This window comes from Gorilla gorilla, chromosome 3, assembly GCF_029281585.2.
Source record: "Gorilla gorilla gorilla isolate KB3781 chromosome 3, NHGRI_mGorGor1-v2.1_pri, whole genome shotgun sequence".
NCBI lineage: Eukaryota > Metazoa > Chordata > Mammalia > Primates > Hominidae > Gorilla > Gorilla gorilla.
The window spans coordinates 104,071,620-104,136,112 of record NC_073227.2 but is presented as its reverse complement, the minus strand read 5'-3'; the positions used below and the strand labels follow the sequence as shown (position 1 = coordinate 104,136,112).

At 37.2% G+C, this 64,493-nt stretch overlaps 1 long non-coding RNA gene across 1 annotated transcript; it reads left to right on the top strand.

The window, feature by feature from the left end:
• Window positions 1-25,073: 25,073 nt before the first annotated feature.
• LOC129533122 (uncharacterized) lies at window positions 25,074-63,413 on the top strand. The gene is made up of 3 exons (XR_010133236.1): window positions 25,074-25,326; window positions 26,390-26,546; window positions 63,280-63,413. It is a non-coding gene; the product is annotated as an uncharacterized lncRNA (long non-coding RNA).
• The last annotated feature ends 1,080 nt before the right edge of the window (window positions 63,414-64,493 follow it).

The window sequence follows — 64,493 nt, the reverse complement described above, 5'->3', positions numbered from 1 at the left end:
CTTTTTGGAAACATATATTAGCAGCTTTAAAACTATTCATTACCATTTCTTTCTAACCAAGTGTTTAATAATTTCAGTTCTGGAACTAAATCCTAAGAATTAATCAGAGATATTTTATTTCATTCATTTATCTAATGTATTGAGTACTTAGTCTAATAATAATAACTAACACTTACCAAGTGCCTTGGGCAACATAACGCTGTAATTAAGAGCATGGACTCTGAAGCCAGATTGCTGAGGTATTTTTAAATCTTGGCTCTGCCACTCACTAACTCGATCCCGGGGGAAGTCACTTAACCCAACTATGTCTCAGTTTCCTCATGTGAAAATGGAAACAATGATAATTTGGTTGTGAGGATTAAATGAGTTGTCATTTATAAAGTGCTTACAACAGTGCCTGGCACATATTATGAAGTGCTATATGTGTTTTTGTTTTAATCGTGTGTTAGCTTCTATTCTAAATGTTTTACTTGTACTAATTCGTTTAATTCTCACAGCTACTCTATAAGGTAGGTACTATGATTATCTTTATGTTATGGGCAATAAAATGGAGCCTAAAGGAGGTGGAGTAACATACTCAAGTAAATTGTTGAGCAGGATTTAAACCCAGGTTGACCAGCTCCAGAGCCTGTGCATATAATCATTAACCTCAATGGCATTCCCAGCACCATTGTAGGCATCAGATCACTGTACAGCTAGAGTTCCTATTCCCAGGAAGGCAAGGATGATGATAATAAAGAGCAGGTAAGAGTAATAAAGGAATAAGATAATTTTAGGTTGTAATGAATGCTATGAAGAATACAAAATGAGTAATGTGCTAGAATACAGCTGGCAGGGACGCCCAACAGCATTTGATAGGGAAAAGAAGTCTCTTTGAGAAGGTAACATCTAAACTCAGAAACTAAAAGACCGGGACATATGAAGATAACTGGTTTATATAAATGGAAATTCTTCACTGCATTATTAAAAAAATAGTGGGAATAAACTAAAAGTCCAAAATAAATGAATAATTTACTATTACAGCATATTCCAAAGATGACAGCATACTAACTAGCCATTAAAAGTCTAAGAATATTTTAAAATACAGGAATATAATACATTATAAAGTTAAATGAAACAAGTAGAAATTCAAATACACATATAGTTTAATTTCTATTTTATTTACTATATATATACACATAGGGAAACATGTATTTATATACTTTAAGCAGATCTACATATACATAGAAAAGGGGCTGGGAGGAAATATAAGAAAACATTTACATCAATTAACTGTTTAGTGGCAATATTATAGAAAATATTATTTTCTTTGTCATATTTTTTATATTTTATAAATTTTCTAGAACCAGAAAAGAATTAATGTTTTTACATAAATCCCATCAACAAAAAATATCTATGAACAGAATTTTAATTGTTTATTGACTCACAATGCTCTAGGAATTCATGTATTATCTTACTTGTGTATTTTATGAATCAGAAAGTTGACACTTAAAAAGATTAAATAACTTATCCAAGGGCATACATTTGGTTGAGTTGTAAGAGTCAGATTCAAACCATATCTGTCTGATATCAAAATCTATGAACTCACTACAGAAGCTTTTTGTTTTTGCTTTTACAGCATATATTTCCATTCGTAATAATAATCATAAAACTAATATCTGTTAAAACAAGTTAACTAATACTAACTTATAAAAGAAAAAGTCAAGCAGAGTTGTTTTTAGGGTAAAAAATTAGAAATAATCTGAAATCCAATAAAAATAGTATATTAATTGATGCATACCTATATGCTATTAAACAGACATTAAAAACACTATTTGAGATAATTATCTGATGAGGGAAAATACTTATGAAATGTAAAGGAAATTAAAGGCAATATAAAAATATTCAACATCATATGGTTCAATTCCAACAAGGCAAAAAACATAATCCCGGAATTTTTAAAAAGTAGATAGAAATACACTAACCCATTAGTAATTATATTTCATCGATAGGATAATGAGGGATTTCTTTTTGCTGTTGTATATTTTTTACACTTTCTGAAATGAGCGTATATATTATACTGGTAAAAGGCTAGACTACTTGGATTTGGGTTTTTTTGTTTGTTTGTTTGTTTGTTTGTTTTGAGACGGAGTCTGTCTCTGTCGCCCAGGCTCGAGTGCAGTGGGGTGATCTTGGCTCACTGCAAGCTCCGCCTCCCAGGTTCACGCCATTCTCCTGCCTCAGCTTCCCGAGTAGCTGGGACTACAGGCGCCCGCCACCACGCCCGGCTAATTTTTTTGTATTTTTAGTAGAGTCGGGGTTTCACCGTGTTAGCCAGGATGGTCTCGATCTCCTGACCTCGCGATCCGCCCGCCTCAGCCTCCTAAAGTGCTGGGATTACAGGCCTGAGCCACCACACCTGGCCTGGACTACATGTGTTTGAATTGTAGTTCTACACTTACTAGTTGCATGAAATTGGGCAAATTTCTTAACTTCTCTGTGATTCAAATGTATCACTCCATAAAACGACGTAACAATAGAATCAATCTCATAGGATTAAGTGAATTAATATAAATAAACTAGTTAGAACAGTTCCTAGCACATAATAAGCACTCTATAACTGCTAGATATTATTATTCCATCTTTAATGGAAAAAAATCAACTTGTTTAAGAAGAGAAAAGCGTGACTATATTGAAACATAATTCAAGAATTCCTTTTTTATTCTCTATATTTTATGGACATTAAAATAGCTGATATGTGGATAAAAATTTTGCTTCTTTGGATTCTGCTTACAAAATAGCCACTTGAAGCTTTTTAAATGGTTCTTTTCCTTTTTCCATTTCAAATCCAGCTACTCAGCACATTCTGTTGATAACTACCTTTATATCTGGAAGCCCAGTTTTACTTAGGGACAAGATTAACACCTAGTAGGGCTGGTTTAAAAAAAACAGTAATAGATAATGATAGACAATACACAACATTCCCAGAAGCCAAAATAAGAGTCATGAGCTCTACATGTCAATATGGTAGATGTGTTTTCCTTCTTGCCAGTATCAATCCCTGCTTCCTCAATCTCAGTGATTGGTCCCATCTCCCTTCCCAACCCTTGTGAAGGATGGCAACATTTTTGAAGTCTGTTCAATGACATTTCTACCTAGGACTTCTACAGGAACTATTGGTAGAGCAGTATTTGCTTCCCACTGTTAGGGTTAAATTCTGGGGTTGCTATTAGGCATTTTTTGTCACTACCCTGGGAAAGGCTGCCTGAGAATGAAGTCTAATAAAGAAGTCAGCCAAAAGATGAAGACAATATCTTGGCAGCATCACTGCCAAGATGCATCTGTGGCTAAAGCCAAATGTACCTGTGGACATCCAAACTACTTAAGCCAATTAATTCCCTTTTATGCTTTAACTAATTGGAATGTGTTTGTCACTAATGACCAAAAAGGTCCTTATTAATGCATTAGTGATTTCCCATTTAATATTCAAAATAACACTATGAAGTAATACTATTGTCACATCTATGCATTAACAAATTAATGCATAAATTATATAAAGGTCATATAATTTACCTAAAAACTGGTAACCAGGAACTGGTAGAACCAAGATTTGCTCTCAGGCTGTCTAGGCAGTCCAGTCCAGCTCATAGCGATTTCCTTCTTTGTGACCTTAACTATACTCTGCACATTCTTCTATCAGTCCCCCTTAAGCTTTTATTAGTTTTCCTCTGTCTCTTCCTGTTACTCTGGGAGCCTGTCCTCTTATCGTCAATGGGAAAGATGCTGAATAAATGTTTGTCAAATACACTAGCCTCTGCCCAACCAACTTTAGTTGGGAATTTTCATCCTTGTTAAAAGAAAGTATTTCTTGGCTCGTGGACCTCACACACAGATTCAAACTAGCTAGACTTCTCCTGAAATTTTCAAGGCACATGTTAAGGTCTGTGTTTAGTTATAGTGTTGACCTGTGACATCATCAAAACTACTACGAATAGAGCTAAGTCAATAGAATCTTTGAAAGCTTAAGATCCTTTTCACATTTAGTAACACCCTAGCCATTCCAAATGTAACCCACCTTTTAGCTACATAGAATGTGCAAGTGTCACAATTGTTTAGGTGTCATAACACCAATGAATTTTATATCATATTAAAATAAAGCCCTTTCATTCAAAATTGACCAAAGTAGAGTCAATTTAATATTTTTTTCAAGGCACTACTCTCTCTCTCTTTTTCTCCTTTCTCTCTGTTTCTCTCCCCACCACCACCCCCCTCCTTTCTCTACCTTCCTCCCTCAAAATGTGAACTTATTTGGAAGTAGAGTCTTTGCAGATGTAATTAGTTAAGGCAAAAAAGAGGTCATTCTGGAGTAGTATGGGGCTCTAATCCAGTATCATTTGTGTCCTCATAAGAAGAGACACAGACACAGGGAGAATGACATGTGAGGACAGAGGCAGAGATTGGAGTGAGGCATCTACAGGCCAAGGAATGATAGGGATTAGCTGCAACACCAGAGCTCAAAGAAAGGCATAGAACAGATTCTCCCCCAGAGCCTTCAGAGAGGGCTTTGCCAACAACTTGCCTTTAGACTTGTAGCATTCAGAACTGTGGGAGAATGAATTTCTGTTGTTTTAAACCATCTGGTTCATGATATTTTGTTACAGCAGACTTAGGAAACTAATACAGTACCCATGGGCAATAAATAATATGCCTAACTCACAGAGCCATTAAAGAGATTAAATGAAATAAAATATACAAAGAGTTTAGCAGTGCTGGCACGTAGCAAATATTCAAAGAATGATAGTTATTATCATCAGTCCTTTTTTTTTGAGATGGAGTCTTACTCTGTCGCCCAGGCTGGAGTGCAGTGGCACGATCTCAGCTCACTGCAAGCTCTGCCTCCCTGGTTCATGCCATTCTCCTGCCTCAGCCTCCTGAGTAGCTGGGACTACAGGCGCCCGCCACCACACCCAGGTCATTTTTTGTTTTTGTATTTTTAGTAGAGACGGGGTTTCCCTGTGTTACCCAGGCTGGTCTCAATCTCCTGACCTTGTGATCCGCCCGCCTCGGCCTCCCAAAGTGCTGGGATTACAGACGTGAGCCACCGCGCCCGACCCATCAATACATATTTTTTAAAATTTTATACCATAAATTATAACAGAAATTAATATAACTCTCCCAGAAAGAAACAGTATGTCCCTACTCCTGAGCTTTTAATTTAAAAGGATGGAACACCTTACATCTCCCTACTCAGGGGCCTCCTCCAGTAATGGTAACTGAGCAGCATGCTGAGGATACAGAAGTTCTGGCCTAGCCATTAAAACTCAGCCTTTGAGGAACTCTAGTTGACACCACTTCCATTTCTTTGTCTGGAAGCGGAAGACAGACCTAGTCAATAGGCATCCCTCACACCCCCAAAAAAGGAACCATCAATCTCAGCCTAGGTGACTGTCACATTGAACATTTTCAGGCAGCTTTTTCAACCTTGGAGGTTTGGGCAACCTGCCAGTAATGAAGATGTATTAATGCTTAATGCAGCTTAATGTAATAGGTGTCATGTTCATAATTTACAGAAGCTCTTTCTAAAGCATTAAATTCATTTATACTCCTTAAAAGCTACTCAATCGTGGGGGCTAAGTTAGTTTGGTAGGGCTTCTTTTTTAGGATCAAATGATATATAAATTGTTAACATATCCAAACTCATCCATTAGTGCATGTGAAAGCAATAAATGTGCCAAAGTAGCAATAACATGATCGAGGAAAGTCATTGTGGTCATTAGGGCTGAAAGGGTTTCATTTATGGCCCTGAGAAAGAGAATGAAGGCTGTAAAATAGACCCAGGAGGTCCCACTGACCAGAAGTCCTGACTTATTGTGCTCAAATAAAAATAAAACAAAATGTACATTTTAGGTTTTCAAAAGTGACAATGGATTGTGCCCTCTATTTTGTAGTGAGTTGTCCCTCCTGCTTCCAACTACCATTTTGAAAAAAGAAAATGGAATGGATTGATGAGGCCTTCTCATCTCAACTGTCTGCTCATAGAATATTGATTGGCCTCTTGGTAAATAAGTCTAAGCAAAACAGGGGGGCATGACTAATGAGAGCCCTTGCTTGTTGGACAGATCTGGGAGGTCAGTAATTGATGGAATTATAAATCCTAGCATGGCATTTCCAAAGTAGTCCCAGGATCAACATAGGAATGAGAAGAAGCCATAGCTTTGTATATCAGATTAGGGTAACCACTATCTATTACCCCATTATGATCTGCTGACAGCCACCATTACTCATGTCCCTGTGAGTCAAGTTCTCCACCCCTCCAAAAAAATATTGCAGAGTGCCAAGAAGCACTGCAAAAATAAAAGGTGGGAAACCAAGCTTAAAAATTTGTTAAAGTTATTGCAGCTGAGTTAGTGCAGCTCAGTCTTTGGTATAAGTAGAATCACTTGGGAGCTTTTATAAACTAGCAAGATCTTGACCCACCCTAAACAATTAAATCTCTGGGGGTGGGGCTTGGCCACCAGTATTTTTAAAGTACTCTAGGGAATTCTCATGTGCAGCCAGAATTAAGAGCCATTAATTTAACTAATATTTAGGAGCAGCTACAAAAGCTTTAAGTAACCATGGTACAACATATTAGTCATGTCTTCTTACTTAGAGCTCTCCATGGAGCAATGTTTTACAAACATTTGGTGCTTGCCTAGGTATTCCTTTCAAGAGTTTAACAATCTGTTCAGGTCTCCTCACCTAGAGGCCTCTGAAATAAAAGGTAATCCTCCACCCAGAAGTCTCTTACGTGACTGAAAGCTAAAAAGTTCATTCTCTGTTAAAAAGTCAAGCTCTGTTGTTGATATCAGGGCACCTGCCTTCCTGGGTTTACAAAGCATTCTAGGTTCTGCAATGGCTCTGGCTATCACTCATCTGGACAAACAGCTGGACCAGTGATCACCAGATTCTACAGAGGGAAAATCCTGCTGAAGATGTCGCTATTGGCTCCTGTTTTGTCTATGAAAAGCCAAACTTTATCTTCATGGCAGAAGAGCTGAAATCAGGAGTCTCTGCTCAGCAGAGGCTGAGTCTAGGTGGGGCAAGGAGCAAATATGGGGGTTGGTGGGAGCACTAACTAAAATCCAGGCAGCACACTAGAGGATCAGGGAGTAAGTGTATCTAACAAGCTCTAATTAAGTCATGTCATGTAGCCAGATTCGACTTGGAGAAAGAAATGCCTACAGTAATTGCATTTAGTTCATCTTGTAGCATGCTCCCAATCATAACTGCTAATTCAATTGTACATTCATTCTGCCAGCTCATTGCCATTAAGCACACATTTAATTACTTCAATAAAGGATTAATATGCAGCACACAAAAGGAGGGACAGAAGACTGTGCCAAAGCACACAGCTGCCCCAGCGTTTAGCCCAGAGATAAAACAAGAATATCATTGGGCAGCATAATCCTGCTCCAAATACATCATTATTAGATGAACATTCCAGACTTTTATTTTCATGCTTGTTATGCACCATTCCACATGCATATATTTCTGTAGCACCAGAAAGAGCTGTAACAGGAACCTGACAGCTTTCCATTGTTGTCTCAATCACGCACCCACCACTCCCCCATCCCCTGTCTTCCTCCATGCTTGTAAGGTTGCGCTTATCTCGTTTCCAGGCAAAGGCTTACAGTCCCTACATTACAACATCCTGAGATAAGGACCCTCGCTTGACATTGTTCCTGCCAGTGCTGCAAACAAGTGACAAACCTGGCATGTATAAAAAGAGAGGGAGAACAACAAAGCCAGAGCCCCCTCCTCCTCGCCTCCTCCCAACTCCACCTCAAAGGACAGCCCATCAATTCTCCAGGATGTACACAATCATTATTGTAGGGGAAACAAAGGCCAGTGTCAATTGTGCAGTGTTATAAAGCAGTCCCTCAAATTAAAACCATGTACCTAACTGCATCTGATGGCAGAAGCTATTTAGCAGTGATATTTTACGGAAAGGCAATGAAAAGCAATAACTGCTTTATTTAATGTATCTGTTCAATCCAGCTGCCCTGGATAGGCCTTAATAGAAGCTGTCGATCAATGTCAGGCCCTTAGAAATAACTGCACCAGACTGCAATAAACATGAAGGAAAGATAACTAGAACTACTGATCAGCCTCTTGTTACCTTTCCTGCGCCCAGAGATTTGTCATTTGTTTATACTGCTCATAATAGCTGGCTCGATGATTATCATCTTGCCCGCCTGGTATTGTGGTGGGCACATCAAGGCAGGCAGCGAGAGAGCAGAAGACGCAAGCTTGGAAGAGGAGGGAAGAGGAAGAAATATGAGATGTAAGACCAAAAGGTGAGGAATAAGAAAAGAAAGTTTGTTCAGGACATGAGAGGTTAAATCTTATAAAGTGTGCATGCTGGCTGCCTTGTTAAAATATTAACATCACTTATACTTTCTTTGCCATCTCTTGACGGACCTTCCCTTAAGATTAATGGAATAAGGCATGAATTTTTAGTTTCAGTGTCTTCTCCAGCAAATCCTAGTGCTATCAGGAAGACACTAACAAGGCCTATAACCAAGATAGCCCATACTCAACCATGACTTAATTTGCCTTCTCTGCACATCCACTCTGAATGTTCCCCCATGCTCCAGTCTCAGCCTTCTCCAATTCATTTTAATTTCTATCCCTGTACAAGCTCATCCTCTCTTATCATTACCATCTGTAACAGGGGTTAGCCATCTACAACCCATGGACCAATCTAGCCAGCAGCCTGTTTTTATAAATAAAGTTTTATTGGAACACAGCCACACCCAAGCATTTAGGTTTTGTCTATGACTGCTATGGCATTAAGATAGCAATTAAGTAGTTGAGACAGATACTATGTTGTCCCCAAAGCCTAACGTATTTACTATCCGGCCCTTTACAGAAAATATTTCTCAATCCCTGATCTGTTTATATCATTTCAAAATGTGTATTTCAGCCCAGATCTCTCTACTCATCTCTAGACCTGTGTTTCCATCTGCCCCTTGGTCTCCACCTCCTGGATCCCTCCATCGGGCTGTCTCCATGCAGTGTATATGTAATATGTCCAAAACCTAATTCATTTTATAGTTTCTCCAGTTTTGTATCTCCAGTCATGGCCTCACTGTCTGTTTTAACAATACAGACAAAAAAAAAAAAAGCTTTTTTTTTTTTTTTAGCATTCTTTATTTAGCAACTATTTATTTAGCATTAAGTACCTCCCAGGCATCATTCCAAGTACTTTCCACGTGTTTATTCATTTAATCCTCACTAAACTCTGTAAGACAGGGTATGTCCTATTATCATCCCCATAATCCCCATAAGGAAGCCAAGGCTTAGAAAAGATTCAAGACTTGCAAGGGTCACATACTTTGCAAATGACTACATAGGGATTTGAATCCAAGACTATCGGTCTCAAAAGCCCAAGATTTTCTTCATATCTGTAATGCTTTTCTCATATTATAGAAATCTTTGATAGTTCCCTACTCCCTACTAAGGACCAATGTTAATTCATATGGCATTCAAACTTTCAATTTTTCTTTTTACGTGTTCTTCTTCCATCACACACTATCTCATACCACTCTTGACATGTACTAGTCCATGAACATGTGATGTGATTATGGAGCTAATATGCCACTTCCCCTGGAAATTCTCCCTGATCCCCACACCCACTCTCACCTTCCTAGCAGAATTAATTTTCCCTTCCCTGGTGTCCTTATGTACTCTGGTCAAACTACAGGAAAACACTTATCAAACTGTGCTATATCTACACATTATATTATACCTCCTCAGATAGGTTCCAGACCTTTAAAATGAAAGATAATTTCTTAACACATATTTTCTAGTGCCTAGAACTTATATAAGTAATGAATAAATGTTAGTTTAAGGTTTCTTCCAGACTCACACCATTCCAATTCATTTTTTTTTTTATGGTTCCATAGTGAGCTTTCAGAAACACAATTTGGATCATGTGGTTTCTATTTAGATGGACTCATAGCTTCATCTTTATGTACAGGATTTTAAGGTCCAAACTCCTTTGCATGCTGTGAGGCTCACTACATAGGTCCACACCGCAACCTCATTTTCAGCCATCTTAATCCACCTCCTAATCTCACTTTCAACTTCTGTCTTTCCCACACCCCAGACACAGACTTAGCATCAGCCATACTGAACTACTGGGCCTCTGCACATGCTTCCCTGTCTTCCAGGACTCTTCTTCTCCCTGTGGTCCTCTTTGACAACCTCTGTTTCTTTTTCATGACCCAGGTCAAATGTCTTCTACTCCACGAAACCTTCCTCACCAGAGGAAAGTTGACCTCCTTTATTTTGGGTCTCCATGTAATAATGATAGTAGTAGTATTACAATGTAGCCATCTGTGTTGTGTACTTTAGATAGGTTAGATTGTTTAATCTCCACAAAAAGAGGTCAGTACTATTATTCCCATTTTTCTGGCTGTAGGTATACATGTCTTCTAAGAAAGACTTGCTCTACCTTCTCTGCCTAGACATCCAGAATTTATTTTATTCTAGATGAAGAGAAATCTCGATTATCTCACTCTACCTGATTGACTCTCTGAATTCCTCTTCTGGGAGACCATGGGTGAAATACAACATGTAAGCACAGCAATATGTGGCAGTCATTATAAGCACTAGAACCTTGTCACAGTGAGCGAGTGATCGTTGCCCCATATTGGTCTTTCTGTTGAAAACAAGTGAAACAGAGCAGCAGACTTTTAAAGGATCTCTTTCCAAATGGAGACTGAAACTGTAGGGTGCTTTGGTTAGTTGGAAGCTTTATTTGTACTTTGACTTTGGTTTGGAAGGACAACATTTTGAAGATTTTCTTATCAGTAGTTAGTCAATGATTACTAAGGTAATTGGGTTCTCTGATGTGATGGATTGAAGTGCCCAAGAAGATGTCACTTTCAAATGTAATCTCTGTGAGTCTTAAGCACCACCTTTCTTGGTCCAAAGAAAGGCAAACTGAGACACAAGAGAAGAGAAAAATACTATGCACATTATAAAAATCTTCCATTTGTAAACTTAATAGGACAAATTGAGTTTTGAGAAAATACTTCCATAACTAAGGCATCTGGCATAATGAAAAAAAAATTGAATTTAGATAGCCTTGTTGATCTATTGTTGCTTAACAGTTAAAAGGAAATTGTTGAGATTCCTGTCTTATTTTGAGAAATTAGCAGCTACTTTCATCAGCAAATGTATATTTTTTGTTTATGAGAAGCATATAAAGACATTATTGATAGCACTATGAAAATTATATGCTAAAAAATTACAACATCCCAAACCCCTAGAGCCTTAAAGAAATTGAGGCATATCTAACAGGAATTGGTGCTCAAGGTTTTTTTTAAGCTCACTTGCCTCACATTCATCTTCCATTATTTTTAGTTGGTCCCTATGGGAATCTATGATGGAGCTTGGAGAATGTTTCCTTATGTTCTTTTAATTTCAAGAGCACTTGCTATTTTTTTTTTAAAGTTCTGTTATGGGCTGCCTGTTTGTGTCCCCCAAAATTTCATGTATAGGTGCACTAAACCCCGGTGGGATTGTATTTGGAAGTGAGGCCTTTGGGAAGTAAGTAGGTTTAGATGAGGTCATGAGGATGTTGTCCCAGTGATGGGATTCATGCCTTTATAAAAAGATGAAGGTTGAATTTTATCGAAGGCCTTTTCTGCATCTATTGAGATAAACATGTGGTTTTTGTCATTGGTTCTGATCATACAATGGATTACATTTATTGGTTTGTGTATGTTGAACCAGCCTTGCATCCCAGGGATGAAGCCAACTTGATCGTGGTGTATAAGCTTTTTGATACACCGCTGAATTCAATTTGCCAGTATTTTGTTGAAGATTTTCGCATGGATGTTCATGAGAGATATTGGCCTGAAGTTTTCTTTTTTTGTTGTGTCTCTGCCGGGTTTTGGTATTGGGATGATGCTGGACTCATAAAATGAATTAGGGAGGAGTCCCTCTTTTTTAAGGCACTTATACACCATGGAATACTATGCAGTCATAAAAAAGAATGAGATCATGTTCTTTGCAGGGACATGGATGAAGCTGGAAGCCATCATTCTCAGCAAACTAACAAAGGAACAGAAAACCAAACTCCCCATGTTCTCATTCATAAGTGGGAGTTGAACAATAAGAACACATGGACACAAGGAGGGAAACATCACACACCAGGACCTGTTGGGGGAGGGGGGCAAAGGGAGGAAGATCATTAGGACAAACACCTAATGCATGCGGGGCCTAAAACCTAGATGATGGGTTGATGGGTGCAGCAAACCACCATGGCACATGTATACCTATGTAACAAACCTGCACATTCTGCACATGTATCCCAAAACTTAAAGTAAAATGAAAGATAAATAAAAAATAAATAAATTGTTTAAAAAAGATGAAGGGACCAAAGCCATCTAGTCTGCGGTATTCTGCTATAGCAGCCTGAGCTAAGATAAGTCCCAATAAGTTTTCCCCCCAAAAAAGTATTAATGCTTTTTGGAAATTACTTATTTTATCAGATGAGAAAATACCATTTTGATGGGAAAATATCTAACATTATTTTAGGCCAAATATTAAACTAATTCAAATTTGCCCTCTCTAACCTTTTTTTTAGATTTGCCCTACAGGCTGCCCCTGAAACTTTGAATCCTGCAAACGAATTTAAGAGCACAACATAGCCATTTCTCCACTGGTTGGCAACCCAACATCTCCCACAATCCCCAGATGTCCCAGCCTGACTTATTGACCATGTAACACAGTTCTGACCAACAACATATAAACCTGAGTTTATTAGGTGGGACTTCTAGGACAGCTAGAATCTATCTCCTGATTTTTAAAAATAGAAATGAGGGGATGAATTCAGTTGACATAGCCCTTAACTTCTTCCTCCTTCCTCAACTTTCTGACTGGAATGCAGACGTTTGGCCTGGAGGTGCAGCATCTACCTCGTAACCACGAGGCAACAAGCTGGAGGACAAAAACATACACAGAAGGGATGACAGAGCAAAATATGGAAAAAGTTTAGTACTTGATGGCATAACTGAAGTATCATACTAGCCATAAGCAACCTACCCCAGAAATTCTTATTGTGTAAAATAAACAAACCCCATATCTTTAAGCCACTGGTAGATTTTCTGTTGCTATCAGCCAACTGCATTGCTGATGCTAACATAACCTGACGAAAGTAAAAACAGGAAGGAGGGGATGGTGTGAAGAATAAAGTCATATTTTTTTTAGAAATATGAGCCAAGCAAAACAAAGTAGGAGAGTCAACCAAAGTTTTCAAGATGTCAAAACCCAGCATTATGTGGTAGAACATGGTTGAAGCCTAGCCACAGATAGAAATGTACACCTTTTGTTGAGAATGATGGTTTCCAGCTTCATCCATGTCCCTGCAAAAGACATGAGCTCATCCTTGTTTATGTCTGCATCGTATTCCATGGTGTATATGTGTCACATTTTCTTTATCCAGTCTATCATTGATGGGCATTTGGGTTGGTTCCAAGTCTTTGCTATTGTGAACAGTGCTGCAATAAACATACCTGTGCATGTGTCTTTATAGTAGAATGATTTATATTCCTTTGGGTATATGCCCAGGAATGGGATTGCTGGGTCAAATGGTATTCCTGGTTCTAGATCCTTGAGGAATTGCCACACTGTCTTCCACAATGGTTGAACTAATTTACACTCCCACCAACAGTGTAAAAGCGTTCCTATTTCTCCACATCCTCTCCAGCATCTGTTGTTTCCTGACTTTTTAATCATCACTAATCTGACTGGCGTGAGATGGTATCTCATTGTGGTTTTGATTTGCATTTCTCTAATGGCCAGTAATGATGAGCTTATTTTCATGTTTCTTGGCCGCATAAATGTCTTCTTTTGAGAAGTGTCTGTTTATATCCTTTGCCTACTTTTTGATGGGGTTGTTTTTTCTTGTAAATTTAAGTTCCTTGTAGATTCTGGATATTGGCCCTCTGTCAGATGGATAGATTGCAAAAATTTTCTCCCATTCTGTAGGTTGCCTGTTCCCTCTGACGGTAGTTTCTTTTGCTTGCAGAAGCTCTTTAGTTTAATTAGATCCCATTTGTCAATTTTGGCTTTTGTTGCCATTGCTTTTGGTGTTTTAGTCATGAAGTCTCTGCCCATCCCTATGTCCTGGATGGTATGCCTAGGTTTTCTTCTGTGATTTATATAGTTTTAGGTCTTACATTTAAGTCTTTAATCCATCTTGAGTTAATTTTTGCATAAGGTGTAAGGAAGGGATCAAGTTTCAGTTTTCTGTGTCTGGCTAGCCAGTTTTCCCAACACCATTTATTAAATAGGGAAGCCTTTCCCCATTGTTTGTTTGTGTTAGGTTTGTCAAAGATCACAGGAACAGAAAACCAAACACCGCATGTTCTCACTCATAAGTGGGAGTTGAGCAATGAGAACACATGGACCCAGGGAGGGGAACATCACACACCGGGGCCTGTTTGGGGGTGGGGGAGCTAGGGGAGGGGTAGCATTAGAAGAAATACCTAATGTAGATGACGAGTTGATGGGTGCAGCAAACTACCATGGCACGTGCATACCTATGTAACAAACCTGCACGTTCTGCACATGTATCCAGAAGTTAAAGTATAATAAAATAAATAAAATAAAATAAATACAGCAAAGGTTTAAAAAGCAGATTCTAGAGTCCTACCCTAAAATAAAATAAATGAAAAAAAAAAAAGAAATGTTCACCTTTTCAGCTAACAGCAGTATTGAGGAGTTCTCCAAGTGAAGGACTGAAGGGGTTCTTGAGACAAGTCACTCAGAGCAACAAGCCTCTGTTGCATCGTTTTGAAATGGAACATTTATAGCACATTTTAAGTCAATACCTATGTGGTTTAGGTTACAGGAGGGTAAAGAGGTGAAAACTTGCAGGTAGAGAAGTTAAGGCTTCTTAAGACCTGATTCTATTTATTTAGTTTTAGTCTTGCCTGAGGTGGGGTGGGGAGCTGGAGAGATGCAGGGTGCTAATTGTTTGCTATTCATTTAAAGTCCATCTATTCAGAGGGAATATTCCTTAAGGTCAAAGATTGAATCTTCTAATCAAAACTAGTGCCTGACACACAGTGGGGATAAATGCTCATTGAATAAATGAATAAATGCCATTTCTATATAATTCACCTGTTGCATTTTTTTCAGGCTTAAATTCTCTTTAAAAAAATGATTCATACGGTAAAAAAAATTAATTTCTGATTTTTTTCTTCTTGATATTCCTTGACCTTTCCTCATAAAAACACTATTTATCTCTTAACATAGCTCCAGTTTCATTCCCACCGTAAGGGTCTGTGAGGAATCTATTGCTGTAAATGGAATAAATGAAGAGAGCAAGAGTTCTGTGTCCTTATATTCATCTCCCAGGAGCCTCTACTACATTTCTGCTGCTTCTCTACCTTCTGGGAGTAAATGGAGCAAAAATCTAACACCGTATTTAATGAGAAAATAATTGACTATTTCCTTTACAACACAGTTAGAGCCAAAAACATCCATGGGGATCAGTTTCCAACATTTTCACACAGAATTGCACAAATTCCAGTGATGATAATATAAAACTTAATTCGGATTCCATTTGTTTTTCACTTGCCAGAGGGAGATTTGAAACAATGCGTAATCCCAGAGTTCTCTTTTTTATAGAAAATTTAAATAAACAGCTTTCTATTTACGGAGTGAGGAAAGCTCTGCCTGACAATTATCAAGCAAGCAAGGCTGAAATACCGCACCACAGAGCTCATCCATCTATGGTGTTTTTTCACATGGCTGTGGCACTGAATGATGGCAGCAAAGCCATGCTGGGAACTTGAACGCCTTTTACCCAGGATGGTGGCATTGAGGTTGTTTTAGGCCTTGAGAATAATAATGACTTAAGTTGTTATAGTACCTTTTAAGTCAAAAGATGTTTAAGTGATTTTCCCTACCCACCAGCTTTAAACCTTCGTTTGCTCTCGCATTTTTAAAGCACTGCAGCATGAATCTGAGACCACAAGCACAAGTGGTGCAAGTGGCTCAGAGAGACGAAGAGTTTGGGAGGCAGAGTGAAGAGCCCACAATAAAACTGATGGCAATGGATGGAGTCACATATATTTGATGGAGTCACATGTATTTGACACAAGGGAAGCAGCCTCTGGGGTGCACTCAGAGGTAATCACCAGTGTTCATTGAAAGAGAAGGTGGAATTTAGCAGACTTCTAGTGTGAATCCATCCCAAATTGGCACCATTTAAACCCTCTGCATGAACACCACTCAGAACTTAATCTTCATCCTCAGCACGAAGCTTCATTCTGCACCTTTCTCCCAGGCTGAGACTCCAAGGCCTGCTGCTTTCCTGGGAGAGCAACAGGAAAGAGTTGATGGCTGAGTAAAGTTGCAGGGCCATTAGTGACAAGGCAGGCCATGACCCCATGTCCTGCCATCTCTGCTGCTCCATTACTACAGTGGCTCTCAATTCATAGGAATAAAATAAAGGAAGAGAAGGGCCAATTTAACACAGCAGCAAACTGTTTTTTTTTCTAAGCAGTCAACCATTTTGTCAGTAGGAAATAGTTGTCTTCACAGATGTCAAGCAGTTAATCACCCCCAAAACCCCAAGAAGAAAAAGGGATGCAGGTGCTGACATCTCAAGGTCTTGAACACCAAGTTTATCTATTCTTAAAGTGAGTTGCAATTGCTTTCTCGTCTGTAAAATACCTACAGTGTTGCTGTGAATTTAAATGACTTGATTTATGAAAAAAAATAGAAACAAAACTCACATATAGTAAGTACTCAGTACTTATTCAGTCAATCCAATGTCAATTTTTGAGAATAGAGCAAGCACTGAAGAGTCAGCATGGAACCAGGTGGTTCGAAAAAACTACATATTAATTACTAACATATAGGAAAAGTTTGCAACAAGTTTTGTTTGTTTGCTTCTACTTTTAGATTCAAATTTTCTAACACTTAGAAAAATAGTCACAAGGCTAATTTAGATCTCTGAAGGAACAAATTGTAAAAATTTTTCTTAAAATATTTTTACATAAATTTTAAAAATTGGAAGCAATGTCTTTTTATTATATACCATAAAAACCTATATTAGTCAGTGAAGTCACCAAATTCAATTTTGTTACTACTCAAAATATTCATTTTTAAAAAATAAATGACAAAATGGTTTTAGCTTTATTGTCAATAGTGAACTCCTCTGATAACTTTTTTAAATTACCTACTTGTATTTTAACACTTGCATGGAAAGTTTTAAGGTATTCAGTAGATTGATGAAATCAAGCAAATTGTTACCAATGGAATAAATTTCTTCATCATACTCAGATTCAGTCTTTGGTAATTTAATTCCAATTTTAAAATTAACATTAAAGTGCATCAAGATTCTCAGATGAACAGTTTGATTAGTCTGTATCTAAGTGTTCTGGTTAGTCTAAATAAAGATCAATGTGCTAGAAAATTACAGGAGAAATAAAAAATGAATGACCTGCCATAATTTGATTAGTAAAATTGAAACATTTATTTTTTATGTAAATTCAAGATGCACAATGTCTTGTTTCTTTCCTCTTCTTAGAATCAATGAAGAAATAAATATGTATTATATGCCTCTAATGGCCAAGGCTCTGTGACCAAAGCTGTGGAACCCCTAGAAATTTATCAATTACTGTTCCACAATGGCTCCTCATCTAGAAAATGGTAGGGCAAATTGGATGCAGTCCTTTTATAACTATAGTTAGAGTAGTCTTTATTGAATAAGTTTCTAATTTAGATATCCTACCACTGTAACACCATCTATATATTTTATCTATCTGTTAATCTCTTGCCATGTTACTAAAATGAATTAACAATAATTTACCAATTGGAAGAGCATGCCCAATAGACATTTTATCTATAGCTCACATAATAAGTGGCCAATGCCTAGCACAAGAATGAAAAGGGAAAGAGAAATAATATTTGTAAAATGTTTAGACAGGGTTTACTATGTGTTGGATGTTTTATACATTTTCCCTCATTAATACTCATAATAATCCTATGTGGTAGATATTATTATATCTATTTTATAAGTGAGCAGAATGAGAGTGATATCAGCAAGATGACAGAATAGGAATTTCTAGCACTCGTCCTCTTGCAGAAACATGAAATTAAACAACTATCCACACGTAGTATATCATCACAAGGGCTAAGAAATTCAAGTGAGAGATTACAGCTCCTGGGTGCAGCAAAAAGAGAGATAATGGGCTGATATATTCAAAGTGCTAGGAAAACAAAATCAGTCCACCAAGAATACTATACCCAGCAAATCTGTTCTTTAAAAATGAAAGAAGAAAAATACTTTCCCAAGCAAACAAAAGCTGTGGGAGGGCATCACCACTAGAACTGCCTTATGAGAAGTGCTAAAGGGATTTCTTCAAGTTTAAATGAAGACACTAACAGCATGAAAGCATATGAAAATATAAAACTTACTGTAAATATAAGAATACAGTTAAGTTCAAAATACTCTAATATTTTAATGGGGGTACATAAAGTACTAAAAACAAATACAGCTACAATAATTGTTTTTTTCGAGACAGAGTCTTGCTCTGTTGCCCAGGCTGGAGTGCAATGGTGCGATCTCAGCTCACTGCAACCTCCCACCGCCTGGGTTTAAGCAATTCTCCTGCCTCAGCCTCCTGAGTAGCTGGAATTACAGGCGTGTGCCACCACACCCAGCTAATTTTTTGTATTTTTAGTAGAGACGGGGTTTCACCATGTTGGCCAGGCTAGTCTTCAACTCCTGACCTCGTGATCCACCCACCTTGGCATCCCAAAGTGCTGGGATTACAGGTGTGAGCCACCACGCCTGGCCCAATAATTTGTTAATGGATACAAAATATTCAAAATATGTAAATTGTGACATCAAATACATAAAATGTGCGAGGTGGAGAAGCTAAAGTATAGAGTTTTTAATATGGTCAGATAAATTGTCACCAATTTAAAATAGACTATTATAAGATGTTTTATGTGAACTTCATGGTGACCACAAAGAAAAAGCCTGTAGTCGAATACGCAAAAAAGAAAAAGAAAGCAAAGCATAACATCATAAAAAATTATCAAGAGAGGAAGAAAGGAAGAAAGAAATTACAAATTAGAAAATAATAAACAAAATGACATAAGTAAGTCTTTATCTAGCAATGATTACTTCAAATGTAAATAGGCTAAATTATCCAATGGATTTTTTAAAAGCAAGATTCAATTACATGCTGCCTATGAGAGACTTAAATTAGTTTTAAGGAATATGGATAAACCTGGAGGATATCATACTAAGTGAAATAAACCAAGCACAGAAAGACAAATACTGCATAATATCACTTATATGCAGAATCTGTAAAAGTCAAACTCATAGAAGTAAAGAGTGGAATGGTAGTTATCAGGAACTGTTGGGAGGGGGGAGTAGGTAAATTGGGAGATGTTGGTCAAAGCAAAAAATTTCAGTTATGCAGGATCAATAAGTTCTGGAGAATATTAGTATAGTGTGGTGGCTACAGTTTAAAACCAGTACATTTACTTGAAATTTGCTAAGAAAATAGGTATTGAATGTTCTCATGACAAAAAAATGGAAACCATGTGCATTAATGGATATGTTATTAGCTTGATGGTGATAATTTTTTCACAATGTCTATGTAGTAGGTCAAAATATTGCATTGTATACTATTAATCTGTACAATTTTTATTTGTCAATTATACCTCAAAAGAATGAAAAAAATTAATAAAAGAAGACTGAGTCTAAGTAATTTGTAGTAGTCATAATAAAGTATTTACAACATGATCATTTATCATGAAGCCTCTACATGTACGTTACCATACTATCCATAATTAATGGCAGACTATAGGACTTCCCCTAAACTGTGAGATAGTATTGAGAAGCAATATTGCATAACAGATAAAAGGCTGGGTTTTAGAATTAGGTCTGCACTCAAATCCCTATTTCACCACTTATCCATGTAGGGTCTTGAGCAAGTTATTTAACCTTTTTAAGCCTCAGTGTCCACATTTGTAAAAGGCAAAAACAATTTACTTCCTCATAATGTCTTATTGTATGAAATAATACACATAAAATACTTAATCCAGAGCATGCCATGTTAATACCAAAAATGTACAGAGTGGTTATAATGTGCCAGGCATTGTTGTAAGAGTTTAAACTCTCATAACCATTGATTTTAGTAAATATTCACCACAGCTAATATTTCATTGTTAAAACAACTTCAGCATGTTTAAACATCTTTTGGCACTCCTGTATTTCTACCCTCTTTATCTGACTGACCTAGCTTCAGCTTCAAAAAACTTTCATTTTCTTCGCACACTTAAACATAGTTCTATTAGTATTGTTAGCTATAACCCTAGTACAATGCAGTATAGGTTTCTGTAGTATCTATATCTAAGAAATATGATAGCTACAAAACAAAGTTTAAAAGTGAGTCGTAAGGTAATATCTACTTGCATATCTGGTTTTATTAATATTATGAAATCAATGACAGAAAATGTGTTCTTGGTTAACCGAGCAATGAAATTGAGTCAATGAAACATGGCCATTCCAATCTACAGAACAGGATTTAAAGCTTAAATGGCCCAGAGAAAACCAGCCCTGCAAATGTGTATTCAGATGCCACAAAAACAAAATAACAATAAATAACAATTTTTAGCTCTTATTTTGTGCCAGACACTGTTGTAAGTACTTTTCATTTATAAGTAAAGTCATTAATCCAATCTATGGATTAATGCTCTTACCTTCTCCATTGTATAGACTAAAAAATTGAATCACAGAGAAGTTAAAGAATTTGGCCAACTTCCCATGATTTTACTTCCCATAAAATCACGTACCTTAGAGCTAGCCTCACTTGGTTCAAGTCATACTAACTTCAAGTTAGAACTTGGTTCAATACTAACTTGAACCAAGGCAGGCTAGCTCTAAGGTACATGATTTTAACCACTAAACAGCATCCTCAACACAATAATAAAGGAAAATATAACATTTAAATCATCTGGCTATAATAGAATCATGTAGTTCATTTACTAGCTTATCATACAAATTCAATTTCTTTATTTCATAAACTTGCAGTTTGAAAATCAACTCCTACAAATTTTAGACAATGCAAAACCCCATTTGTAAACATATGAAGATGCAGGAAACTCTCTCCCTCTTCCACTCCTAAATCATTGCATTAATCAACAGAAAGCTCTACTCACCAGTAGACATTATCTTTCATTTAGAAAATTCAGTTTGCTGTGGTTAATTTTTTAATGTTTCAATTTCAGCTTCAATTACCCATGAAAAATTATAGATCTTGTGTATTAAATATTAAAACATTCCAGGAAAATTGCACATAGTTCTTCCATTTAAAAAATAGCATAACCTGAGTTTAGAGTGCCACCATCTATATTTCAACTCTGCTCCAAATCTTCGTTTTGCTAAAAGCAAAAGCTATGCAGTTAGAATTAACTGTAAAAATCTTAAGAAGCCCAACAAATCAAGACCTTTAGACAAAAAATGATTCTATGAATTTGAATAATTCAATATATACAAAAGATGTATAGAGAGTCATCTCACGAGAGAACTAAAAATAGTACCTCAGAGCCAACTGGGGTTATTGTCTTTAATGGGCAAAATTGCATTGACAGCCTGAAATTCTTAGTTAATAGCAAAGCTAAAGTAACTCACAGAAAATAACACTTTGAAGTAGTCAGAAAAATTAAGAATGGCTATAGTCAATCTAGTAACACCCAGATATTGAGATGTCAGTAGATTGGAAACTAATAATGAATGATCACTTAGAAGGAAAAGAAGCTAGATAAAGTTATATAAAACGTAAGTAAACAATTTTCAGGGCCTTTAATGTAAGAATTTCGAACTTCCTCATAGCACTCAAATGTTATGAGACATTCTACTAACATTCTGCTAACAGATTCATGACTAAAGACCAGTATATCTTAAAATAAAAATCTTTTTGGTACTTTAAAAATTACTAAAGTCCATTGGACTAGATCCAAGATGGTCTTACCTTAAGGCCATATTCAATTCTGTATCAAATAGTTTTGTTGTAAACTTCATGTCATTGATTAATCCATTCATTCATTTAAAAAATATTTGCCACTTAGCATGGTTCAGTCAGTACATTTGACATGAAGCATGCAGAGATGAATAAAACAACTTTGCAATGACCTTCACCGTTAAATCTACCAAGCCAATTTTAAAGATAGTTTAGGGCATTAAAACAAAGCCAATTATAATCCTCCACAATATACTAAATGCTTTTCACAAACGTTATTTTATCTTCACAACTTTTCTGTGAAAAAAGCTAATGCTATATCTTTTTTACAGAGGAAGAAACTGAGGCTCAAAATTGTTATGTAAATTGCCAAGGATAACACTTCTAGTATAAAAACAAATTTAAACTTGGAATTTCAGCTTCAAAATACGCAATTATTACACTGTGTATTTTTTTCAGTGTGTGAGACGGAAATGAATGGTGAGCCTGGTAATCGAACCTCAAATGCTTAAACAATTAGGGATAATTCTTTTCATCAAACCCTGTGAGGAAAAAAGACAAGAACAACACTGAATACTAGGAAGTGATATAACAGCCTAAATCATAACTTTTAGCTAGTCCTTCTCCTATTTTAAAAGACAAGATTCCCCACCATTCAGGCAGGGGTGTAATATGGAGATGATTTTGTTCCACTTCCTACATCTCATACTTGAAATGCCCTCCTTCTGACTTCAATATCCTGATTTTCCATCTCTTATATGGCCACACAACATCCTATTTCTCCATCATCCCATTCAGGGCTTCATTTGCTTCCTTACTAAGCTCTATAACCACGATCAGCTATTTCCAAATTGCCTATAGCACTTTAAAATCCTTTGTCCCTTGACTCCTTCTTATTATACTTTTATTATGTCTTATTTTTATTATAATGGAGAAAATCAGAAACCATGAATGGGCCCACTGCATTTTTTTCTCTTTTACTTGGTCCTTGGCCCCTGTGCTCCTCAATCGCTCTCCTATTCTTATTTCCTCTAGTGCATTTTTCACTTCCACTGTTTAACAACATTTTCACATTTTCCCAGGCTCCAATCCCATTCCCACTGCTCCAATTTGATCCCCACCACCATCTCAACTCTCAGGAAATGACTTAACCTCTCATCAGGACACTAGTAAACAAAGATTTATGGATTTGGGTCTAAGGTCAAATTTTGAAGGCAGATGATCAGTGATAGAATGCGAAGAGTAGGAGAGTAGAGAAATGGGCTATGGGTTAGACCACAGCCTGTGTAATGGGTCTACAGCTAGAAACGCACAGAAGATAAAAGTCAGTTTAATATATCAAGAAGCTTTATGTGGCAGAAGATAAAGAATTAGAAGTGGGGATACTGATTGGTAAAGAATCTTAAAATCCCATGGTTGAAAACCAGTTGAATAAGATCATATTTTGTTCTTGGAAGGTAAACTATAGGATTTTAAAAAAATATCTAAAGAAGATGATGCAAAAAAGAAAAACCCATTGAAGACCAACAAAAGGGCCAAAAGCATTCTCTGTCTTCACCCTCTCTCTCCTGATTTTTTTCTTTCCTTTTTGTTATTAGCATATTAAAGTTTCCATTAAAATTTTAAGAGATGCTAGTTTATGTAAGACATGTATATCTAACCACACACCTATATTTGTCTTTGGCTTCTTAAGTCAAAGATACACTTAATACCTGCATACGAAGTTCATTAATAGTTTAGGACAAGTGTTCAATGATTAGACAGATCTCTGGGCAATTTATCATTGTATTTTAAATAATACTGAACTTCTTTTGCTAATACAGGACCAGGTGTTTGTGAGTGTAATGGACACATATGAGATGTTCTGCCTACCACTACCCCCATCTGTCTTCTGGAAAGGAGTTTAGTGTAGTGGAGACAAATTCTGTGCTGTAATGGCCGTTGCCTGACCTCAAATCTCAATTCCATCATATCCCTCTTAAGCAACAGGATAAATTATCTAATATCTCTGAGACTTGGTTGTCACTCTGTAAATTTGGCAGTTAAAAACAGTACCTCCCTCATGAGACAGTTGAGAATTACGGTGCCTGGATATAGTAAGCCCTCAAAATCTTAAGGTAATGTTATAATTATTCTAGGAACTATTTCTCCTCTTCTCACCCACATGGCTCCAGTAGAAACACACATGATAGAAAGAACAGCCTCCCCTGATCACAGTCAACTGGTCTAGGGTTGTACCTCCCACCTTAGTGGAACCCAGGAGTCCTTTCTCATATTTAAACTGGACTTTCTCTTCAAGACTTCAAGCTAGCTATTCAGAGAAATACAAATACTTTTATTAAAATATTAAGGGAATTTCAAAAAAAAAAACTACAGTGTATGAAGGGAAAGATTAACGTTCTAGTACACTTAAACTTTCTCTTGAATTTCCAAAGGAATGGTACCTTAAGACTTAGACCTTCATGAGGGAAGGGAAATCTTTGGACAATATCCCCAATTCCAGGGTGGCTCTTCCTTTCCCTCCACAAGATATTCCTCTTACCAATTACTCTACAACTCCTCCTTATGCCCTCTCCCCCAATGCATACCCTGAGAAGTATAGTCTGTGTCAATTGTTCTCAACCTGGGGCAATCTTGCTTCTCAGGGGACATATGACAATATCTAGAGACATTTTTTATTGCCAAAACTAGAGGATGCAGTGCTCCCGGCATCTAGTGGGCAGAGACTGGTGTGAATAATATGAATGTTGAGAATCAAAACAGAGAAGTGAACATTTTCTCCACCAGCAAAGAAGTCCATCTACCTTTGAAATTGGTTCTCTCCCATTATTATGTAGAATAGTTGTAATCGTTTCTTGTCTACCTAGGTCCTTCCAGAATCAGATATCTAGTGCTACATTAGTATTAAAAGTTGTTTGTTACCCTGGGGATGGATTGGGAATGATTCCATTCATACAATTCAGAACTTAGCCATTATGACCCAGCAGGAGAGGGGAAGTTGCCAATCTTCCCAGCAAATGTATATTCCAGAGAGAGACTGCACATACTTTTAAGAAAGAAGTTAGGTTAATGCCTGTTGAGACAGCCACTGTGATTATTGTGCTGAAAGAACTTTGTTAGGGAAATAACAAACTTTACACAAACTCAGTGGATGCTTTAGACAAGGAGAACACTGATCACAAAGTCAGTATTAGTAAATAGGAAGATGGGCTGCAGTAACCAATCAGGCTTTCAGAAGGTAATTCAAAATACTGGTTCAGCTGGAGCAAGGGACGAACACTGAAGAACTAGAAGTGTGAGTCCTGCCTCATTTCACAAATGATAACAACAGGATAAACTGTGATGACCATACCTGGTATCTTAGTCCATTGGGCTGCTATAATAAAATAGCATAAAATGGTATAATCAATGGGTGACTTACAAACAACAGAAATTTACCTCTCACAGTTCTGGAGGCTGGGAAGTCCAAGATTAGGGTACCTGAAGATTCAGTGTCTAGTGAGGGCCCACAATGTGGTTCATAGACAGTGTCTTCTTGCTGTCCCCTCGCATGGTAGGAGGAGTGGAACAGCTCTCCTGGGTATACATTATAAGACCACTAATCCCATTTATGAAGGCTCTGCCTTCCTGACTTAATCAACCACAAAAGGCCTCACCTCCTCATACCATCACCCTGGAGGTAAGAATTTTCACATATTAATTTTAGGGGGACACAAACCTGCAGACCGTAGCACCTGGTCATAATATTGGCTTAGGGAACCTTATAGTAAAGTACATTGAAGACAAATTGACAATGAAATGTATCTAGAGACATAGATAGTGGTTTATCTTATGCATAGACCACTATAATATAAAAATTGTTTAGTAAGAGCACACTAGATATTTTAAAATTAATATTTTTATTGGTTAAAATTTGTAATAGAAATATGTCATTAAGTAAAACTATGTATAAGTATTGAAATCCACAAATACATAAGATATAAAGATCTGCTTCAGCCAAGCAGAAGATTGAGTATTCAAAAAATGTGGATGATTTAAAAATATAAGTAAGTAAAAAAAAAACATATGGAAAGGTAAATTTGGTATGCTTGATTTTTGCAATGGAAAGAAATAAACATCAAGAGGGATATTGGAATAGTCATTAGTCTTTGGACACAAAATCAGAGTAAAATTGCCCGATTCTTTTAGAAGAAAATGAGGTATGGCTATATTTACAGTACAATTTCCTTATTGCAAGGAATCCAGGGTTGAGTTTTTTATCCAAGTTCACTCTTACATTTTCCTCATCCTATTGGATAATATTAAAAAAGGCACCAAAAGAAACTGTTTAATAATCCATTTTGTACTGTCCATTGCAGAAACCATGAAGTTATTTGGATGATAGACACAGAAATATGCTGCTCAGATGCCCCTTTCAAGAAAGAACTTGCTGCCTCTTGCTCAGTTTCTTCCTGGAGCTTTCAAGCATCTTTTCAGGGAAGTCACATCCTTCCCAGGGCAGCCCGACTGAGCAAGGTAGGGGTACAAAGATTCACCCGTTTCAGCCCATTGCAGGACACTCATTCAGATGGGATGCTTGAACCAGAGTTCCTCACCAAGTTGGCCAAGGCATGGTTTCCTTTGCTCCTTCTTTCTTCCTCTCTTTTCCTTTTACCCGAGTAAATATCTTGCACCACAAGCTCCATCTCATCATCTGCTTCCTGAGAACCCAACCTGTGAAATTTATATTTAGAAGAATCTCAGAAGTTCTTTGTCAGACCTTCCACTCAACTACAACAGTTTATGGTACTTCAAAGTAGCATCAGAATAGTCTGATGTGATGAAGAGTGCTGACTTTGTAATATACTTACCCATGGATTCTAATCTTACCTCTACCTCTAATTAGCAGTTTGAACTTGGATAAAGTACATAATCCCTCTAAATTTTGGTTTTCTTATCTGTGAAACGAGGGTAATAATATTTACTGCAAAGAACTGATATGAAGAATGAAAGTTAAGTAATGTATATAAAATGCTTACCATGGTATCTGGCTCATAGCAGGTAGGAAAAAATAATAAAAGAAAAAAGACTGAATAATTTACAGATAAATCTACTCAAGAAAAAAAGCAGAAATGGGAAGTTTAGAGATTTTGATAAAAGTTGGAATTCTTTGTTGATATGTTCATGTTCTTTGTAATGTTATGGTAAAAATTTCCTAGATGATAGTTTATAAGCCTAGTTAATAAAATAACCAGGGGCAGCAGAAAAATTGTAGTGTGGGAGGCTGTGGAGGTGGTGGGAAGATCTGAAATAACTGTTACAGAAGTTGTAGCAAGAATCTTGGCCTCTCTCCGACACATATATTGGATCTACTCACTCTCCTTTATGTCTGAATCCTTACAATAAGAAATCTCTAGAGTATTAGTCATCTGAAATTGGCTGTACTAATAGCTGAGTAGTAAGAATAACTGAAGAGAATAAGACTTATAATAGGTTATAAGAGGAGACAAATTCAATGAGGGGACTTGGTAACTGTGAAAGTACAATAAAAAAGCATTTAATTATGAAATTCAGCATTAAGTTTTCCTATGTCCAATAGTACTTTAAAATGTCTTCTATGTATCTCTCTATATCCTTGACATCAGTGCACATAAGTTTTGCCAACTGGATGAAAAATACTGATAGTTAGATTGCTATAATAATATAGACAGCCACTAGCTTTCAAAGTGCAAGACTTGCTTCAACTTGGAAAGCATAGTACCCGCTATGTCTTCAAGTATCTGGGCATCTTGGAAGCCATTTCTGGCACAGGAGAAAGCTTGGGAGTAGACATTTCAGTTTTTATCTATAGTACAAAATGTTATTTCAACCCCATAGCTCCTAAGGAATGAAGCTAGTGTCAAAGATTTAATGCCTTTTCACATTAGTGATGTCAGCACAAAATGGCCATCTTCTCTGAATAATTTATCTTCCTGCTGCATAATTTTCTTATCTTTTTTTCTATATTTTGGCTTTTTACTGTAGATGAGAAGGTAAATGGCTGTTAGTCCCTGACAAAACCTGTAGAGCATCCTTCCCATCAATCAATTAAAAAACACTTACCTTACATTCAACATGATTTATTTCTTGTTAATACAATTGTCTCACTATATCCTTCTATTATTATACCCTTAATTCCATTAGCCATTCACTTAATGCTCACTTTAAAGCTGACCCCCAAAGAGCTTAAAAGAGAGAGGGAAGTCCGTCTAATAGTGGCATTGCCAATAAAATTCTGGAAGCTCTTCCCCTAAAGCCTTGTAGGTCATGGAAAAGATAGGTCACAGAATGTATCCTGCCTGAAAAGAATAAAGCAATCTCTCATTTATTTATTCTGATGGATAATGCTTGATAGCTTAAAAATCCTTAAGAGCTCTCATCTTATAAGTCAACACAATAAGTTCACCAAGTGAAATCCTACACATTGCACAAGGATGGATAAGACTCTTCCATGTTTTTCTTAATAAAATTTAAAAGGGGAAACAAAGAGAAAACCATTTGTATTTTTTGAAGATTAATGACTCATTTGTTTGGAGGTGGAGCAAAAGGTTAACCTCTTAAACAGCTAAGTGACACACAAAAAATGTAGTATTATTTCTCATAGTGGTGAAGCTACATGCTCTCTAGCAAATGTCCTCCATTTGAATTGAAGTTTAAAAGCTATGAAAAGAAATCCTTCTACTGCACTTCTAAAATTATAGGTTGAAGAGCTGCTATGATTTTTCTCAGTGAGAACTTATGCTTTCTTTCTGAAATTTACTTATACAAATGTCTTTATACAATATACAAGCATATATATATTTTATGTCAATGCATATTGGATTAGGTCATATGTGGCAGGCTAGATATGACTTGCTAATAGACATTTCTGTCTGCTTCCTTGCTGATAGAAACCTAGTTTTATTCAGGTGCCTGTGCTTCAGAGATAGAGAATCCATCTGCAGCCTAAGGGTAAACCTGGACAGTAAAATCAGTACTGGAAATTCCCCAGCTCTTATTGGTCATTAAAGTTGAGGCAGACTTCTGGGACAAGTTTCCTCATTTGTAAAAATAATGATAAAACATGGATGTGTTCATAACCACTGTGATACCTGGGGTCTTAGTCATTATCTTGTGACCTTGAGAAGTGGTAGCTAAGTATGAAGTCAACATCCTGGGTATGAGAGAGTAGAAAGATAGAAGATATCTTTTCCCTTGAAACATAATTTATCCCTGGAATTCATCAAACTGAAACTGTCTTACTTCAGTGCTTTTTGTTAAATGAAATAATACATAGGCTCATTATGTCAGGTGACTAAGCATTACCTATTAATTACATCTGGAAGCATCATGGCTGATAACATCATAGACACTTTTTTAAATTGTCTTTTCTCTTTTTGCTATTTGTTTCCTCTTCCTCCCCTTTCTCTTTTTCTTTCTCTGTTCTGAATCTTATCTCATTTAGCCCTAATTTTAATTAACTTATTTTTATGATCTAGTGTGTGTCCTTTTGTATTTTTCTGTATATACACTCAATTACATACAAAGGCATATAAATGCACATATATACATACACATTTATACACATACATACATACCCATTGGTAAATAAGTATGCAAGTTTTATGGCTTTACCAACAAAATGGGATTATATCATACACATTCTTTCGCACCATTTTTTTTTCATTCCACAATGCTGCATGGGCATTTCTTCAGGTCAACTGGTATAGCTCTAAATTCAACACAGGTTCAATAATATTTATGATATGGGTGTGAAAATTCATTTTCCTATTGATTGTCATTCTCTTTGTTTTTAATTTATTGCTAAATAAATGAGAGCTAACATAAACCTTGGGCATATATCCTTTCATACTGGTGCTTTTATTTATATGGAATAGATCCCAAGATAGCTATGTGAAAGGAAATATGCATTTTCTTTTTAATAATTATTTTCCCTAAAGGCCGTAGTGATTCACAGTTTCACCAGTGATATGTGAAAAAAACTATTTCCCCAAATAGTCACCAGCACTAGTTTTCACTTCTTAAGCTTTTGTCAACTTGATAGGTATAATGTGATAGTTCATTCTTACTCCGATTTGCATCTTCCTCTCTGCTGCTAGAGTTTCAGCATATTTGGGAATGTTTGTTAACATTTGTATTTTCTCTTCTACAAATAGGATATTCTTGTCTTCTGCCTGTTTGTTGTTGCTGCTGTGTGGCTTTTTCTTTAACCTGTAAACTTGTAGAGTGTTTTATTTATTATATAAGATAATTCTGTCATCGGTGTTGGAAATGCTGTTAAACAATCAATCCTTTGTCTTCGGGCATGGTACATTTTCTAAACATAAATTTTTTAATGGCAAATATGCCCGTATTTTATTGCCTAGTTTCTGAGTTTACAGTTAATATTAAGAACATTTTTATACCTGTGTTGTATTCATAAGACTTTTTCTCATTTTCTCAAATTGAGATAATACCTCGATTTGTTTTTTAAAATCCAATCATTAGATTAAAAGTCATTAAATTAAAAATATCTCAACTCATAGAGGCAGTAAGTAAATGGTGGTTTCCAGGGGCTGGGAGGAGAGGAAAATGGGGATAAAGTTTCAGTTATGCAAGATGAGAAAGTTCTAGAGATCTAGTATACAAAAATATGCACATAGTTAGCACTACTGTGCTATACACTTTCAATTTTAAGAGTATAGATTTGAAGTTGTGTGTTTTTATACTATAAAAATACATTTACACTAATTTTAAGAGGAAAAATTATGATGTTTCATCACAACTCAAGAGATACCTAAATAATTTTCACAGACAGAAAAATACACTAATTAAACAATAAAAACAAGTATATGTAAGTAATAAACAACAACTTGAATGTAAAAACAGCTAATGCATATAATGTATATGTGTGTTGGAGTGCTTTTTCCTCCTTCTTTCCCATTTTATTCACCAATGTTTAAACCTCTTGGGAGATTCAGGGTTATCTTACATTCAAACTGCACAGAAAACCGACCTTAGATAAAAACAAAAGCAGAATACTATTTGTACTATTTCAAAATTTGGAAATAGTACATGTGCACAGCAGATTGAAAAAATGTTAAGAAAAAAAAACTATCCCTTCATTCTTTCTACTTGACGGATGTGTATAAAGCAAATATTTTGGGTTCACCCAAACATCCCAATCCCAATTTATTATATGATACTCTATGACTGAAAACTATTGTGTTGAGTAAATGGTGTGTCTTTGCATGAAACCATAATGTTGAAAAATCACTTATTTTAGCTCATTTATTTGGTATGGTTTGGGTGATAAAGCTTTACACACACACAAAAAGGAATCCTTATCCAAAAAGTGGTATAACATTTCAAGAGCCATTGTGACCAAGTCATTAATCGAATAGTCATTATCAGAGAAAAGTTTGTCATCCCCCTAGATTTTTTGAAGGACTTTAATTATTTTATGTTTTATAATTATGTCTCTAATCCATCAGGAATTTTATATGGCATAAGATAGGATTCAACTCAATTTTATTCCAGAAGAATATATTTTGTTTATTTTTATTATTAAATTTTTGTAGTTTATGTCTACATTATTTTATTCCATTGATCATTTTGTCTATGACGAAATTGATACTTTTTTCCAGCTTTATTGATGTTTAAGTGACAAACAGAAATTGTATATATTTAAGGCATTAAAGTGTGATGTTTTGATAAACATACACATTGTGCAATGATTCCACAATCGACCTAATTAACATATCCATCACCTCACATAGCTACGTGTGTGTGCGCGTGCGCGCACATGTGTGTGTGGTGAAAATACCTAAGATCTGTTCTCTCAGCAAATTTCAAGTACACAATACATTATTCTTAACTAAGATTACTATGCTCTACATTAGTTCTTCAGAATCTATTCAGCTTATAACTGAAAGTCTGTACCCTTTGACCAACATCTTCCCATTTACTCCCCCTTACCTGCTAGCAACCATCATTCTATTCTCTGCTTCTATGGGTTTGACTTTTTTAGATTCCACATGTAAGTGAGATCATGTTATTTGTCTTTCTGTGCCTGGCTTCTTATTTCACTTAGTATAACATATCCCCAGTTCATCCATGTGACAAATGATAGTATTTCCTTCTTTTTAAAGGCTGAATTATATATATGTAAAACATTTTCTTTATCCATTAATCTGTCAATATCTTGGCTATTGTGGATAATGCTGCATGAACTTGGGAGTGCAGATGGTTTCATTTTCTGTGAATATACACCCAGAATGGGACTGATGGGTCATATGGTAGTTCTATTTTTAATTTTTTAGGCAATCTCTATTCTGTTTTTCATAATGGCTATAACAATTTATATTCCCATCAACAATGTATAAGGGTTTCTTTTTCTCCATACCTTCACCAACACTTATCTCTTGTCTTTTTAATAATAGCCATCCTAACAGGTGTATAGTAACATCTCATTGTGGTTTCAATTTGCATTCCCTGATGATTGGTGATGTTAAGTATTTTTTCATATACCTGTTGGCCATTTGTATTTTATTTTGAGAAACATCCATTCGGGTCCTTTGATCATTTTTTAAATTATTTTTTCTGCTATTGAGTTGTTTGCATACCTTATATATTTTGAATATTATCCCCTTATCAAATGTGTAGTTTGCAAATATTTCACCTCATTCCATAGGTTGCCTTTCATGTTGTTAATTGTTTCCTTTGCTGTGCAGAAACTTTTTAATTTGATGTAGTCCCATTTGTTTATTTTTGGTTTTGTCGTCTGTGCTTTTGGTGTCATATCCAAAAAAAAATCATTGCCACAACCAATTCAAGGACTTTTTCCCCTACGTTTAAATTTTATAGTTTTATGCCTTACATTTAATTCTTTTTTTTTTTTTTTTTTTTTTTTACCGAGTTTTGCTCTTGTTAACCAGGCTGGAGTGCAGTGGCATGATCTTGGCTCATTGCAACCTCTGCCTCGCAGGTTGAAGTGATTCTCCTGCTTCAGCCTCCCGTGTAGCTGGGATTGCAGGCATCTGCCACCACACCTGGCTAATTTTTTGTATTCTTAGTAGAGATGGGGTTTCACCATGTTGGCCAGGCTGGTCTCCAACTCCTGACCTCAGGTAATCCACCAGCATTGGCCTCCCAAAGTGCTGGGATTACAGGCATGAATCACCACGCCCAGCCCATTTAATTCATTTTGAGTTGATTTTTGTGATGGTGTTAGATAAGGATCCAGTTTTATTCTTCTACGTGTAGATGTCTAATTTTCCCAACACCATTTATTTAAGAGACTATCCTTTCCCCATTGTGCATTCTTGGCACCTTTGTCAAAGATTAGTTGATCATAAATGCACTGGTTTCTTTCTGAGTTTTCTATTCTGTTCTATTCTATACAACTATATTTATTCCAGTACCATATTATTTTGATTACTATAGATTTATAATATAACTTGATATGAGAAAATGTGATATCTTCAGTTTTGTTCTTCTATTCAAGATTGTTTTAGCTAGTTTGGGTCTTCTGTGGTTCTGAAATAATTTTATGACTATATTTTCTACTTCTATGAAAATTGCCATTTAAATTTTGATAGAGATTACACTGAAATTTGTAGATTGCTTCTAGTGAGAAATCCACTGGTAGCTTCATGAAGGCTTATCAAGGGGTTTCCTTGTATGTGATGAGCTTTTTTCTCTTGCTGCTTTCAAAATTCTCCCCTGGTCCTTAACTTTTGACAGTTTGATTTTAATGTGTCTTGGTGAACAATATAAATTCTTTATTAGGCAATTTATAGGTCTCTGTTTCTTTAGGGAAATCATTATGTTCCTTTGGTGGTGTCATGTTTTCTTATTTTTCATGGGTCTTAATGCTTTGTGTTGCTGCTTTCACATTTGAAGAAGCAGTCACCTTCTACAGTCCTTACTGACTGGCTTTGGGAGAGAAATGCCTTCACTAGTTATCCCAGGTAGAGATTCTGAGGCCCTCAAACCCTTTCTATGGATGCACTCATTCAACACCTCTTTTTCCATCTTGAAGGTGAGGAGAATTCTTAAGATTGTGTGCTTCTCAATCTTGCAAAGCCAGGCCAGGTGCTGACCATCTCCTGTTTATTTTACCTAAGGTGATGCCTTAAATCCTCAAGTTTCTATGCCTTCTCCTGCAGTGTCAAGCCAGTTGTCTGTGCAAGATGCTTGTACTTGCTGTCCACAGGTTGCTCTCATGGAGTCCACTTTGAGAAGGGCAATGGTGAGGTGTGCAGAGTGTTTGTGATGCTCACGGACCAGTTGGGAGGGGTCTTCAGGCCAGGTGTCCCAAGCAGCTCATGGGCAGGCTTCCTAATGAGTCCACAAAGCAGTTAGTAGAGTCTGTAACCTCTCTTTTCTATTCCTGGCCTCTCTCAACCACTCAGCTGTGCCAATTACCTCAGAATTCTAGGTGTGATGGAAAGAAATAGGCCTCCTGTGCCAGATTCCACACAACTGAGGGAACCAGGCACTCATTTACTACACTCTCACTTTCCCCCATGGGACAAAACATGGGTCGAGGGGTTATCTCTTGGCACTGAGCAGTGCTGCCTGGGGGAGGACTGACATGGGTAAAATGAAATTTTCTTACCCTCGTTGATGTGCCTATTCTTAAATTTTTTGCTCTAACAAAGTGCTGGAACTCATCCACTGGGTTCCTGGAGTCCCATCAAGGTACGATTGTCTATGAGTAGTTCTCAAAATCAATGCTTCTGTAAGGGGTTAGGAGGGATGATAATAGAAAGCTCCTATTCTGCCATCTTACTGTTCCTATGATTTCTTTATGGCCCATTTAATGTAGATCCTGGCCCTACTTGCTAAATTTATTCCCCCAGTATTTTCTTGTTTGTGTTACTATTGTGAATAAAATATTTTTCTCATTTCTCCTTTTTGGTTTTAATTTTTGGCATAGAGAAAAGCTATTGATTTTTTTAATTCTATTTTATATCAAATCAACTTATGAAATTATCTTATTAACTCAAGAAGGCAATTTTCCTAGAGTTTCTTAGATTTTCTGGGTTACAATTATATTAACAAAAAGATTAATTCAATCTATTTTTATTGTTTACATAAACTATTTCATTATTTTTCTCTTACCACATTACCTTTACCCTCCAGGATTATACTGTGTAAGAGTAATAGCCAATTTCTCTGTATCGCTGCTAATTTTAATTGAAGTGGTTTTAGTGTTTAGAATAACAGTTTGTTTTTAAAAGTAAATAGTCTTTGTTATATTTAGGTAGTTTCCTAGTATTCTTATTTTAATCAGTGTCTTTATTAAGAATCAGTACTTACTTGCATCAAATTTTTGTCACTATAAGATTTTCTCTTATTTTATGGATTAATGTAATATATATTGGATTTTTCTCATACTGAACCATTCTTGCACTCTAGAAATTAACACAAAATTCTTATTTACGTTTTATTTAGAAGTTTATCTTCTGGATTTTTACAGAAGATTAGTCTACACTCATCTTTCATATTCTTTATATCAGATTTTGGTATTTTAAAAAATGGCTTTATAAAGAATACATTTCATTGGGCTTATCAATATTTTCTATAGTTTCAAGTAAGTTAAATAACACAGGTCTTATCTATTCATTAGAGTCAGATATAACTCAGCCAGAACCCATCTTGTTCTGGCACTTTTTTCAATGATAGATCTTTACCCTTCTACATTGATCAGACAATTAGAGTGTTCCACTTCTTGTTGAATCAGTTTTTGTGATTTGCATTTTGTTAGGAAGTATCTACACTTTTTGGATCTATTGTCATAGAATTGAGTGTAGTACTCTCTTATAACATTTTCAAATGCTTCTGTATATCTATTCATGCCACCTCTGTTGTTCATGACATTGTAAATGCCTGCTTACCCTCTTTTATCCCTAAACATTCTGAAAAATGTTTATCAGTTTCATTGGCCTTTTCAAAACAATCAGGTATTTGAATTTGTTTCTTTTTTCTTGGTTTTTGTGCATTTGTTTTGTTTTTTGGTTCATCTTTTATCTTCTCCCCACTTACTTTGGTTTTTACTTTATGTTGTAAGTAAGTACAAAGTTACTTTGTTTTTCATTCTCTATTAATAAAATTAATTAAGTCTATGAATTTCTTCTGAGAACAGCTTTTCAGTGTTGCTAAGTTTTTATTAAAAACAAGTCCCTGTTTTCTAGACAACTGTGAGTCACATGTGTCAAATACATAGACAAACTTAAGATTGAAAATTAAGATGTAATTGTGAATGTGCATAGCAAAGACATAGAATCAACCTCGATGCCCATCAACAATGGGTTAGATAAAGAAAGTGTGATACATATATACGATGGAATACTATAAAGCCATAAACAAAAGAATAAAATTATGTCCTTTGCAGCAACATGGATGCAGCTGAAGGCCATTATCCTAAGCAAATTAACACAGAAACAGAAAACCAAATACCACATATTCTCACTTATACATAGGAGCTAAACATTGGGTACACACAAACACAGATGGGAACAGTAGACACTACAGACTCCAAAAATGGGGGAAAAAGGGATGGGGCAGAGGTTGAAAAAATACCTACTGTGTGCTATGTTCACTATTTGGGTGATGGGTTCAATAGAAGCCCAAACCTTAGCACCACAAACTATATCCGTGTAACAAACCTGCACATGTACCCTCTGAATCTAAAATCAAATCAAAATAAAATTAAAAGAAGAAAAAAATATAAGTTGAGATATTTAAAGTAATGTGCAGGTGAAGGATAAGTACATTTTATGAGTGGAGGGTATATATGCAATGAGAGCCAAGGTCATAAACAATTGTCATAATGACTGTCTATCTAAAACCCTTCCACACTGGGTCACAAATATATAGTCCTATTGACACTACCAACACAGGGCAAGTTCTCCAATTGGTCTATTGGAACACAAAATAAAACCTCTTTAGCATAAACAAGAAGGTATTGGTTAAAAGTGTATTCACTAGACAGAAATATGGCTAAATGATCAAGACACCATCTTAGCTCAGACTGCCATAAACAATTGTCATGGGCCAGGCACTGTGGTTCCTGCCTGTAATCCCAGCACTTTGGGAGGCCAAGATGGGAGAAGCACTTGAATCCAGGAGTTCAAGACCAGCTTGACCAACATAATGAGACCCTGACTCTACCAAAAAAATAGTTAGCCGGGCGAGGTGGCACATGCCTGTAGTCCCAGCAACTTGGAAGACTGAGGCAGGAGGATTACTTAAGCCTGCCCCGGGAGGTCAAGACTTCAATAAGCCATAATCATTCCACTGCACTCCAGCCTGGGTGACAGAGTGAGACCCTGTCTCAAAAAAACAAAACAAAACAAAACAAAAGTCACTGATTGGGTGACTTAAACAACAAGAATTTATTTCTCACAGTTCTGGAGTCTGGAAGTCCAAGATCAAGGGGCTAGCAGGCTCAGGTTATGGGTTATGCTCACAGATCCTTGGGTTGCAGACAGCCACCCTCTGTGTCCTTATACGGCCTTCCCTCAGTGTGTGCAGATGGAAACAGAGAAAAGAAGCAGTATCTCTGGTGTCTCTTCTTGTAAAGGCACTAATCTCATCACGTGGGCCCCACACCCATGACTTCATCTACACCTACGTACCTTCCAAAGGCCCCATCTTCAAACACTATCACATCAGGCATTAGGACTTCAACATACATAGTTCAGAGAATGAGGGGCACAGTCAGTCCATAGGAGGCACCAAATTATTCTGTAATTTGCACCAAATTACAGGAGGCACCTGTATATATGGAGGCACCAAATGCTACAGAATGGGATGGCTTAAAAAGCAAGAAGCCTTATTAGCTTTCTCATTCTTTGCTTTCACTAAATTTTATCAATTACATTCATCAAAAGATGAAATTCAGAGATACCCATGTTGGTTGAAGTGCAAAATAAACCCTAGTGTGATATTCCTGAATGTTGAGGACCATCACATGGTTAATCAGAGATAAACTGTCTTTCAGCTCCTTTTTCAATTCAGTTCATATTACCACCTACAGGTTTTTATTAAGTCTTCCTGGCAGCTTAGAAGAACAGAAGCGTGGAGAAAAATTGTGTTTTGTGTAGTCTGCCCCCACAAGCTTTAGAGTTACAAAAATTCTCTTCACAGCAGGGAAGTATAAAAGCCTTTTCAGAGGTATGTTTGTGCTGCCCTTCCCAAAAAGAAAAAGATGGTGGTGCCTCTCCTGACTCCGTGAGAGGAAAGGCGCCTCCTTTGTCTCTGATCAGAGCATTTAAGCCTGAAGGGCTGGCCACAGAATTCTATGCATCTTTTAGAACTTTGATGTTAAACTGAATGCATACAAAAAAAAAAAAAAAAAGTCTCCATCAGTCTAGGGTTGCTGGTAACATAGAAGAATACTGATTAAGGGTGATATATCCAGAGTTCTCCTGGTTCACCTCCTCCTACTTACTGGAAGGCTCTATCCCAATCTTTCTAAATCTTAATTACCTTCTGTGCTGCTAAAGACTCTGGTCAAATTAAAAAAAAATGACAGATTTTCCTAAAACCAAGTCTGAAGCATTAGTAGGTGATAGTGTTTACAGTATATAAACATTGTCTTTTGACATTTTGAATTTCTAATTGAAGCTTTCGCTCTGCTTGTCTAGTGGTGGCTGAAGCAGGAGGGTTTGCAGTGATGCTCCAATCTGGTCTTGGTGCCATCACAGGTGCTAGATGACCTGTCACATTGAGTTTTACTTTAAATATTCTGGATTTTGCAATCATGTAGTGAATCATCCAGGTAAACTTAAACTTACACTTAAACCAGGCTGCTCAGATTCAAATCCTGACTCTCCTTATTTATTCAGCAAGTTAACCTCACTGTGTGTCAGTTTGCTCAGCTGTAAAATGGGGATAAAATAGAACCCACTTTATTGGGTTGCTCTGACCTAGCTGGTCTGACATAGCACCTAGAACAGAGCCTACCTAGCTCATACTAAACACTGGGTAAGCATTAGCTATCATTATTTCATCGTACTAAGCAAACCAAATGTCTCTTTTAATAGTACAACACATCTAAATTCTAGTGATGCCTAGATTTCTTAAAAAAGAAATTGTGGAATTCAGTACATTTATTAAATCCTGTATCCATCCTTCTAACATATTTTGACAACTTATGTACATTTAAAATTTTTTCAATTAAAACCCAATTTACACAGTTAATTTATATATTTGATATCTGATTTTCTGCTGGCAAGTATTGTTAAAAAATAATTACAGTTGTTTTTATGCACCACTTGGCTTAGGCATTATGTATATGTATGTATTTCTAAAGCATAATAAAATAAAATTGCCCGTAATCTGCCCTCCAACTCTAAGGTCTGATTAACCCCTTTTAAAACTTTTCATGTCAAATCTTACAGAAATTTTCTGTGTTTGTACAGATATAGTTATACACACTATATATATAGATAGATACATATATGTATATATTTATAATAGAGGAACATGCTGTACATATTAGTTTGCAACTTGCTCTTTTCTTTTAATGATATATACTGGATCTCATTTTGTGTCAAGATACATAAATCCATCTCATTTTTAAAACTCTCTTTTTTAATATGTCATAGACACTTCTCCATGTCAATATCAATAAGTTTACTTTATCCTTTTAACATATATTCAATTTCACTGGATGAGCTATGATTATATACTAATGGACATTTTGGTTATTTAAAATTTTTTTCATTTGAAAGTAATAGTGCAATAAATTCACTTACAGTTGTGTCTTTGCACACTTCCATTATTTCCTTAGGAATTGCTAGGTTTTGAGCATATATGATTTTTAGTATCAGATTTTTACTATAATTTTTGTGTATATTTCATATAACACAAACAAAATATTTACCTAGGCATGTAGTTAGCCATCTCTTCTCTAAAAAGAAATGAATTCCTTCCTCCTTTGCACACTGACATGCATTTTCCTGGAAAGAAAAAAAAATGCTGCCTTTCCTTGTCTCATTTTCAGTTAAGACTGAAAGATTTGAGCAAGGCAACAGAAACTCTTTCTTTTGAAGATTAAAAACTACATGATATGGCCAGGCATGGTGGCTCATGCCTGTAATCCCAGCACTTTGGGAGGCCGAGGCAGGCAGATCACTGAGGTCGGGAGTTCAAGACCAGCCTGGCCAACATGGTGAAACCCCATCTCCACTAAAAATACAAAAATTAGCCAGGAGCAGTGGCAGGCACCTGTAATCCCAGCTACTCAGGAGGCTGAGGCAGGAGAATCGCTTGAACCCAGGAGCCGGAGGTTGCAGTGAGCCAAGATCACACCACTGCACTCCAGCCTGGGCAACAGAGTGAGACCCGTCTCAAAAAAATAAAATAAATAAAATTATATGTGTGTGAGTGTGTGTGTGTGTGTGTGTGTGTGTGTATCCCAACAGCCAGTACCTGCTGCCTTCAAACCACCAGAAATGTGTGTGTATATATATACACACACACACACACATACACACACATATATATAACTACATGATAAAGTACATCAACTCGTGTATGCAAGGGTGGCAATGAAAATAGTAGTTTTGGTTGAGAAGGAATAGTTATTGATGAGCTACAGGGAGAGGGGCAATTATGTCTTATTGCTCACCTTGTCGTGAAGACAGCCAAGTTGTGAGGTTAAATTGAAGTTGGTAAATACACAATTATTCAGCTTGTGTCTTGGTAATAAATGTGTCTCTAGGCAGTGAACCTGCCAGTCCTCAGAGTACCACTTTGCTGATTAAGGAGATAAAAAGAGGATGTTGTGGAAAGGGTCATTTCAAGAGTAATGAATCCTTATTCTGTCACTGTACTTTGCCGACAGGGAGAAGAAGTTTAACAGAGATGAGGCATCCTGGAATATCCAGGTGGCAACATGGGCAGGGCAAATCAGAGATGACTATTTCTAAGCCATGAAAAACCAGCAGGATCCATGATGGCTGAGAAATGACAATATTGGTGAATTAAGTACATCTCAGGGAGAAGCCTTATTAAATTAGCCTAATACCTTATTGCATGATCAATAACAATGTATTTATTTTGTACTGTGGCTTTGAGTGACTTTTCATTAGGAATTTAAATGACCTTAGAAAGCCACTGAGTATAAATTTAGAATACTTTTAGGAGATATTAGCCTGGTCTCAGAGCAAAAGATGAGTGAAAATGCAGCTCATTATTTAAGTCAGAAAGAGAATGTCAAAAAACATTTCGCTGTGGCATTGAGGGAGGTAGTGCAAGTGATGTATGCAACCAAATGAGATTGCTTTGTTTTTTGGTTTTCTGGGCACAGAATAAAATAGATCAAGAAAGTGTTTGCAGTTCCAATAGATATTAACCCAGATAACTGTTGAGATTGAGAAGGTTGTGAGATCGGCAATGACAGATGTTGCTTCAAAGTAAATGCGTCAGTGAATTGCAGGATTCTGTCAATGCTCCCCCATGCACTCTCAGGTTTCTTTACCATTTCCATGCTCACAGATATTAGGTGGATTTTCACTCCCAAAAGCCAGTACCTGCTGCCCTCAAACCACCAGAAATATTTTAGGGGACCATGAGTGTACATTCTGACAGTACCCCTGAACCAATGGCGGATGTGTAAACAAGGATTTCTCAACCTCGGCACTATTGACACTTGGGGACAGATAATTATTTATTGGGGAAGGAGGAGACTATCCAGTGTGTTGTAGGATTTGTAGAATTTTCAGCAGCATCCTTGACTTCTCCCACTGGGGTATCACACTTCCCCTAGTGTGACAACCAAAAACGTTTCCACACATCATCAAATGTTCCCTGGAGGGTGAATCCTGCCAGGTTGAGAACTGTGGCTGTAGACATATGAATACTGCAGCCCCGTTGTCCCTAACTGGACCATTCTGAGTTATGACCAACATTGGCTTCACAGGGCTCCTGAGGGATTCCTTCTGTAGAACTTGGCTTGCTACTCTCGCTTAACCTCCTTCGTTTCTGCTCACTTCCCAGTCCCCCGAATAGTTCTCCTTGGGACCATTTCCCAGTAGTCACACAAATCCTCATCTCAGTATCTGCTCCTGAGGATGCCAACCTCAACAGTAAGGCAGACTCTGTAACAACTGAGATGCTAGCTAAATGGTCACAGAGTTAGATGACACTATTCTGAATACCTTTGCTGACCCTTTTACTGTTCTCCACCTTCTACCTTTACTTGAAGTAAAGGGGAAAAAAAGTGTCAGTTCCTACTTGGTGTACTTAATAAAAGGGGGACGGTGGTAAACACTTGTAATTCTGAAATTCTGACACATTTTTTCTGGGCATTGACATCCTGATGCACTTGCTTTCCCTCTTTCTCTCTGTCTCTGTCTCTGTGTCTCTCTCTCTCTCTCTCTCTCTCTCTCTAATTTACAAGCATGGGAGCAAGCTCCCTTTTGTTTTCATCATTTCATTCCTTCAAAGCAACAAGGGGAGCTTTCTCTGGCCTCTGTTGTCTCCCAGCTACCATCTTGAACTTTACTCTCCAGTCATTTACCAGCCTGATCTTCACCCCACCTTCCTTGGAGTGCTACAGGCACTCTCTGGTCTTTTCCTCTTAGCTTACCTACTTTTACTCTCAATGCCTTATCTAATATTCATTAACTCTCTATGTAACATGTCTTAAAACCTTTACTTGTTATCATTTCTATTACTTGTTCCAATAAGGATAAGAGAAAGAAAATAGAGGAAGCCTGAGAAAGTTTGAATCATCTTAGGTAGTTTGAGGTATCAAATTTATTCACACATATTTTAGGAGGAGAAAATGAATCAGAAACTAAACCAGGCCAATGTCAATCCGAGACTGTCCTAAAGGAGGAAGCAGCAGTGTGAGCATACCTTTCCTCCAGCTGCAGCTTTTCCCTAAATCCCTGTTTACTACTCAAGACTTTAGAGTGATATCTTGAACACCACTAATCTGGTGCCTTTTATTTTACAAGTGGCCTTGGGACACATCTCAAAATGAAGACAAAAATGATCCCTTTCTGATGACCCTGCTAAGCCAATGAATAAAATCAATAAAAATGCAATTAATTTGGATTCATTTGGACTGAAGAATCAAAAGACAAAATAAGGAAGCATATTTGCCAGGGTATGTGATGTAGCTTTTGGCCAGAAATCCTGCTTCCGAAAGCATCCACCTCAGATCTAGCGGCAGTAATAAACTCCCTGTGTCTTATACATCCATAAATCCTTGTACCAACCAAGATTTCAATGGTCTCTTCTCTTCAACCCACACATAAAGCACTCCAGACACTAATTTAGAATATTAATTAATCTCAGAAAATTTTATTGAGACTCAGCAGATATTATTTCACAACCTGTATAACTTAAAAAAAAAAAAAACCCGGACTATCCACTTCAAAGAGATTCCTCTTAGTGTGACCTTTTCCAAAGAAAATGTAATAAATTGCCCACTTTCCAAAATAATGATGCATTAGGAGGAGCTAACTTAGACTATAAAAAACATCACAACTACATATGGCCAAATATAAATGGGAATTTGTAAAGTATTTTTTGAAGATAGATAAAATATATGAACACTGATTTTTAAAGGCAAGTGTATATTATATTGTAAAACTATCAATGGTGTTTTAAAAGGACTACAATGCAACTTAATATTCTACAGTGGAAGTACTAGCAACTAGATGTTGACATTAAAGGGGATTGCATGACTGTAAGAAGAGAGCATTGAGGGAGCTGATGGATGCAGTGACAGGTGGAGCTGATGAAACAGAAGGAAAGATATGGAGCCCAAGAAAGAAGAAATTAAGAAGGGAGAGGGCAATACAAGCATGGAGATGCTTTATCGGAGGTACATGGGTGAGGAATAAAGCCCACAAGAATATCCTAAGTCCAATAAAAAGGGCAAGAGAAGAACATACCCCCTCTGCTTTCACAGAGAAAGCAGAAGCCATGTCAAAGGCATGAGAAAGGAACAAAGGTCGAAAGGTGAGTGTGGAGAAGGACCTAAGTGACCAAAGAAGGGCTGTACTTGGAAGCATGATTTAGCTTTTGAGCCATCCAGGAAACCTTATGAAATTTGCTCTCTCAATTCCCAAAGGGATTGGATCTCTCTAAGCATGTTGAACCCAGTGATCACAGAGATAGACACAGTACCAAGAGAAACCAGAGAATGAGGAAGATCCTGGGACATAACTCCTGTTATGGATGGAATGTTTGTGTCCCCCTATAGTTCATATATTAAAACCCCACCCCCTAATATGATGATACTAGAAGTAGGGTCTTTGGGAAGTAGTTAGGATTAAATGAGATCATGAGGAAAGAGCCTTCATGAAGGGGATTAGTGTCCTCATAAGAGTCCTGAGAGAGCTTGCTCCTTCTCTCCACCATGTGAGAACACGGTGAAAAGACTGCTGTCTATGAGCCAGGAAGCCGGCCCTCACCACACACTGAATCTTCCAGAGCCTTGATCTTGGACTTCCCAACCTTCTGAACTATGAAGAAGTCCATGTTTGTTGCTTAAGTCACCAGTTTATGGTATTTTGGTCTAGCAACCTGAGAGACTAAGACAACTGCTATTAGAAACATAACCTGTGTTTTATTGTTAGGGTGGAAGTCAAATGTGACCCTAGATATGAGAGACCACGATAACCCCAGCAAGAATTCATTGTGATGCACAAATACTGAACAGACTTCATTGACTTAGGAAATAAGCATCTACTGAGCTCATCTCTGTTCCAGTCCCTGAGCTGGATCTGGGCCACAGAGGTGGGGGAACAGGGCCCCAGTCCTAGAAACTGAGCTCATAATTCCCAACATTGTAGATGGCAGTGAGCATTCCTGGATAGAGCAGCTTGTTTCATGGTAAGTGGCCTAGATGAAGAGATTACTTTGTATTTATTATTAGAACTTAAATGGATCAAGCTTAAGATAAATCTCAAAAATACTTAGGTCCTCAGATTTGTAGTAACCTAAATGGAGTATAAATTCATATTTTGTGAATAACAGTTCTCAAGATTTCATGTTTTTATATAAGTTCTAATATTAAATATGCATAATTAGAAAAGTACTGTGCATTTTTATTCCAAACTATATCTGAATCCAGTTTATTTCTGGTGGTAGAATCAAGCACTGTTCCCTTATGAAAGGTAACTACACCACATGAGTTCCTCAATACGCCAGAAGGAAAATTCAGATAAACTAAACAAAAAATTCAGAAAACTGCAGTGAACGGATTTCACAGTTTAATGTATAGAATGGATCCAGAACCATTATCACATGATCCTGAATTATTATGTGAGGAAAATAATTAATCATTTTAGCCCATTATGTACCACCATCCTTTTTTACAGTACAGTTATCTCCCCAAAAGTGACTATAAAACCATACTGTGTCATTCCATATTTATTCTTCCTCATTTACTTCCATATCACATTCCTTCAGTTTACAAATAGAAAAATTATTTTCTGAAAGTCTTTGCACTGCCAGCTCCAGCTGAAAACTGGAAAACACACACACACACACACACACATACACACACAAAATATACTTCCTGTCTTTCATATTATCTGCAGCTAGAGGACTGAAAACAACAGTTTGCATTTTTGCTACAGATGCTTAAAGAAAGCTTTTTCTTCCACAGATTTCCTGGCTCAAACTCGCTGATACAACCAAAACTGTATTTTATCAGGAGGATCAAGATGCAGGGAGAAGTGCCCTGTTTTCTTCTGTCATTCATTCAACATGTATTTATTAGGTACAGTATAAAGAGCTGTGCTGGGTACATTAAAATACAGCAATGAATGACACACAAGCCTTAATGTTCCAATGAGAGGAAAAGGCAAGAAAACAGATTATGAATGAAAGGGACAGGAAAGGATCTACTGCCATAGGAACACAAGGGAGCAACGTCTGCTTTGGTATCGGGGTGGTCTTCACATAGGAAATGATGTCTAGGTTGCTGTTTGAAGGACAAGAAAGAATTATTCAGACACCTAGTGAAAGTATGTGAAGAGCACGGGCGGAGAGAGAATGAAATAGGAAATGAATGAAAGGTATAGGAACAAGGGCCACAACTCAAAAGTTCTTGGAATACGGGTTAACAACTTCTGACCTTGATTGAAGGCAATGAGGGGATGTGTTTGATAGACGAAAAAAAAAAAAAACCACATACTCTATTCTACTATGTTTGTGTGGTTGCCAATAACAGTGACTTTAAAGCAAATTACCTTTTCCTAAGCTGCACATGGCCAATGTATCTGGGATCCATTCTCTTTTTCTTGTTTTTCTTTCTCCTATTCTTCCTGAAGAGGGCATGAAGCATGACGCCACAATGATAGATGAATGAGCAAACAAGGAGTTCTTAAGAAATGCTTTCTGGTAGTGTTAATTAGGAACATAAACTATTATAATGCTTCTTTCATGATACCAATATAAAATTTCACGTCAAAAATCATTACATCCATGTACATATATAATATTGAAGGAAAGATGGACACGTGGGAATATGTGAGAAGAGTGAATAATAATTCAAGAAGCAAAATCCCAGAATGTACTGGAATTTTCAAGTATGTCATAGAAGACAAAGAGGCTGTTTTAGTTTTGGAAGGCATAGATATGATTTTTAGCATCAATGTAATAATATTGACTGATGACAAACAGAAAGCAGAGTTACTCAATTTTTATTTTGCTTTTATCTTCTATGTCAAGGAGAATAATTGATTGGGAAAGGTACAGCAAATATTGGAATGAGAGAATTGAAGGCCATGACAAATGGCCAGAACAACAGACAGCCTTGTTCTAAATGTGTTCAAGTTTCTGTCAGCCATTATTAGAGGCCTCTGAGAAACTGTGTAGAAAATAGGCACAGTGCTGGATGGTGAGGAAAGTAGGATATCTCAACTTTCAAAAAGGGAAAGGCAGCAGGTGCCCCAAACCATACATCAGGAGTTAACAACTCTGCCTGTGTGTCTCTGGCCCCACCCCGGTCTATGGAATCGTGAGCTTCAAGGCTGAAATGCAAGCATCTAGATTTCTTAAAACTTTTCACGGGTAATTCTGATGCAAAGCCAGAGCTGAAACTCTGCTGTAAATCTATAAGCTTGAAGTCAACTTCAGCCAAATTTTAGAACTTATTATTGTTTGTTGGAGACATCAGTTTGTGAGCATATAAAGAGGAAACATGATTGTTAAGAGTCAACATGAGTTTATGAATAGCAACCCATTCCAGACAAATTTTATTTTAATTTTAATTGTGAGGAGTTTGTATATTAGCATCTTCCAAACCTCTTACACAGAACACTAGTTCTATCAGACATTAATAGCTATTGTGAGAACAAAGTATACCATGTTAAATAACTTTGGGAGTTTCTGACTTTAACAAAATTAAACTGATTTATTTGTTAGGTATTCTTGGATTCTTTAATAAGATAATACGTATTGGCCTCTTGGATGGATTTAATATGGAGTTTTTCCCAGATGCTTTTTTTTTTTGAGACAGAGTCTGGCTCTTTACCCAGGCTGGAGTGCAGTGGCATGATCTTGACTCACTGCAACCTCTGCCTCCCAGATTCAAGCAATTCTCATGCCTCAGCCACCCAGATAGCTGGTATTACAGGCATGTGCCACCATGCCTGGATAATTTTTGTATTTTTAGTGGAGACGGGGTTTCACCATGTCGGCCAGGCTGGTCTCAAACTCCTGACCTCAAGTTATCTGCCCCACTCAGCCTCCCAAATTGCTGGGATTACACAGCACCTGGCCTACCCAGCCTCCTTCCTAGGACCAGTGTCTTTTGGAACATCTACTACAAAAAAGATTATTTTGGTTAAACCAATGCATTTGACAAAGCATTTCATGCAATTTTTGCAAGAAATATAGATAAATATTGGCTATTAGTTGTATATAGAGTTTATACTTTGTAGAATGACAGTACTATTTATGTAGGGTTGTATATATCATGCATATCAAGTTTTCAAAGTTTCAGAGTTGGAATATAGAGAGAAAAAGTAGGATGTTGAATGACAGGGTTATGATTTGAAATCACTGCATCTAAACAGAATAATGAGCAACATATAATTAGATGAAATCCAATAGTGAAAAACTATTGTACAAATCTCAGCCCATGAGAAAAAGAATCAGTTGTATTGACTATAAACTCAATATAAGTTAACAAAAAATGTAAACAAAGCATTAGTATACATTAAGAAAAACTGTTCATTAAAATAAGTTTATATTTTAAACTTATTTTAATGCTGATTATTACCAAAATCAGACCAGAAGTAATGTGTTTAACATTGCCACCCTTGAAAGTAGACATCATTTACCAAGAATTCACCTAGAGAGGAGCACACCAGAATGACTGGAATCTCAAATGCAGTAAACATGAAGAAGAGTTGCAAGAATGAAGATAAAAAAGAAATGAGTGGGTATTGCAAGTTCATGATAACTATGTTTAAATAAAAAGAGAAATGGATCCATTTGCCATTGGACATTTTTAATACTGATGAGTAGTTAATAAGTAGTATTTGCACTCAGCACAAGAAGAAATGGATAACAGTTAACCTGTCCAAAAATTTAGTAAGTTTCTTCTTCACTAAAAGTGTTTAAGCAAGGGCTGGTATACCACTTATCAAAAATGTTAGAAAATGTTGCACTATATTTTCTCAGTTTTCTCATCTGCAACAAGAAGAATTTGAACTATAAAATTATTTCCTTTCAGTAATATAATTTTGGTCCTATCAATGTTAATGAGGAATTTCTTTATCTGTGATCTGAACATCACAGTTTGCTATTTCCTTCATTCACAAGCCCTTATAAAATGCTTACTATACACCAGGTACTGTGATAATCACTGGGCATCATGAAAGAATAAGACATGCCTCCTGACCATGTAATTATAATCGAATCATTTTAAAAGAGTGATGAGAACTCAAAAGAAAGAGGGGTTTTTAATCGACATTTCATTGAAGACTCGATTATCGTAAATAGGTTAGAACGGCTTTTTAAAGAAGGCATTTGCACCAGACCTTTTATTAATCAATGTATGTTACTTGCTTTCTAAAACTTGACATAAAGTTGTTTTCTTACATCAATTAAGACTTAATACTTCATAAGCCTTGACACTTTAATTTCTACTATTTTTTGGCTAATATCTTTCATCTCTCTCTCCCGTTCTCTTCATGTTTACCTATTTGCCTTTGACAAACCTATTAGATTTGCCTTTTTTCCTCTCCCCTTTCCTATCACTAGCTTCACTAGATATTTGCCTGGATTCTTTTAACAGGCTCCTCACCACTTTTTCCCATTCCCAAGACAATACTTCCTTCCACTCCCCAGCTCCCACCCCCATGTCTCATCATAAACGGCCATCATGAATATCATGCCAGACTCATCCTTTTAAAGTTCTTTTATTCCCCTTTCAAGTCATTTGTGATTAATCTCTCTTTTCTATCAGATCAAATAAATCCCCCTTCTTGGGTTTCAGGTTTGATTATATTAGGTTACTCTTTATTTTTCACTCTCCCTCAATACCTATCTTCCAAGTCAGCTCTTTGCTGTCTCTTTCATGAACAATATTCACTCCAATTCACAAAATTTTGTTCCTATTCTCCTTACCTGGAATAGTTTATTCTCCATCCTTCCCCAGTTCTTCCTCACAAGATTCTAGCCACATTTTAAAATTTAGCTTAAATACTACCTCCTTCTCTAGACTCTCATGATGTGAAGCTCAATAATACATAGTTCACTAGTGAAATCTCACGTGATAGTTTCATATATATTAGTTATATCTTCCCTGAGTTATAAACTTCTTGAGAACAAGAGTATTTTCTGTATCCCCAGGAGAGTCCTATGCCCATAACAAGCATGAATAAATACTTCTTGGCTAATCGTTTTTATTTTGAGAACAACCACCACCAAATGAAAAAAAAAAATCTATCACATCTCATGCTTGACTAAAGAATGGACTAGTGGAGTAATTGTACAGGGTAACATCCTATAAGATGCATTAAATTATCACTGGGGTATCAGAGACATTTGTGAAGATATGACAAAGAGGAAATAATGAACTTAGTACAACTCTTCTCAGGAAGAATATTTTATGTCCTTGGAAGCAATGCTGATTAAACCCTCCACAGGGCATCCTTGTCCTTGGGACATGAGACGGGCCTACACTTCCTTCCAAGGTCTCAAAGTCAAGTGACCAGCCAGGCTACAGCAGTTAGAGAAGCCACCAGCAGTCCCCTCTGTCTTTCCACATATGCTCAGGGCTCAGCTTCTCTCTAAAGAAATGTTAAAAATTATTTTACAACTATCAGTTCCCAGGCACATGAACGTTTTAGCCTTCTCTGGGCATTCAAATGTCACCATCTTTTATTAATCAACTCCAGAGAGAACATGAAGTGAGGTTACCTCTTGCCTACCCTCAAACCTATCCCCATGTACAACTTATACAATGTGCTTGTCCATACAATTCATTGAAAAGAGTCCCCAGATATTTCTAGAAACTATGGTAGAGAGAAGAGAGGAGTTGTTGGCAGAGGATCCAGGCTGATGATGTGAACTCAAATCTAGTCTACTTGCACTGCCCTGGAGCATCTTAATTTTCTCATCTGCCATATGGGGTGTTTGTTAGCTCCAGAATGTGTATGGAAGGCCTTTGCAAACCTAAAGCACTTATTAATCTGTTTACAGGCAAAGTCAACAAGCATGGGCACTCTGTGGGTGGCCCTTTAGCTCTTGCTAAAAATTCCTTGTCAAAGGGACTGCTTTTGCTCTCTAGAAACTGAGGTATAATTGGATAATTTCTCTCCAATAAAGTACATTTTATGTGTTAATCACATTAGGTTGTTATAACCATTGTCTATTTTCAACTGTAATACCTCTAACTAAGAAATAATGGTGGTAGATTGACCAGTAGATAACCCTTCTTCATTATGAGTAACATCAGAGAGTATATCTTTCACACATTTTTGCTTTATTCAACAATTTTTTGGTATGAGTGACCTTAGTCTTTTAATGTTAGGCAGAATTAATTAAAGACACCGTTATTTAATGCTGCAACACGTTTTGCTTAAAAAAATGTATCACTCACCAGTTCATGTTTCATGAATACAATTATCTCTTTTTTGCAGTTGTCATTGTTCCATATTCTTTCTTTATGAGCCACTATTTTTTAAATATAAATTTTAACCTACTGTATAAATGTGAACAGCTGTTGGGCTTGTAGTCCAGAAAGGACTATTCACATCTTCCAGCCAAATTGCAAGTGTCATGACTGGAAAAGCTATTACTTTTGAGCTCATTATAGTGAAAAGAAAGAAGGTTTTACTCTTAGCAGATGTAAGTTTTGTAGATAAGCCAGGGTTTCATGGCTGGTTGAAATTGTGCAACAACAAACAATTTCAGTTCTATGACTCTCAGAATATTCCATCAACACATGCTGTTGTGGGCTTTTCTACTTCCATTTAGAGGTTTTTTAGTAGAAAAGTTAAGATTATAGATTTTGAAGTCAGGCAGAAATGAATTCAAATCCTGCCTTCACTTAATTACCTGCTGCGTGACTTTGGACATGTCTGTTAAAGGTCCCACGTTTCGGTTTTCCCACCTGTAAAATGGGAATAATAATTAGCCCATAGACCCTGTTTTGATAAAAAGACTACCAGAATGCCTGGCACATAGTAACTACTCAATAAATGTCCAATGATAGTGTTACTATTTTTAGCTTTTTGTAGGTACCTTCCCTAACTTCCAGTTTTCTTTCTGTAAATGATATGTTTCCATATGGCTCTATATGGGCTATGTTTAAAGCCCATGACAAACATTCCTTTTGGCACCATGTCCATCCTTGGACATCTCTTCTGGAAATCTAGTGTTGGGCCACAGTCAGCTGGAGCAAAGGCCATGGTATTTGGGGGGCTTAAAAAAGGACAATACTCAAAAGAAATTAGGAAAAGCTCTGCTAGGTATTCAGTCAAAAAGACAGCAGACCCAACCTATGTAGACCTTTCTCCTTATCTCTCAAAGAGTGATTTTATAATCTCTTAACAGTCTTCATTCATTTGTCCATATTGTAGGATGTGTCCAGTTTAGACATTTTGTTATTTATCTTGTCCAGTAATGTGAAGTGAAGATGAACACAGGCAAAGATTTAAACAATAAAAATAAGAATGCTTGGGTCTACCTGAATATTTTTCCAGAATGTCTGAAACAAATCAAGATATAATATGAGCACCACAGAAAACCTAAAATCACTCTCCAAATGGATGCTGAGGTTGGGTTTGCAGGCTTCCCTCACATGTGTTTCCTACTAACATTGCTAGTTACAAGGTGTGGGTTGTTAGGATAATGGAGGCAAAGGCTGAAAGTGTGCGATATGGAGAAAAGCATGGTCTATGTAAACCCTATCAGAATTTCCTCCTCAGAGCTGGGTTTGAGATGTGGATTGCCTGCTTCATGGTACCAATGGCATCAAGAGGCCTATAAAGTGTCCTAATATATCAGTCAGGCTTGTCTCAGTCATTTCTAGATTATTTTCTTACCCTAAGGAGAGCACAGTCAACAAAATGGACCTCAGAAACAGTAACAATTTCCACTGACAACTGGAGAGAGGGCTGAGGGAGGAAAATGGAACACGGGTGTTTATTGTTCACCCTGTGAACAGAGCCACAGACTGTATTTTTTAAGAAGACACATCAAAAGAAGCTCCATTGGCTGGACTTTGACTCATTCCTTGATTTGGTTTGTTCCTATACCACACTTTGGCACTCAACTTCTTTCCTGGCTCTCCTTCTTCTTGGACTTCTCTACATCTCCTTTTGTGATTCTGCTCCTCAGCATCGTCAGCGTCCTCCAAAGCCCAACATCTTCTTGTCACTGACTTTCAAAGATCTCATCTACCCTCACTACTTCAGACCTCACTCTCTCTAAAGCTTCTTTATATGTCCACATCTGCCCAGTGAGCAAGTCCACTTGGATATATTCCCTAAGCATGTAACTTTGGGTAGTAAAATTAAACATATTAAACATATCCATGTATTTTCAAACCTGACTCCTCCCACTTCTCTATTCCTGTTCTTCTAAAAATCCTTTCCAAAATCTGGGCATCTCTTGTTTCCTATCCTTTCTTCCTCAATCTCTCAATATTCCTGGAAGCACCATGAATTACCAGTTATTATTTTGTAATAATTATTTAACTTCTCTCTCCCTTATTTTTATCACCATTATTCTTGTCCAGACCTATGTCCATTCATGGTATGTGAAGCAGTTAGTTGTTTTTCACACACTTTCTGTGGCTCTGTTTTATTTCCCTCCAATCCCTCACAAACTATCCAATCTTTCCAGCTATCGATGTGTAATTTCACTGCTAAAAGTGCCATACAAATAAACCTTTGAAATATTCCATACACCTGACTCCATTCTTTAAGATTCAGTAGAGACTAGGTGGCCTTGGACTATGGCTTTCAACATTTTTTTACCAGCAGAATTTCATTTTGCTCTTTCATGGATGGCTCCTGCCCAAAGCACTGAAATAGAAAGGTCTAAGTGTATCAAAAAGAAAAATGCATGAAAACTCTAAATTGGAGGAGTCAAGTGACAGCTGTAGTCTTATCAAATTCAGCATCTGAATTTATCTGTTGCACTTCACTGAAAACAAAAATGCTGATTCACACTGATCAGAAGCTGCAAAAGGCATACATTTTATATTAGCTCTCTGATGTAGTTTGTATATTTGTCCCTTCCAAATCTCATGTTGAAATGTGACCCCAATGTTGGAAGTGGGGACAAATGGGAGGTGTTTGGGTCGTGGGGGGCAGATCCCTTATGAATGCATGGTGCCCTCCTTGCAGTAATGAAGGAGTTCTCACTCCATTAGCTGCCACAAGATCTGATTGTTAAAAAGAGCATGGCACCTCCCCTCTCTCTCTCTTTCTCCTCGTCTCACCATGTGACATGCCTACTCCCCCTTGGCCCTCTGCCATGAGTAAAAGCTTCTTAAGGCCTCATCAGAAGCCAAGCAGATACTGGTGCCATGCTAGTATGGCCTGCAGAGCCATGAGTCAAATAAACCTCTTTTCCTTATAGATTACCCAGCCTCAGCTATTCCTTTATAGCAATGCAAAGTAGACTACTACACTATCTTAGCAAGTTCATATCACTTTCAGAATACAGACAAAATAACAGCAGAAGTTATATCCTAGGCCTGAACTAAATTAGTAAATTGGTGTCACAAGAGAGAATATAGAAGTGACATTTATTGTGTTATAATGTGGCAAATACCAAATTTGGGTGTGTACTTTATGTTACAGGTTTTTGTAATGATTCAAATAGATTTTAAAATAAAATTCCATTCAGAATGTCTGAAGTGCTTGTACCCAAGAGTTTTATTAAACAGTGTTTGAAAACCATTCCTTTAGAGAACACTATTTTCTAACCTATTGTTCTTTTTTATCTCTAGCTAAGCAGGACCTTTCCCAACCATCTCCAATGTACCTTTTCAATCTTATCTCCACGAGTCCTCTGTCCACGCCCACATGCCTAAACAAAGGGCCATGCCCTGCTTCTCCTCCCTCCGTCCCTCAGAAAACATCAATTCCCACTAACTCCAAAACATCTTCCCTAACCACTCCAGTCCACGGTAATCTCTACCTCATCTAAATTCCTGCAGCGTTAGTCAATCACAACCCTCAGACAAATAATTCTATGTGCCTATCACTGGGCTACACAAATGTTAGGTAGCCAAGAAAGGAGGAAGGGAGGAAAAGAGTAAGGGAATCTTCTCTGTGAATCATTGAGAAGAAGAGGGTAGAGGATGAAGTCACAGTAAATGTGTTGACATGAGGGATGTTTTAGTGTAAGAATAATTGGGATTGGAAGAAGAGGGATGAACATGTGGCTGAGCTGCTAGGTTAGATTCCCCCATTCTAGCCCCCCATTTGGGACCTAACGACTCTATAAATGTGTCATTTATTATTAAAATTCTGATATACTAAAAAGTTACTGATCTATTAAAAAGAGAAAGAACGATTGTTTCATATTAATCCATAAATTGCTTTACTCCACCAAAGGATACTGAAATATTTTACTGAAAACACTACTGATGTATCTTAGTTTTGGTATGATAATTTTACATTTAATTTAAATGTAGATGTTAAGCTTTTTTATTGTCATATAGTATTATTTTGTCTGGACACAGAGCAGTAAGGATACTGCTTACAAATGCCTTCTTTTTTTTTTTTTTTTGAGACGGAGTCTCACCCTGTCACCCAGGCTGGAGTGCAATGGTGCAATCTGGGCTCACTGCAACCTCCGCCTCCCAGGTTCAAGTGATTCAAGTGATTCTCCTGCCTCAGCTGAGTAGCTGGGATTACAGGCACGCACACCATCATGCCCGGCTAATTTTTGTATTTTTAGTAGAGACGGGGTTTCACCATGTTGTTCAGGCTGCTCTCAACTCCTAACCTCGTGATCCGCCTGCCTCGGCCTTCCAAAGTGCTGGGATTACAGGCTAATAATGCCTTCTATGTGCTTTTCATATAATAATTCAAACAAATTGACATAGCAATCCTATAAGACAGATACTCTTAGGCCCATTGTACAGACTTAATTGAGGCTTAAGGACATCTAGTCACTCGTTCTAGATCATATAATAAATTATGGCAAAGTCAGCATTCAAAACCATGGGAACCTTGCAACTTCTGCATTGGAATCAGCTTGAGTATTTACTAAACTGCAGATTACTGAGCCCCACTATGGATTTACAAAAGAACCTCTGGGGAGTGAGTGTAGGAGTCTGTGTTTCTTAGCACTCCAGATCCTGTGGAGACACTTTAATGTTTAATAACCCCTCATTTAACTGACAATGAGTTCTAAAACATTGCCATGTTTAGAGGATGGTGGAAGTGGATATAACCATTACTGGTTCCTTAACTTGAGGAAGTCAAGGAATTTTGAGGCAAGGTGTTTAGGCAACTGCAACACAGAGGCTGAGTAGTAAAGTATGATGAGTTGCTTGAGTTTTGTAATTAGATTGTAGGTACAACCATCCAACTCTAAGTTTCCAGTAGAATGTTGCTGCTTTCTCAACTGTAAAATAAGGAAATTGCCTTGGATAATCTCTAAGTTTCCTCCCACACATTCCTTGATTTCATGATTCCTAGCTTCTTATCCTGATTTCCAACTTCTACTTTGCTAAATATCCGGGAGAATGGAAGGAAAAGGACTACGTATTGATGATCTTTTCTTATGTTATTCAACTTATTTAACAGCCTCCCTTAAATGCTTCACTAGGAACAAAACAGCCTCTCTTGCCTCCTTCAGTATTTATCAAATAGAGAAGAAAAGGAAAATGAGAAAAAAAGAAGATTAAAGAAGAAAAAATGACTAGCAAACAGAGGTTTTACCATCTGCTATATTTCATTTTGGTGCATTTATATTTCTGTTGCTAAGCTCAGAAGTCTTTGGGGAATGTGTATATTTTGGACAAATTTTATAATAAAGACTGTAAATAAATCCTAAATGCTGCTAGACCTGGAAGTAGATCATTAAACTTTTATAGAATCGACATAAGCTTGGGATCTGACAAATCTCATTTTAAATGCTGAATATAGCAGCTTCCCAGCAAAGCACAAAGCTGATAGTATACATTTAATCTCTATTAAGGTCTTGCAAACAATACATTTTTAAATAATATTTAAATTCATTGTCACCTTTTTTTGCAAACAAATTATTACCAGAATTTAAGGTATAGGATTTCAAATTTTGACATGATGCATAAATACAAAGAATATACAAATAACAGGATTCTCTGAATACAGCCAACGTAATAACAAAACTGAATTCCCAAGAGACACCTAGTGTTTCATTTGTGCAAACACCAGCAATCTAACTGGATGGCCAGACTGACACCTACCACACCCCTTCTCTTTCTCCCTTGGGCAATGAATGTTCATTCTTTTCCTAAAAGATCATCTCTTCCAATAAGTGTGCTCTTCTTTCTTTGTGTCCTGCCCTCAGTGACACCTCATCCTGTGAAAAATGACTTACAGGTTTTTCATCTTTTGAAACCATTATCACTGACCAGCAGTCCCTGTAGACAGAAGATGGATTGGATTACGAATCCCAACACTGCTGCAAAACCTATTACTAAAGGAGCCCACCTCACACTCCGCTTCCTTTTCCCACCCCAGCTGCTAAGCTCTTAGGCTGGTAAGACAAAAGCTTTGGAACTTGCATAGCGTACCACAGTCTACTTGGTGTGCAAGACTAAGCCACACTTCCAAGTTCTGCCCCAACCATTCTGCTTGGGAAATTGCCAGAGATGCTTCTTGCTCTAACCAGGCCTCTTTGCTATGGAGCTGGGTGTACCAAAATCAAGCATCTGTTGGGTTGATTTGGGTGGTCTTGTCCAGAAACACAAAGGTCTGGAGTCAGAAGTGAAGCAGTTAAAGCAGCCGAGGCATGTTTACTAAGCCATTTGAAGTTGATAGCCCACACGGCCTGGCTTTTTTTCTCTATCTTCGTAAACCGCAGTGAATTGATGGAATGACCCGGACTTGATCTTCAGGGCAATATGTCTGATGGCACCGCTGGATTGATAAATTGATTCAAAACTATTACCATGGTGAAAAAGCAATAAGGTCATAAAAATTGCATCAGCTGGCTAAGTAAATCCTGGCATTTCATGACAAGTAATGCAGAAGAATCGCAAGAGGATCTGGGCATGAGGCTGAATGAGTGAGGGAGAAATGACTTTGAAGAGCTCATCATCTCCGATCTATTCTTCCTGCCAGCGATTCATGCCTTCGCATAGTGCCACTTCATTATGGGGAAATAACTGTACACTTCTAGCATATTCCTGGCCTCCCTGGCGGCCCCTGGAGGACCCTTAGCTGGTTAATACCTCATCACGGGCTTCATTGAACACTTTAATCTGCACTTGTGTGATCAATAGAATCCTGGTGTAAATTAAAAGGACAATTTCATGTAATCAAGCCTGTTAATGCTCATTTTGAAAACCATTATTTGTGGAAGGCATTTAGAAGAAAATTACAAAGTGACAGGCTGATGCACTCTGAGATGATTTGAAAGCAGGCCTTTTTTGTGTGACTGTATACCTGCTTTGGGAGCAGGATAGGAGTGAGCATTAGTGAATGCATGGGGGGAAGGGAGGGGAAATGGAGCCAGGAAAGAAGAGAGGAGCAGCCCAGCAGGAATATGTGTATGCCCTGCCTGCTTGCTTGCCTTCATGCAGGGAAGAAGAAAATGAAATTTTCCAGTGTTCTATTTCTGTGGCAAATTCAATTACTGTGGGGACTTGTTCAAAGCGGTGTAACTTCCAAGAGGCAGAAATTGAAAACCTTGCAGCTAATGAAATGGCAAATGACTAGGAAGTTCAGATGGGGGCCGTCAGTCAGATCAAACACCTGAAGAAAAATAGCAGCTATCCCCAATGCCTTCTTCAAGCCACTCTCTCCTCTTCAGGAGAGAAGAGACCTCCTTCCCCCAACATTTTATCAAGCTGGAATAATATGCTAACAGTCACAAGCTTCCAAAGGCCCCTGTACTACAACACAGTGATGGTGCATGAAGCATGAAATGCAAAATAAAACCCACATGTTGTTTCTCTCCAATTCTGGGATGCATGTTGCCTATGACTATGTAATATTTAATTAGACGATTTGCCCACAAACATATTTTTTAAGTCTTTGGTAGCTTTTAAAGACTTTCAAAGTCTTTTAATAGCTATATGCACTCACAGACATAATATATGGCAGTATATGACTTGGAAAGATTTTTAAGAATGCTAAAATTGAGCCTCCACTCCTAAAGATTCTTTCCTATTGGTCTCAAGTGGGATCTGGACTTCATACTTTTGAGAAACTCTCCAGGTGATTCTAATTCCCAAGTACTTTATGAGAAGTACTGGACTGTCCCGTGAGCATAAATGCACTAAGTTTTGCCATGGGTACCAGTAACCATACATTCAATAGTTTTTTTTACATTATTGAACCTTGTATGCCAGTGATATGACCCAGGTAGCATTACATCCCAGCAATACCAGAGATATGAAATTACAAGACCCAAGAAAAAGTGACTTGTAGGAATGAAAAACTGAAATCTAATTGAAATCACTTACCTAGAGCCGGCCATTGCTGGGGCATCACTCATCCAGGCTCAAGAGTATGAAAATTCAATGTCTGTTCTATTCCTTCCTCCATGCTCATCAGAACATTCCAGAAAGGAAAACCATTTCCATTTGTCATGTGACAAGCATTTCCAGTCAACTCTTATTAAGCTGATATTGGCTTATTCAAAATAAGATGCACTTCAGATGACCATTCTCTGGGCAACTAAATTTCCTATAGCTCTTTATTAAAATTGTCAGATAATCTGAGCATAGTTTATTCAAAATATGCTTGCTTTTATTTGATTTTATCAATACTTGCATGTCAAATAAGCATTTTAATGCATTGAGCTATAAATAATGTTTCCCCTTCTCTCTCCAAAAATGACAAAATGCCATCCTCCCTTCCCTTGTTCTGATACACTGGGGCTGACTTGGTTCTTTCTGATTCCTTTTCAGGATGCTCCTCCACCCCTATCCTCACCCAGTCACTTTAAATCATGCTTAATTTGATCTCTTAGAGCTGGGTCAGGCTTAACATTTTCTTGCAAGAGCTAACTACATCCATGTGAATTTGATTTCTCTATGATTTATATTCAACCATTATTTGGGGCCTTAATATTATTTCAGATATATCCAGTATTTTTAATGACTTCTAAAAACATGAATCATTGAATGTGAGGTTTTTCTTCTTTGAACTTTTTATAAGTTAGATTCTGAAACTCTGACTTTATGAAATGTTCAATAAGACCTCAATATTCAGAGGAAGAGTATCTTCAAGTGCTTTGTTTATCCCCTAAACCTCAGGTGACACTCACTATGGCAGAGTGACTGGGTCTACTCCCGTCTTGTATTCCTTTTAGATCTAATGACTTGCGTAGGTAAGATGGCAGTAACTAAGCAGGAAAGTTGAATTTCTATCCTGAGGTCCACCTCACTTTCAAAATATCAGAATTTGCAAAAAGTTTCAAAGTGGATAATAAAGAGAATGAAGAAAACTAAATCCATCAATGAAATACGTAAGGCGGCTACTACATAAACCCCTTATTAAAGTGTCTGTCCAGGCTCCAGAGGCTCAACTAAGGTTTAAGATGTTTGGCGTTCAGGGGAAAAGAAAGTTGGGTCTTTTAGAAACCAGTAGTCGTGAATAAAGTTAAAACTTCACTTCTACGGCCGGGCGCGGTGGCTCACGCCTATAATCCCAGCACTTTGGGAGGCCGAGGCGGGAGGATCACAAGGTCAGGAGATCGAGAACATCTTGGCCAACATGGTGAAACCCCGTCTCTACTAAAAATACAAAAATTAGCCAGGCATGGTGGCAGGTGCCTTTACTCCCAGCTACTTGGGAGGATGAGTCAGGAGAATCGCTTGAACCCAGGAGGTGGAGGTTGCAGTGAGCCGAGATCGCGCCACTCATTGCATTCCAGCCTGGCGACAGAGCGAAACTCCGTCTCAAAAACAAACAAACAAACAAAACTTCACTGCTAGAAAGTGACAGGCTGACTAACACTTCTTTCAAAAACTAACTTAGTTTTTAAACTAAAAACAAAGTTATTGATTTAAAACTAGTTTTAAAATTTAGTTTTTTGGCAGATTTAGCACACACACAAAAGAAAAACCTTAAGCTAAATAAGCGTTAGCTGGGAAAGAGGAATTGAGATGACTGAGGATCTAAAACCATGTTTCTCAGCAGGTTTTTTAGAGCTGAAAAGAGAAGCTCTGAGGACCCAGGCACATGAATACCTCACAGGTTTTCTCTTTTAAAGTTAGCCACAAGGAAAAGGATGTGCTGGGAATTTTTGGTGCTGAAAACAATTGGATGGGTCTTAAGTGTGTAAAACAAAAAGAAATTGTAGGGGTCCGGAACTCCTCCTCCGGATCTAAAGAGAGAGAAGAACTATAGATAATGTTGTTTCAAAGAAAATTAGTTGTGCGAGAAAGAGATATTAAATGTTTCATTCCAAAAGCCTACATTAAAGAGTAGTGTCTCTAACACCGCCACCAGACAGTCTCATACGCTGTTTCTTCTTCCTGTAACAATCTTTGGCCACTACTCCCACTGCCACTCATCTCCAGCCTTCTCCTTCACAGCTCTTCTCAAACATAAAACTTCCTCCAGGAAACTGTCCTTTACAATCCCCTTCACGGATTCAGGAAGCTCACACGGCACCCCGTGCTTGCCTAGCATTACACTCATTCCACTGACTCCAATCCCAGTTGATTTGCCTCCTCATAGATTATAAATAGTGAGCGCTTGGACTGGCTCTGATTTACACCCCGTGGAGCCCAACACAGTGCCTGACACAAGGCAGGGGCTCTACAAATTTTTGTTGAATGAATGAAGTCTTCCAGAAGTCAGAATATGTACACAGGTCCAAGGTCTATACACCTACTTCCTAAGAGTTCTATGAGAGCATATTAAAGATTTAATGACAGCCAGAGGCAGTGGTGTGCACCTGTAGTCTCAGCTATTCAGAAGGTCAAGGCAGGAGGATTGCTTGAAGCGGGGAGTTTGAGGCTGTAATGCACTAAGACTGTATGTCTGTGAGTAGTCACTGCCCTCTAGCCTGGGCAAAATAATCAGATGATCCCATCTGTAATTTTTTTTAAAAAAGAGGATTTATTGACAGAAGACATTACTCCACTTAGATGTTTATATTCAATTTACTCTGTCTCAATTATTAATTATATATTATTTGTATATATTACTTGTATATGATACTTGTATATATTACTTGTATATGATAGGTCAAAAAAGGCTATTATGTAATTAAAGCATCTGTTTTTCATTTTAAAAACATCCGTAAGCCAGCCACAGTGGTTCACACCTATAATCCTAGCACTTTGGGAGACCGAGGCAAGTGGATCCCTTGAGCCCAGGTGTTTGAGACCAGCCTGGACAACATAAAGGAACCCATCTCTACCAAAAAAAAAAAAAAAAAAAAAAAAACCAAACTTAGCCAGACATGCTGGCGTGCGCCTATAGTCCCAGCCGCTCAGGAGGCTGAGGTGGGAGGATTGCTTGAGCCCAGGCGGTTGAGGCTGCTGTAAGCCATGATCACCCCTGCACTCCAGCCCTGCACAACACAGTGAGACCCCATCTCAAAAAAAAAAAAAAAAAAAAAAAAACTATGAGAAATTGAAATATGTGCCAGCGTTTACTCAATTTTTACACTGGAAAGCCTAAAAATTAGACCTCTCCTCTCAAGCACAAGGTCTCACCATTCATGGTCACAGTTACCCAAATTACCCAGAAGAAAATAATATCTTCCAGAGAATAAGCCTGGATGGGTCAACCCAAAACCACAAACTGATTTGAACTGATAGTTTTTTCCCCATCTTCTTGTAAGAGTCTTATTTAGGCATCAGATGCTTTAATATAGAAAATAATCAAGGTCCCATTTAGGTTTTTAAAATGTTTTGCTACAGTGAGATTAAAATAATGCCTCACTCATACGATTATGTCTTAATGCCAGGAGAGTTATTCTATACATTCCTGTTTACTCACAGAAAATTCATCAACATACATACTTTAAATACTTTGACAGCATAAAACTTAGAGAAAAGGGCTTTAGGAAATGATTTTTTTAATTTTAAAATTAAAAATTAATACACTGTGAAAAGCCCCAACTTACAAGCAAATTTTTTCCAAAGATACATTTTTATGTCAACAGTTAGAAATTCAGAATATATTTACCATAGGATATAGGAGTTAGGCCAAATTTATTAACTAATCTTATGCCTAAGATGCTATAGAAATTTTCCTGCCATACAAAACATGTTTCTATTAGAATATGTGTTCAGAACTTCATGACACTCTTGATTGGTTGATTCAACAGTTACTTACAACCCCTTTGTATCTTTCCACCATCTACCACAGACAGCGAAAAAACTAAATACTTGCTTTCCCTGCCTTCCTTTCAGCTAGAATATAGAATTTGTTAGGCTCTCCAGTGTAAAAATTGAGTGAACGTTACATGCCACCATGTGACATGGTTCCAGTCAATAACAGGTAAGCACAAGTCTAGTGGATCTTCTGAGAACTTTACTTCCTTATAACAGGAAGATGCGCAGGAGGAAAGCTTCCTCACTGCCACTTCTCCCTTCTTGTTTTGGATTCAGACACGATACCTGAAGCTATGATAACCTTCTTGTGACCAGGAGACAACAAGCAGAAGGCCAAAAATACCCAAGAATGGCAGAGCAGAAGGATGGAAGGAGCTGGGCTTCATTATAACATCGGAGAGTAGCCAGACCAACAACTCCAGCAACCAAATACCTCTGTCTTCTTTTTAAGTGTGTTATTAAATGACTGCATCACAATAATCAGTGTCAGGTTTTCTGTTATCCGTTACATGCAGCCAAAAGCATTCCTAAGTGAGACAAATGCCAACGTGAAACTCTAGAAATACATGGCTCCTACTGTAGTTGAATTGTGAGTTGCTCATTTCCTTCTGTCTGCTGGACAGTGGCTGTCAGGATTTCTGTTTTCAGAGCCTCCTTTCCATTTGTACCTTCAAATACAGTGGAGCGACAGGGCGAAAGGCAGGCCAAAAGCAGGAAATATTCACATGGGTCCCAAAGGAACTGAAATTAAAAATTTCAAGTACTGGAGATTTCTGCCAGTATAAAATACATGGGGACCCACACCACCCCAGAGACTCGCACATGAGACCCAGAGTAAGTTTTAAGACTTCTTCATTTTTTTTCTCACTTTGCAAAAAGTGATTCTCTCAACTCTCTATCCTAATTGTGTTTCTCACCTTTCTTAACCTAATACAAAACTAAATCCAGCCTGTTTTCTTGCCTTCTGGCCCTGAAGCAAGTGCACAGGTATTTTGAAGTTTACTGAGAAATATATCCTGCAGATACTGCAAGGAAGCAGATGGGGGAAAATGTTTCTCATTTAGTATAAAATAGTACAACCTCTCTGGAAAGCAATTAGGCAATATGTATCAAATTTCTTACAAATGTAAATATTATATGGCTAGAAATCTTATCAAGGTTGTCACTCAGAATGCTGTGCACCCTTGTAAAATGTTCAATAAACTTTGTAAAAATGTTAGTAATGTAAAACATTCAATAACATAAAAAAACTTCTTTGCAGCAATCATATTAATAAAAAGTTGGAAACAAGTTCTAATAATACGTGTCCAGTAGTAATCATATTCAAGGCAGCACACGATGTTCACTCTCTTACTATGAGGCCAACTCTAAGATGGCTCTCAACAATGCCTGGCATTCACATGCTTGGGTAATTGCCTCCCTTTGAGTGTGGGCTGGATTTAGTAAATAGATTGTGACAGAGGTGATGGGCTGTCACTTCCCAGATTAGG